Genomic DNA, 72,089 nt, shown 5'->3' on the forward strand with positions numbered 1-72,089 from the left:
AGGCGCACAGAATGTTGAGTATTAGAAAAGGGATGGAAACTAAGCATGAGGATGTTATAATGCCGTTATATCGCTCCATGGTGCGACTGCACCTGGAGTATTGTGTTCAGTTCTGGTCACCTCATCTCAAAAAAGATATAAAGGAATTAGAGAAGGTGCAGAGAAGGGCGACAAAAATGATAAAAGGGATGGGACGACTACCCTATGAGGAGAGGTTAAGACGGCTAGGACTCTTTAGCCTGGAGAGAAGGTGGCTGAGAGGTGATATGATAGAGGTTTACAAAATAATGAGCAGGATAGAGTGGACAGATGTGAAGCGTTTGTTTACACTTTCTAACAATAGAACCAGGGGAGACAAGATGAAATTAGAATGTGGTAGGTTTAAAACAGATCAGAGAGAGTTTTTCTTTACTCAACGCGTAGTTAGACTCTGGAACTCGTTGCCGGAGAAGGTAGTGACGGCAGATGGCCTTGCTGAGTTTAAAGGGGGTCTGGACAGATTTCTGAAGGAAAAGTCCATTGATCGTTATTAAATTTTGAGTTTTTTGCTAGGTTCTTGGGGCCTGGATTAGCCGCTGTCGAAGACAGAGTGTTGGGCTTGATGGATCTTTGGTCTTTTCCCAGCATGGCAGTGCTTATGTGCATATTCACCTTCAATCTTAAGCACATATAAGCCACCTGAAAGTGTGTGGCAAATAGTCTCCTTTAAGCAGTAGGCTATCAGCACATACCAGGATTCAATACAGGCTCAGCTGCAGCCTGGGCTCTTCATCCAGTGCACAATAAACAGTAGTTCAATTCCAAATAGAAGCAGTTCTTTCAATTCATCATCACAGTTAAATCACAAAGCAGCAGTTTCTACCTTCTACTCTCTTTACCTTCAGGAGAGTTCAATACTTTAGGGACTCCTCATACCCAAAGGATTTCACCCTGCATCAGCTTCACTGGTAAATTCAATACTTTAGGACCTCCCTTACCCTAGGATTTTCAGCCTGCAAATACTTTTGGGACTTCCTAACACCCAAGGGATTTCAGCCTGCTTCAGTACTTTAGGGACCTCTCTTAACCAAGGGTTTTCAGCTTGCAACTGTTTCTCTCTTTCTGCTTCTCTCCTCCCCTCTGGGACTCCTTCCCACCTGCCTAATCAATCCCTGGCTTCTGCTCTCACAACCAATCATTCTCCTTCCATTAGCTTCCCCCACACCCATACCAGCTGAGTTGAGCATTAGGCTAATGATGAGCTCTTGCACAGAGGGTTTCCTAACTCTCTTTCCCCCTAGTGGCAGCCAATTTACACATCCTGCCAGCTTACACCCATGTCTTCTCCTATTGCAGCTAGGAGTCCAGTCCGGGTTCCTCATCTCACCCCCTGGCTCCTTGCCTGCAATGCCTTCTGGGACTTGTATTTCAAACTGACACTGCATTAACCCAACTATCCTGGATGTGACTTTATCACAGCATCCACCACTCTCTCCGTGAAAAAAAATACTTCCTGACATTTTTCTTGAGTCTGCCCCCCTTCAATCTCATTTCATGTCCTCTAGTTCTGCTGCCTTTCCATCTACGGAAAAGGTTTGTTAGCAGATTAATACCTTTCAAATATTTGAACGTCTGTATCATATCACCCCTGTTTCTCCTTTCCTCCAGGACAGCAAGTCTCTCCTCATATGTCTCGTAACGCAAATCCCATACCATTTTTGTAGCTTTTTTTTGTACCGCTTCAATTGTTTTTACATCCTTAGCAAGATACGGCCTCCAAAACTGAACACAGTACTCCAGGTGGGGCCTCACCAACGACTTATACAGAGGCATCAACACCGCCTTTCTTCTGATGGTCACACCTCTCTCTATACAGCCTAGCAACCTTCTAGCTATGGCCAGCGCCTTGTCATACTGTTTCGTCACCTTCAGATCCTCAGATACTATCACCCCAAGATCCTGCTCCCTGTCTGTACATATCAGACTCTCACCGCCTAACACATACGTCTTACTTGGAATTCTACTCCCTAAGTGCATCACTTTGCATTTCTTCGCATTGAAATTTAATTGCCAAACCTTAGACCATTCTTCTAGCTTCTGCAGGATTTAGTGTTACTTCACAAAGTATTTATTTATTTATTTAAGATCATTTATACCCCGCTTTTGCCATGTAAAGCAGCCCCAGAGCGGCTTACAATGAATTAATAAATACAATTACAATGACAGTTGAGAGGGCGGAAGGGAAGGGTATGCAAATATAATATTTAAACAAATAAGCAGCAGGCAGGGAAAAGAAAGCAAAAAGAAGAGAAAGCAAAGAGTAAAGAGAGTCCAGAATCAGATCTTGACTCGCCGAGAAACAGTAAGGCTGGAATGCACACCATTTCCACCGCCACTTTATTGTGTGCCAGAAGTTGTAGGAGACTGGGTGTCACCTGAATCCAAAGCTCCAATGCAGTAAGGATCGCTGTGAAACTGAACTCGTTCAGGTTTTGGACAGTGGGCGCTACTGCTGTTTGTTCACAGTAAACCATCCATAGCTGGGCGAAGAGAAAGGCGTGGAAGAGATACGGTTACCATATGGCTCCAGAAAACGGAGGACGGATTGAGCCAGCCGGGTTTTACTTCCATTGCTTTCCATTGAAAGCAATGGAAGTAAAACCCAGCTGGCTCAATCCGTCCTCCTTTTTCTGGAGCCATATGGTAACCTTAGGAAGAGAGAACACATGTGCAACACCTAGGCCTTGGATTGGTCTGGAAAGCCATTGAGGATTTCAATCAGGTGAACTGCTATCTGGCAGTGATGGGATTTTATTGCTATTACTGAGTTGCTACCAGAATATTATTTTTTTATTTTTATAAGCCATTTTATAACATATTTCAAGATTATACACTTGATTAAGAAAAGTATTAAATGTTTGCAAAGCAATACAAAGAGAAAATTATTTAATAATTAAGAAATAATAGCATGAAATATAATACTCAAGTCCAATAGGGAGGGGGTCCAAGAAACAAATCTTTAGAGGTATACAAAGGAAACTATTATAAACATTACAATTTGTACCTAGAAAAAAAGGACAGAAAATCCTCTTATTATACTCTTGTTGTACTTTTAGAGGCTTTGAAAGATGTTAATTGCGCGGGATCTGAAAATACATATTTTACCATATTGTATCGAACTATACATTTACAAGGGAATCTCAAGTAAAATACAGCTCCTAATTGGAGAACAGCCGACTTTAGCAAAAGAGATTGTTTTCTTCTCTTTTGAGTCTTTCGAAACGTCTGGGAACAAATTCACTTTTAATCCAAGAAATAATGTGTGTCTGTTTTTAAAAAACAGTTTAAATAGCCATGCCTTGTCTGGTGATAATACTAAAGTACCTATCAAAGTCTCTGGTTTAGCTTGTTCAGTTTCAGAAGTTTCTAAAAGTGCCGATACATCTAGAGGTATATTTTGTTCTTGTTGAGATGTTTCTTTTTGTGGAACATAATATACTTGGTTAAAAGGTGGTAGACTTTCTTGAGGAATTTGTAAGATTTCTTGTAAATATCTTTTTAACATGTCTATTGATTTCACCATTTTAACCATTGGAAAGTTTCTGAATCTAAGATTATTATATCTCATGTAATTATCATAAAGTTCCATCTTTCTTCTCAAATTTACAACATCTTTCACCATTATTTGTTGCAGTATTTCAACTTCTGAAATCTTTTTTATCAACAGTCTCTCCTTTTTCTTTTACTGTTTTAATATTTAACTCATTCCTAACCACTTTCTGCTCAATTAAAGTTACTTTCTCAGACAAGGCCTTAGTTTGATTAGTAAAAGTTTGAACTGCCTGGGCAATTAAATCCCATAGGGAATCGAGTGTTACCTCGGATGGTTTCTCCAGGACTTTGAAAGAAGACGTAGAAGAGTATTCCTGACTTCCCGTTTCTTCATCTCCTCCATAGCCCGCAAATGTAGCCCCAGCAATGACCATCTCGGGGATCTCCAATTGCCCCTCTATCTCTCCCTAAGGTTGAATTGGTGCTTCCTTCGCGAGGCTTGCCCCTCCGCTCTGTGGCGGAGGCCCCATTGACCCTCTGGAGGGAGAGCTGGTAAACCGTGGCTGCGGGGGTTGAGTCCTTTGATCGGGGCTCAGCAAAACACTCTGCCCAGAGGTCGCCGATTGATCCTCTAACATGCCGGCGTCTGTCATGGGTTCGCTCTCGATCACCACATTCTGTCCCGAGGACCTTACAAATCGATCCATCGGACCAGAAGGTAAGGGGGAAGGTGGCAAGGAAGCTCGGGCTGCAGCTCTTCCCCGTCTTTTCGGCATATTTTTTCTTATTAAGAAATAAGGTCCTCAGCGTTCTAGGTAGTGACAGCCATCTTGGATCCTCGTCGTGCTACCAGAATTTAAATACATTGTTTTATGTCATTGCTGTAATTATAATGCAGGATCCTGTCATGTACAGTGAAATTTTTGCCATTATAGTAGACTTACGTCTGGTCAACTATAATTTGGCATAATGTAACTAAATTTACAAATATCGGTTTATGTGGTTTATATTGATGCAGTGCAGCTGTTGGGCAGCATTCTAAGGCATTATTTTGTAGTATCCCACTACTCATACTATACGTGAAGGGGTATAATTGAACTGGGCACCCATGTTTTCCTGAGGACATCCTCGCAGGACGTCCCGGCGAAGGGGCGGGGAAACCCGTATTATTGAAACAAGATGGGCGGCCATCTTTCGTTTCTATAATACAGTCGGGGACGCCCAAATCTCAACATTTAGGTCGTCCTTAGAGATGGTCGTCCTCGGTTTTCGGTGATAATGGAAACCGAGGACGCCCATCTTAGAAACTACCAAATGCAAGTCCTTTGGTCGTGGGAGGAGCCAGCATTCATAGTGCACTGGTCCCCCTCACATGCGGACACCAACCGGGCACCCTACCCACAACTGTACAACACTACCATAGCCCTAAGGGGTGAAGGGGGGCACCTACATGTGGGTACAGTGGGTTTGTGGTGGGTTTTGAAGGGCTCACATTTACCACCACAAGTGTAAGAGGTGGGGGGGATGGGCCTGGGTCTACCTGCCTGAAGTGCACTGCACCCACTAAAACTGCTGTCAGGGAGCTGAGTATGATATTTGAGGCTGGCAAAAAATATTTTTAAAGTTTTTTTTTTTTTTTGTTTTTTTTTAGGGTGGGAGGGGGGTTAGTGACCACTGGGGGAGTAAGGGGAAGGTCATCCCCGATTCCCTCTGGTGGTCATCTGGTCAGTTTGGGCACCTTTTTGAGGCTTGGTCGCAAGAAAAAAATGGACCAAGTAAAGTCAGCCAAGTGCTCGTCACGGACGCCCTTCTTTTTTCCATTATTGGCTAAGGATGCCCATGTGTTAAGCACGCCCCAGTCCCGCCTTCACTATGCTTCCGACACCCCCCGTGAACTTTCTTCGTGGAAAGCAGTTGGGGATGCCCAAAATCGGCTTTCGATTATGCTGATTTGGGCGACCCTGAGAGAAGGACGCCCATCTCCCGATTTGTGTTGAAAGATGGGTGCCTTTCTCTTTTGAAAATAAGCCTGATAGTGTCTACTACTACTACTACTTGACATTTCTAAAACGCTACTAGGGTTACGCAGCTGTACAGTCCCTGCTCAAAGGAGCTTACAATCTAAAGGACAAATGTACAGTCAGTCAAATAGGGGCAGTCTAGATTTCCTGAAAGGTATAAAGGTTAGGTGCCGAAAGCAACATTGAAGAGGTGGGCTTTGAGCAAGGATTTGAATATGGGTAGGGAGGGGGCTTGGCGTAAGGGCTCAGGAAGTCTATTCCGAGCATAGGGTGAGGCGAGGCAGAATGAGCGGAGCCTGGAGTTGGCGGTGGTGGAGAAGGGTACTGAGAGGAGGGATTTGTCTTGTGAGCGGAGGTTACGGGCGGGAACGTAAGGGGAAATGAGGGTAGAGAGGTAATGAGGGGCTGCAGACTGAGTGCATTTGTAGGTAAGAAGGAGAAGCTTGAACTGTATGCGGTATCTAATTGGAAGCCAGTGAAGTGATCTGAGAAGAGGGGTGATGTGAGTATATCGGTTCAGGCGGAATATAAGACGTGCAGCAGAGTTCTGAACAGATTGAAGGGGGGATAGATGGCTAAGTGGGAGGCCAGTAAGGAGTAGGTTGCAGTAGTCAAGGCGAGAGGTAATGAGAGCGTGGGCGAGAGTACGGGTGGTGTGCTCAGAGAGGAAAGGGCGAATTTTGCTGATGTTAAAGAGAAAGCCAAGACCTGTCGCTTCTATCTGCTGGATATGCGCAGAAAAGGAGAGGGAGGAGTCGAAGATGACTCCGAGGTTGCGGGCAGATGAAACGGGGAGGATGGGGGTGCCATCAACTGAGATAGAGAGTGGAGGAAGAGGAGAAGTGGGTTTTGGTGGAAAGACGATAAGCTCGGTCTTGGACATGTTCAGTTTCAGGTGGCGGTTGGAGATCCATGCAGCAATGTCTAATAAGCAGGCCGATATCTTGGCCGATAGTGTCCACCCATGTTAGCTCTGTGCCCACCCAAAATGTTAGGTCTGGCTACGCCACTGCTTTCATCAGATATAAATTGTTGGAGCAATTGTAAAACTCTCAGCAGTAAATGGCTTAAAAGGACCCTCCTAATTATCAGGAATTTAGTTTTTCCCCATTGAGCTTCAATTTAGCATTTTGGGCCATCACTTAGTGTCCAGACCTCTTTTGATGATCCCCAAAATATCACCAATATCGCCATCAAAGGAAATAAAAATAGTGATATCAGCATATGAGCACACCACCTGAACTCTAATCCACTCTCTCATTACCTCTCGCCTTGACTACTGCAACCTACTCCTCACTGGCCTCCCACTTAGCCATCTATCCCCCCTTCAGTCCGTTCAGAACTCTGCTGCACGTCTTATCTTCCGCCTGGACCGATATACTCATATCACCCCTCTCCTCAAGTCACTTCACTGGCTTCCGATTAGGTACCGCATACAGTTCAAGCTTCTCCTACTAACCTACAAATGCACTCGATCTGCAGCCCCTCCCTACCTCTCTACCCTCATCTCCCTCTATGTTCCTACCCGTAACCTCCGCTCTCAGGACAAATCCCTCCTTTCAGTACTCTTCTCCACCACCGCCAACTCCAGGCTCCGCCCTTTCTGCCTCGCCTCACCCCATGCTTGGAATAAACTCCCTGAGCCCATTCGTCAGACCCCCTCCCTGCCCATCTTCAAATCCTTGCTCAAAGCCCACCTCTTCAATGTTGCCTTCGGCACCTAACCACCATACCTCTATTCAGGAAATCTAGACTGCCCCAACTTGACATTTCGTCCTTTAGATTGTAAGCTCCTTTGAGCAGGAACTGTCCTTCTTTGTTAAACTGTACAGCGCTGCGTAACCCTAGTAGCGCTCTAGAAATGTTAAGTAGTAGTAAATAAGACAGCGGATTAAGCTCTGCTAATTTCCTCCCTTAAAATAACTTCACTATATTAAACAATATTGGTGAGATTGATGAACCCTGGAAAATACCACATTCAGAAACCCAATCGGAAGAAAAATGAGCAGATAACTTTACCTGATATGATCTACTTCCCAGAAAACCTCAAAACCACTTAAAAACAGTCCCACCAGTACCTAATGAGTTCAGCAATTGTAACAACACCCGGATTGAGAGTAGACATGACTAGTTGTTATATTTTACTGTGTTCTTTTCCTTGCTTTTATTTTTGAATTTGTAAAATGCTTTGACCTGCACGTCAGTTAAGGCAGCATATCATGAGTATATAAGTACATAAGTATTGCCATACTGGGAAAGACCAAAGGTCCATCAAGCCCAGCATCCTGTTTCCAACAGTGGCCAATCCAGGTCACAAATACCTGGCAAGATCCCCCCAAAATACAAAACATTCTATACTGCTTATGCCAGAAATAGTGGATTTTCCCCAAGTCCATTTAATAATGGTCTATGTACTTTTCCTTTAGGAAGCCGTCCAAACCTTTTTTTAAACTCTGCTAAGCCTTTACCACATTCTCTAGCAACGAATTCCAGAGTTTAATTACACGTTGAGTGAAGACAAATTTTCTCTGATTCGTTTTAAATTTACTACATTGTAGTTTCATCGCTTGCCCCCTAGTCTTAGTATTTTTGGAGAGCATAAACAGATGCTTCACATCTACCCATTCAACTCCACTCATTTTATAGACCTCTATTGTATCTCCCCTCAGCCGCCTTTTCTCCAAGCTGAAGAGCCCTAGCCGCTTTAGCCTTTCTTCAAAGGGAAGTCGTCCCATCCCCTTTATCATTTTCTTTGCCCTTCTCTGCACCTTTTCTAATTCCACTATATCATTTTGAGATGCGGCGACCAGAATTGAACACAGTATTCGAGGTGCGGTCGCACCATGGAGCGATACATCCTCATTTTTGTTTTCCATTCCTTTCCTAATAATACCTAACATTCTATTTACTTTCTTAGCCGCAGCAGCACACTGAGCAGAAGGTTTCAAAGTATCATCAATGACGACACCTAGATCTCTTTCTTGGTCTGTGACTCCTAACGTGGAACCTTGCATGACGTAGCTATAATTTGGGTTTCTCTTTCCCACATGCATCACTTTGCGCTTGCTCACATTAAACGTCATCTGCCATTTAGATGCCCAGTCTCCCAGTCTCGTAAGGTCCTCTTGTAATTTTTCACAATCCTCCCGCGATTTAACGACTTTGAATAACTTTGTGTCATCAGCAAATTTAATTACCTCACGAGTTACTCTAGGTCATTTATAAATATGTTAAGTAGAGAGGTGTGGTAGCCGTGTTAGTCCACTCTTAAAGGTTATCAATAGAAATCAAACAAAATAAAACATGGAAAAGAAAATAAGATGATACCTTTTTTATTGGACATAACTTAATACATTTCTTGATTAGCTTTCGAAGGTTGCCCTTCTTTGTCAGATTGGAAATAAGCAAATGTGTTAGCAGATAGTATTTATAAGAGAAACATCAAAGCATTACTTTGACAGTCTGACAGAGTGGGAGGGTGGGGGTATGCATTTGGACATCAAAGCATTTCATTGATATTCTAACAGGATGGGTGTTGGTAGGTGAGAGGAGGGTAATAAACACAGAAATAAACAGAGAAATACAGCTTTATGGTTTGTTAGAAAACCCAGATCCTTAAGTCCTGTTTGTTGGGTGTCAAAATGTTCAATCATTCTTATTTCAAAGGTCTTACATTCCTGTATTGTTTTAAAATTACCTTTCAGTATTCTTACTGTGAAATCACTGGTGCAGTGTTCTGGTCTTGTGAAGTGTTGGCCCACAGGGATAGGGGCTTGACTGGCACCGGCTATTTTCATGTGATGTCTGTGCAGATTGATTCTTGTTTTAAGCATCTGGTCTGTTTCTCCAATATAGCATCCTTCGTTACATTTTTTACACTGAATGATATATACCACATTGGAAGATAAGCATGTAAAATAGTCCTTTATGTTGAATATTTTTCCTTTGTGAATGACTGTGGGGTCTTGTGAAATGTTTTGGCATAGTTTGCAGCTGGCTGTGTTACATGGAAACATGCCCTTTTCTTTTTCCGTCTGTGTTGGAAGTTTACTTCTGATCAGCTTGTGTTTTAAATTTGGTGGCTGTCGGAAGGCCAGCACTGGTGGGGATGGGAATATCTCTCTCAGTAATTCATCTTCCTCTCACCTACCAACACCCATCCTGTTAGAATATCAATGAAATGCTTTGATGTCCCCATGCATACCCCCACCCTCCCACTCTGTCAGACTGTCAAAGTAATGCTTTGATGTTTCTCTTATATATTCTATTTGCTAACACATTTGCTTATTTCCGATCTGACGAAGAAGGGCAACCTTCGAAAGCTAATCAAGAAATGTATTAAGTTATGTCCAATAAATGTTAAAAAGCAGCAGTCCCAGCACAGACCCCTGGGGAATCCCACTAATTACCCTTCTCCTTTGAGAATACTGACCGTTTAACCCTACTCTCTGTTTTCTATCTTTTTTTTTTACTCATGTTTATTGACATTAATACGCAAAACAGGGCAATGCTTATCATAACAGAGATATAGTACAATACCAAATATACCCTTGTTCAGTTCAGATAACATTAATCAACATTTTTTAGCGTTTTCTCCCTCCCCCCCCCCCACTTCAGGAATTTAACACTCTACTACGTGCTACTACTACTACTACTACTAATCATTTGTATAGCACTACTAGATGTACGCAGCGCTGTACACATTATATACAGGTACTTTCTCTGTCCCTAGGGGCTCACAATCTAAGTTTTTTGTACCAAGGTATCCCAAAAAGGTGCCCAAACTGAGCAGAATTTGTCTCTTGGATCCTGCGAGATCAGAGATACCACTACGTTCAAATGAACACATGTAGATCATCAACAAGTGCCATTGTGATACTGTTGGAAAGTCCGAAGTCGTCAAGAGTGGTAAAATTATTTTTTTCGTCGTCAGCAGAGCTTTATGTAGGAACAAACGAGAGCCGGACCATGCCAGCCCCCGCGTGTTGTAATCACCAAACAACTGTCCTGGGAAAATGCGCCACCGAATTCCCCACATCGAGGAAACATGCAACGCTAAAAGTCTCCAAAACTTCTGAATACCTGGACAGGTCCAAAACATGTGGCCCAGATTTGCATTAGCGTTCCCACACTTAGGGCAGGTGTCTGAATCTCGCAGAGTGGCCTGGAACGCTCTTCTCGGCGACACATGTAGACGGAATATAAACGTATACTGTAGTTCCCACCAACAAGCGTTTTCTGTCAGTTTGTAAGTACCTATCAAGGTGTTCTTGATGCTCTCCGGATTTACCGAGAAGGCAAATTCTCTAGTCCATTGTTGCGCCATCCGGGTGAAGTCTGTTGATTGTAAATGGTCTCTTAAATGAGCGTGGAAATACTTCAACGGAATCTTACCCTGCGCATCAAGCGTGAACATTGTATTAAAACAGTCCCACACTGTTACTGATAAATCTTTTTTAGGTAATGAGTTAACATAATGGCTTAACTGTATAAATGCAAAGGGGTCCCTTTTTTCCAAGTGAAACTCTCCACTAAGTTCTGACAATGTTTTCATCCCTCCCTGTTCTGATACCACATGACTCAGATAGGAAATACCCTTGGTCTTCCAGTCCCGAAAGGTTCTAGAGGTATCTCCCACCAGAAACTCCGGATTACCTCTTATAGAAAGCAATGGGGACACTGATTTGTTTAAAGTAAAGAATTTGCAGAGCCACCTCCATGTCTGTCGCAAGGGGTAGAGTATAGAGGAAGCCATACCCAATTTAGGGCGTTGCCCCTTCCCCTGGTGAAGCCAGCTGGTAAAATGCAAGGGTTCGAACCAACTAGTTTCAGCAGCCGTGAGGGAAAAATGGTCAGTGGCACAGAAAACATACGCATGCCACTAGCCACAGAAAACATACGTAAGTCCATCAATCCCAATCCTCCCTGGGCTTTTGGCAGAGTTGCTTTGCTAATGGTCATGCGTGCCCTTTTTCCCTGCCACAAAAACAAATTTAATTTCTTCCTCAACCATTTGTCATCTTTAGAGTTCAAGAACATGGGCAAGGTTTGAAAAGCATATATCCATACAGGAAACAAGACCATATTATAGAGTGCTACCCTACCCATCAGAGAAATAGGCAAGTCTCGCCAGTTCAGCAAAGACTGTGCCACCCTCTTCTTTGTGTGCCATGTTCCGCTCATAAAGGGAGCCGAGATCAATTGGGATCCTCACTCCCAGATAAGTCACCTCCTCGTGCACCCACTGGAGTGGAAAAGGGCCCCCCCAATCTACACATATCCCCACCCTGGAAGGCAGAGCAACAGATTTTTTTAGATTCAGGGACAAACCCGAATTTAGCCCAAACTCATCTATAGCTGCCAAGACTCTAGCAAGAGAATTCTGAGGGTCAGTGAAGGTCAAAAATATATCGTCCGCAAAGGATAAAACCTTTACCGGATGAGTTGGTAACTGAACCCCCGTAATATCTGGGTCACTTTCAATGGTACGTAACAAGGGCTCCAAATTTAACAAAAATAAAAAAGGGGAAAGGGGACACCCTTGTCTGGTTCCTGCTCTAATATGTAGTGGAGGTGATTTTGACTCATTTACTAAACTTCTAGCCACAGGATCCCTATAAAGTACCTTTACTGCATCTAAAAACCATCCCCCCAATCCTATGTAGCCTAAAACTTAGAATAGGTACCTCCATCATACTTTGTCAAATGCCCTTTGACAAACAAGTAGGAGGTCCAGGTCCCTTGCTTGGCAGTGTGCAATTGTCAAAAGTACCTTCCGTACATTAAGGACTGAGTTCCTATCTTTCATAAATCCTACTTGGTGTGTACCAATCAAAGTACTCATAAAAGGTGAAAGCCGATCCGCCAGAACTCGAGCAAGTATTTTGAGATGCACGTTGATAAGGGAAATAGGGCGGTATCCGGCTTTGGGATTAAGGTCACCAATGCTTCATTGCCTCCCGGAGGAAGCCCCCCCTGCTCTATCACCTCCTCAAAATACTCCATAAGAGGGCCGCTAAACTGTGGTGGAAGAGTCTTATAGAATTCCGCCGAAAACCCATCCGGGCCAGGCGCCGAACCCAGCGGCAAAGACTTTAACACCCTCTGAATTTCCTGGGCCTGTAATGGCTTCAAAAGTGACTCTCTAGCAGATGGCGAAAGCCGGAGTAGCCCCGCTTCCATCAAGTAGTCCTCCACTGCTATGTCTGTAAAATCTCCCTCTCCAGAGTATAATTTAGAAAAATATGAGTGAAACTCCTTAACAATCTCTTCTGTGGTACTGGTTCTAGCCCCACTGGAAGAGATCACCGATGCGATCAATTTTCTGCGACCCCGTACTCTCACCATCCGGGCCAGGAGCCTACCCGGCCTATTCCCATACCTACGAAAATTAAACCCTCTCGCTATTAAACTTTTCTGAGTTTTTTCATGGATTAGGGAGTCTAGGGCCACCTTCGTGGAGGACCAAAGATCACGGGTTTCTGGCAAGGGTCGCTGCAAGTAACCTGCTTTAGCCAGGCGTAATTGGTGTTCTAAACGAATTATGCCCGCTGAAAGTCGTTTGGTTCTGGCACTCACACGCTATAATAGCCCTCCTCAGTACTCCTTTCGATGCTTCCCAAAAGACTGTTGGAGAGTAACAAGAATCTAAGTTAAATTCTACATATTGCTCCCATTGGGCTGCTATGTATTCCCTAAATTTTCCATCTTGATACAAATAGGATGGGTATCTCCAGGAATATCCCAAGGCACCAGTAGAGGTAAGCATCATATCAGCCCAAATCAGGGAGTGGTCAGTGATTTCCATGGGGCCTATCTCAGCCTGAGTGATTCTGACGAATAGCGAGTGATGCACTAATATATAATCCAGTCTCGACCAGGATTGGTGCACTCTTGACTGGTGGGTATAGTCAACTGTGGAAGGGTGGAGCAGCCTCTAGGGGTCTACCAAATCTAGGGATTGACACAAAGACTGGAGTCCCCTTTCTCCCCGTGTCTCACTCTTTTGTTTTCCTGAAGACCTATCCACTTCTGGGTCCATGGCCTGATTAAAATCCCCGGCCCACACCCAGGGGGCGTCAGAGTATCGGAGACCCAGTGAGATTAAGGATTTTAAAAATACAGGAGAGTGTGTATTCGGGCCATATACAGTACATACATATAACTTTTGCCCAGATATAGTTAGTTGCAGTAGAACCACCCTACCCTCTTGGTCTTTATATATCAACCTTGGATCACAAAGCATACCCTTCCTAATCAGTATCGCTACTCCACCTCTTTTAGCTCCCGAAGAGGAGTAGAAACATTCACCCACCCACTGCTGCTTAAGTTTTTCATGTTCCTGATCGGTCAATTTCGTCTCCTGGAGACAGGCAATAGATACTATATGCCGTTTCAGTTGCACTAATATCTTGGTTCTTTTAGTCGGGGATGAAATTCCCGATATGTTCCAAGATATCAGATGCACCCAAGACTTGTTAGATTATACTAGTGTACCAATACATGTCCACGTTACACAGTATATCCTCCCCAAGAAGCCCAGCCCTTCTCCCCAGGGTAAAAAGTTTTTTGTATAATGAGTGCAGACTCCAGAAGAAATTCACCTCTACAGCTGACTAAATTCCTGATGCTATTTCCCTCCCCCCATCTACTCCCCCTCCCCTCCCCCCCTACTACCCTTCTTACCCCCCTACCCTTCCTAAGCACTGAATTCCCGTTATTTGCAATGGGATAGGGGTCACTTCCATGCTGAAGACCCCCCCCCCCCCGTCACACCCAAACAACAAATGTTGAACTCCAACCCATACAGTTGTCATACTTTTCAAAGCCCAAATACCTGTTACAGATTTAGTTTATTTGTCCAACACACTCAATAAATCTATGTCCTTCAGGTATCTGCAGTTGTACCCTCCACGGTGGTCTGCCCACTTTCCATTTTCTGCACATAAGTATCGGCTGCAGCAGCATTAGTAAAGACTTGCCAACCATTTCCGTTTTTAATTTTCAAAACCGCGGGGTAAAGGAGCATAAATTTAACTTGCTGAGCATGCAGTCTCTGACATATTGGGCTAAATTGCTACCGTTTATCTTGTAAAGCAGATGAATAATCCTGAAAAATTCGGATTAGCTTCCCTTCATATTTTGTAGCTTCTCTCTTCTGTCGGTACCCACGTAAAATTTCATCCTTGTGGATATAATTGTGTACTTTGATGAGGATTACACGTGGGGACTGGCGGCCATCTTGTAATCGGCCAACCCGATGAGCCCGCTCTAAGCACAGCGGGCCCATGCTGTCCGAAAGGGCGAATTCCCTCTTTAGCCACTGTTCCAGCTCCATAGCCAGGAATCTATCACCCACCGACTCTGGAAACCCCACGATGTGGAGATTTGCACAACGAGATCTGTTTTCCAGATCATCAACTTTGGTCAGTAGATTTTCAATCGTCGCGTCTTGCTTTTTTATCCTAGCCACCATGGGAGCGTACATGTCTTCCAATTCGGAGACTCGACGTTCTAGCTCGCCAGTCCGTGCTGTAGTGTCTGACAGGGATGATGTTAAAGTTGCGATTTGCGCCGACAGCTGCTCCAGCCTCGGCTCCAACGTTAAACTTACTGCTTCGGTAATTTGTTTTAATTGCTCCGGGGTGAAAACGGCGCTCTCACATTTTGCCGGGCCATCTTCTCCACTCATCACTTTCAGCTTTTCTTTCTCCCGTTTTCCTCCGCGGGCAGGCAAGCTCTTACCCTGCGGTTCCACAAACTTATCCATGGAGTATTATCGGACTGTTAGAAGCGATTTTAGGGCTAGAGTTCAACTCTTTGCAATTAAAATTGCATAAATTTGACAGAAGAGCCTAAGAGAGCACAGAACCACATCCTTCACTCTCTAGTGCATCACGTGACCCCCATCTCTGTTTTCTATCTTATAACCAGTTTTTAACCCACAATAGAACACTACCTCCTATCCCATGACTGTCCGATTTCCTCTGGAGTCTTTCATGAGGTGCTTTTGTCAAATGCCTTCTGAAAATCCAGATACACAATATCAACCGGCTCACCTTTATCCACATGGTTTGTTCACCCCTTCAAAGAAATGTAGTAGATTGGTGAGGCAAGATTTCCCTTCACTAAATCCATGTTAACTTTGTCTCATTAATCTATGCTTTTGAATATGCTCTGTAATTTTGTTCTTAATAATAGTCTCTACCATTTTGCCCGGCACCGACGTCAGACTCACCAGTCTATAATTTCCCGGATCTCCTCTGGAACCTTTTTAAAAAATCGGCGTTACATTGACCACTCTCCAATCTTCTGGTACCACGCTCGATTTTAAGGACAAATTGCATATCACTAACAATAGCTCCAAAAGCTCATTTTTCAGTTCCAGGAGATTTGCTACTCTTCAGTTTGTAGAACTGCCCCATTACATCTTCCAGGTTAACAGAGAATTCATTATGTTTCTCCGACTCGTCAGCTTCGAATACCATTTCTGGCACCGGTATCCCACCCAAATCTTCCTCGAGAAGACCAAAGCAAAGAATTCATTTAATTTTATTTTATTGCATTTGTATCCCACATTTTCCCACCTATTTGCAGGCTCAATGTGGCATACATAGTTTTGTTATGACATTGACATTAATCTCTCCGCTACGGCTTTGTCTTCCCTGATCGCCCCTTTTACTCGGTCATCTAGCGGTCCAACCGATTCTTTTGCCGGCTTCCTGCTTGTAATATACCTAAAACATTTTTACTAAGTGTTTTTTCCTCCAACGCAATCTTTTTTTCGAAGTCCCTCTTAGCCTTCCTTATCAGCTCTTTGCTTGTTATTTTCAGTCTGTTCCTTCTTCCATTTTCTGAAGGATTTTCTTTTAGCTCTAATAGCTTCCTTCACCTCACTATTTAACCACACTGGCTGTCGTTTGGTCTTCCATCCTCCTTTTTTAATATGTGGAATATATTTGGCCTTGGCTTCCAGGATGGTGTTTTTGAACAGCATCCACGCCTGATGTAAATTTTTGACCTTCACAGCCACTCCTCTGTTTTTTTTCACCGTTCTTCTCATTTTATCATAGTCTCCTTTTTTAAAGTTAAACGCTAACGTATACTTCAAAGCTAATATCAAATCCGATCATATTATGATCACGGTTATCAAGTGGCCCCTGCACCATTACCATTACACCAGATCATGTGCTCCACTAAGGACTAGGTCTAGAATTTTTCCTTCTCTCGTTGGCTCCTGTACCAGCTGCTCCATAAAGCTGTCCTTGATTTCATCAAGGAATTTTTCCTTCCTAGCATGCCCCAATGTTACATTTACCCAGTCAATATCGGGGTAATTGAAATTATTGTGTTGCCCAGTTTGTTTGCATCCCTAATTTCCTTTAACATTTCTGCATCCGTCTGTTCATCCTGGCCAGGCAGATGGTAGTACACTCCTCTCACTATCCTTTTCTCCTTTTCACATGGAATTTCAATCCACAGTGATTCCAAGAGGTGTTTTATTTCCTGCAGAATTTTCAATCTTTTTGATTCAAGGCTCTCGTTAATATACAGTTATACCCCTCCACCAATTTGATCCACCCTATCACTACGATATAATTTGTACCCCGGTATTAGTGTCCCACTGGTTATCCTCCTTCCACCAGGTCTCAGAGATGCCTATTATATCTAATTTTTCGTTTAGTGCAATATATTCTAACACTCCCATCTTATTTCTTAGGCTCCTGGCATTCACATATAGACATTTAAAACTGTTTGTTGTTCCTATTTACATCATGCTTAGTACTTGACAGTATTAATTTGCAATCTTTTGTCTGATTTTTATTTAAGGGCACCTGATCTACTACGGTCTCTTTTGCGACCTCATTATTAGGATACCTTATCTTCCTATATTCATATCAAGCGATGAATAAATTAATATATCAAAAGCACTAGACATATTGCGATGGAGAATGATTACCTTCCTTCCCTGACTTCTTTCTTGCTTTCTTAAATTCAAATATCAAGGTGGCTTGTAGCTTTTCAGTACTGTAACCAGATCTGAACCCTGATTGAGACTCATGTAAAATACATTGCATGATAAATTTTTCGGAATTGGGGTAAGTAGGATTTTACCTTTGTCAACTGTAATCCCCGCAATGACATTAATTGCACAAACTGTGTGAATATCATCAGAAATTCAGTAGGAGCTTCCTTCAACAGATAGCAATCAAGAAGCTGAAGAATATTTCCACAAACTTGACTTTATTATTGCAAATGAAGGACAATAATAAAGGACTTTATTATTGCAAAAGAAGACCAACATCTACCATTCTCTTCCAATTCATTATCCATAGAGGGTAATTCTTGTCCTTCCATAGATACTTTAGCCCTAAAATATGCCAATTCTCTTGAGGGGGGAAGCTTTTCATTGATAGTCAATAAATCCTGTCTTTTACTGTTCAGGCTTCTAAGACTTGTAGCTTCTAACTCTTATATCCTGACTTATAACCTCGGTACACCAGTTCACACCTGAGGACTCTCTCTCTCTGAAAGTCCTTCATTTGAATAACACTATGTGTACTCACAGTCAACTGTAGATCAGAGGTTCTGCCCCAATGGCAAAGACTCTCCGTGATTCTGAAAACAACATTAGCTCAGAGCTAGTTGAATGGAGTACAATATCTTTTTTTAGTAAGATATATTCAAGGTAAAAACTAAGTATTCTACAGAGGGTAACGCAGGAAAGGGTTCTGTACTGTCCAACAAATGGAGCCTACTTCAGACTAAAGGGAACAGAAAAGGGGCACACTCTGACCCAGAAAGCAGGGGAAATCCACCAATGGGAACAGACCCTGCCAACTAGCATCAGCATAACCAATCATATAACAGTTCTATGCAGACAGGCTAGTGAATGCATGCTGCCTGATAACTACACCCCCCCACAATGCAACACTCATGTGACTCTGCAGTGAGAATGACAGAAAAAGTGTCACACCGAGGAGGAAGTTTCATCATCAAGCAGCATGGCCGCTTAAGAGCCGAGCTCCTACAGCCTCACAGGGAAAAAAAGCAAAAAATTGAACTCACAGCAGCTGGAGAGGCGAGGCGACGTCCGTGAGTTCAACAGGAATATAAACAGCAGTAACCCCCGAAGTTAAATCTAACGGTGGCAGACCTTTCGCGATTTGCATTCCTGGGAGGAACGGCGGCGCTAAAAAACAAAATGGCGGACATACGGAAGACGAAGGAACCAGGGACCGGTGCAAAATTAAAGTCCGCGGACAACCTGCCAGAGCAACTGACTGAAACGGCACATGAGAAAGGGCTGCTCTCGAACTTAGAAAGCTGGCTCCAAGACATAAGCTCTGATCTGAAAGCTTTGCGAGCAGACATGGTAACACTCAGAGAAGATCTGAGGGGAGAAAGGGAACTGGGCTCGCGCTTGGAGGAAACAGAAACACAGGTGGAGGTCCACAGTGAAGCCCTGGGAGTCCTGGATCAACAGATAATTGAAATACAAGGAGGCCAGCAGCAGTTGCTAGATAAAATAGAAGACTTGGAAAACCGAGGACGTCGCAACAATCTTAGGTTCCGGGGCTTGCCAGAAACACCTGCCTACCAGGACTGCTAACAAGTGGTCCAAAAATGGTCAGTGCATTGCTTTCAGCAAATGGAGAAGTCGTAGAGGCGGAAACCATACAGTTGGAGAGAGCACACAGGGCGCTGGGCTCAGCGCGCAATAACAAGCCTAAAGACATTATTGCATGCTTCTCCAGCTATAAAGTTAAGGAGCAGGTGCTGAAAATGGCCAGACAGATCCAAGACTTTAAATGGGACTCATACACTATAGAAGTGTATCAGGACCTGTCGGCAGCAACTTTGAAGCGGAGGGGCGAACTGAAGCCATTTACAAGACATTTGAGAGATCTTAAAATACAATACAGGTGGAGACACCATTTTGGCCTTTTATGTTTAAATCATTTTTATTGGCAAAGACAAAATTATAACAACTTTGCAATGAAAATACAAAAGCAATAATACCAACCATTAATCCAGTATCATTAAGTAATTTTTGATTTCTTCCCCCCCACCCTCCCCCCATTAAACAGCCATCCTTTTTAAGTGCCATAATTCCCAACATTTTACCACTCAACATAGTTATATTTCAAATATCAGAGTATACATACCAAACATGGTAAATACAACTTACTAACACATATAACAAATGATATCTAAGCACACGTATATAAAGCCATTCAATGAACTTTGGCAGTTTATTCCCCCCTCCCCTTCCACCCTACCCAATTAACTTCTACCCCTTCCCTCCCCATCCCGCTCCAATGTATGGGTCAGAAATTTAATATGTGACTTTTCCCTTTATGTGGTAGGGTATTCCACATGGGTTCCCATCGGGCCTTGAATCGTAATCCAGGGACACTATCCCATTGTCGCACCCCGCATCTGTCTACCCTCATTTGTTGTATCATTTGTGTTCTCCAGGTTTGTAAGGAAGGGCACGACGGGGAGAGCCAAGCCCTCAGAATAGATATGATGCCAAAATAAATGGCCATTCCCATAAATCCCTTGAAACCTGCCGGAGGATCCGAGGTATACTTGAACTGGTGAAAAAGGAGCAGCGGGTCATATACCAACGAGCAGTCCCACATACCATCCACATTCTGCAGCAGGCTCTGCCAAAAATGGCGCACCATAGGGCAATGCCAGAACATATGCCCCAAGGAGGCGTCTCTGGCTCCACATTTCGGGCAGACCCCAGTCCCCCCAATGTTTGCTAGCATGGCCCGCTTTGGCGATATATGCATTCGCATTATAAAGCGGTATAGTTTTTCCCGCTGGTAGACAGAGAGTCTCAACATGTATATACCCTTTATATATAAGCGACAGAGGTCAGTGGTAATCTCACACCCTAAATCAGTCTTCCAACTCATGGCCAATCTCACATAATTTATTTCGGCCATGGTATCCTTTAGTTGTCGGTGATGGTACCTCAGAGGGACCGACATTTGTGAGCCTAAAGAATAATTCTCCGCTAGGATGTCAGTTACATCCTCAGTTAGATCAGTCCAAAGCAGTGAGGAAATATAATGCTGTAATTGGTAATAGGCAAAGTAATGTCCCGGGGAGATCCCATATTGCTTCTGTAAGTCACTAAATGATTTAATGTGACCCTCTTCATTAATTACCTGATTAATGTATATAATACCCTTATTTGCCCATGCTCCAAATACTCTACGCCCCCTTCCTGGTGGAAAAGCCGGGTTTTGACAAATGGAGAGGAATGGAGTGGTCTTAGCTGAGAGATGATGCCTCTTACACAACCATCTCCAAGTGGCTCTTAAGGATTTCAGAAGTGGGTGACGCTGAAATGCCCCCGCGGTAACTGCCCCCCTGAGTGCAACAAGTGACTAAAATGCACTCCTTCAATTAAAGATGTTTCTACTTCTGTAAGAGAGAAGTCCGAGGTTCCCCTGTACCAATCGTTTATGTGCCTCATTGAACATGCAATCGTGAGATTTCTTAGACTCAAAAGGCCCATACCACCACCCTCTCTCGGAGTTATTAAAACTCCCATGGCAAGTCTAGGTCGCTTCCCTCTCCAAAGAAACGTTTGTATCAACCTATCTACCACCCGTTCATCCTTCTTTGTCAGATATAATGGTAGCAGCTGGAATACATATAACCATTTTGGTATTAGGATCATGTTAACCAACGCAATCCGCCCCCATAGCGATATAGGCAGATCCTGCCACATCACAAGTTTCCGTCTAGTCATCTCTATCAGAGGTTCCACATTAGTTTTATACAATTGTTCAAGATCTCTAGTAATCTGTACCCCCAGGTATTTCAGGGTACCCACTACCCACTTAAGAGGAAACTGCCCTCCCCACCGTTGTTCCAATTTTTCATCTAAGGCCAAAGCACACGATTTCTGTAAATTTAAGGAGAACCCTGCCAGCTTTCCAAACTCTGCTATTATTTCTAACGCCTTCTCTAAGGATACTTGCGGGTCCTCCAGCAGCAGCATTATGTCATCAGCATAAGCTATCGCTGCCTGCCTCTCACTCCCCAGCATAATTCCCTTGACCTCTGGTGTGTTATTCAGCAGGCGAATCAATGGCTCCAGCGATAGATCAAAAAGAAATGGAGACAGAGGACACCCTTGCCTGGTTCCCCTCTGTATCTCCATGTCAGTAGTCCGGCCACCATTTATAAGCAACTGAGCGGTCATACCCGAATAGAGCGTTTGAATCGCGGCCCGTGACCACGCAGGGAAGCCTACCCATTCCAAGACCCTGAAAAGATAACTCCAAATCACCTGATCAAAAGCTTTAGCAGCGTCAAGACTGACCAGCATAGCCGGCTCTCTCCTAATCCCATTCTGCGCCATAGAGAGTAATATCCTCCGCACATGCCACACCGAGTGACGTTTAGGGACAAACCCCACCTGTGCTGTGCCAATCAAATCTGCCATGTACGGAGACAATCTATTTGCCAGAATTTTAGCTAAAATTTTGATGTCCACATTGATGAGTGAAATGGGCCTATAGGATTCAGGTTCATCTACTGGCTTTCCGGGCTTAGGCAACAGTGATATCACAGCAGTATTCTCATGTGCTGGTAATTTACCCTCTTGAATAACCGAGTTGTAATATTCAAATAAATCCCCCACCAAAGAAGTTACCATGAGCTTGTAGAATTCCCCGGAATACCCGTCCACTCCCGGGGCTGAGTTAGATTTTAAGCCTTTAATCACGTGTTGCAACTCTTTAATTTGAAGTGGTAACCCCAGCACCTCTATATCTGTTTCTTCCAACCTGGGCATTCCAGCACGTGCTAGGAGATTGTCAATATCCGCTCTCCGTGGGGTATCCCTAGCTTTATACAATGTTTGAAAATGTTCAAATAGTATTTGCTTCACTTTCTCAGATTTGTTTATCAGCCGCCCTTGCTTATCTCTTAACACAGTTATAGCTCGGTGACCATCCCTGGAGGATACCAGCCTAGCCAATAACCTCCCCGTCCTGTTACCAAAACGGTGAAACCGATATTTCTGAAACACCATCCATCGTTGGGTCTGCTCCTGTAACAACGTGTTTACTGTTACCTGGAGTGATGTATATGTGTCTCTAGTGGCCTTAGATGGGGATTGCAAAAACCTCTGCTTTGCCTTGCGCAAACTATGTTGTAGATTTAAAAGGCTAGCAGATACCTTTTTCCGTCTTGCAGCCATATATGAGATAATATCTCCCCTCAGCACTGCTTTAGCGGTGCACCAGAATAATTGGGGGTCAGAACGGTGCAGAGCATTGTGGTCAACATAGGTCTCCCACTTGGTCCGCACAAACTCTTGAAACTCCGGGTCTTTAGCTAGGTAGTTGGGAAACCTCCATCTTTGTGTAATTTGAAACCCACTCGCGGCCTCCAGCGTCACCCACACCGGTGCATGATCAGAAACCACTGTTTGACCTATCTGAGCCTCTGTCACCCAGGGGAATGTTGATACTGAGATTAGTATATAATCTAGGTGAGCCCATGACTCATGTGCTCGCGATCTGTGTGTGTAATCTTTTTCTCCTACATGCAAAAGTCTCCAAGCATCAACTAGTTCCATAGTAGTTGCCAGTGTGTCTAGCACCCCTCTGTCCTGCCCACCCTGGGATCCGCCACTTCTGACACCAGTCCAATCCTCGCTCGGATCCATCAGGGTATTCATATCTCCCACTAATATAACATTTTCTTGTTGATATGGAAGCAATAATTTCAATAGATCTGGGAAAAATTGTTTTTCAAAAGGTGTCTGGGCATATACATTTAACAGATATACTTCTCGCCCCTGAAGCCACACCTTAAGGAAAAGAAACCTTCCGTTTACATCTTTCAAAATAACTTCTGATGACTGTGCTAGTCTCTTATGCATCAGGACTGCCACACCTCCCCGTCGTGCCCCTGAGGATGCAAAATAAACTTGTCCTACCCATGCCCCTTTTAATTTAAGGTGTTCTTCGTCGGTCAGTCTCGTTTCTTGCAGGCATACCACATCAGCCTGCAGGCGCGCCAAATGTGTTAATATCTTATGCCGCTTAATTGGAGAGCTAATCCCTCCCACGTTCCAGGAGACTATTTTGCAGTTAGCCATGCTCCCATTGCCCCTGCACATTCAAGTTTCCTGTGTATAACCAACTCCGAGATCCCAGCCCCTCTCCCGAAGTTTCAATACATTTAACATCATGCCACACATTTAAGTACCTCATAAGCCTCCATCCCATACTAGTACAATTACAACATTCCTTCCCCCCTGTCACCCTCTTCCCTCTCCCAACCCCCTCCCCCCTTCCTTGCCCTACCCCTTGACCCTTCAATACCTTTGACGGGACCAACCCCATCAAGGTGAGATCACAATGTGCTGAGTTCCCCAGCCCCCCTCCAGCCCCCTATCCCTCTTCCATCAGTATCATGCAAATTCTTATCCCCCTCCATACATACATACATATATATGATTCTTCTCCTCGCCCACATTACCGATCATGCCATGTCATTTTCATTACTTTTGCCCCATGATAGCTCAGTCTATAGTGCTAGATCAGGTAGTGCCTCCTTCCTTCTTCAGTTCCTGATTTATGAACTGCATAGCCAGCTGATCTGAGGTGAAGGGGACCCACTTCCCTGCATGCAAGATTTTTAGAGTAGCAGGATAGAGAAGCATAAACCTTACATTCTGTTCCACTAACGTTGTGCAAATCGGATGAAACTTCTTTCTACGTTCTTGCACATTAGTGGAATAGTCTTGGAAAATGCGCACTTGTGCCTCAGCATATCGCAGGGATTCCCTTTTCTGACGATATCCTCTCAATATCTCCTCCTTATGTTGATAGTTGTGCACTCTGATAATCACAACTCTCGGCCGTTGCCCACTCTGGGAGGCCCGTCCCAGCCGGTGTGCACGCTCGATACAAAGAGGGCCCCTGCTGTCTGACAAGGCAAATTCTTTGGAGAGCCAATCTTCTAACAACGTGCCAAGATTTTCTTCAGGGGCACTTTCCGGGATGCCAACCAGGCGAAGATTGTTACGCCGTGCCCGATTCTCCAAGTCATCTAGTTTCTCTGCCTGGCGCTCCAACCTATCTTTCAGACCAGATAATTCCGGTGTCCATCGCTGGCAATTATCTTCTAGGTCGGAAACCCGCTTCTCCACCTCTGTAGTTCTGCTGGCAATGTCTGACAACGTTCCATCCATTTTCCCCAACCGGTTCTCAAGTGAGGTGAAACGGGGTTCCAGTGCGCTACTAACCGATGCCACAAGCTGTTCCAGTTGTCTGGCAGTGAACTCTGCCTCGTTGCGGGGAGACGCGGCCGCCATCTTAGTTTCTTCGATGGGTCCAGGCAGCTTTTCTTTATCACTTTTTGCGCCCTTCCTTGTGCTGGCGATCGGCATGGGTGCAAAATATTGTTCCATATACCTTTGCCGAATCTCCTGTGGGTCCGATAACGTTTATTTGAGGATTTAGCGAGACCTGAGGGCTAGAAACGAGCGGGTCCCTCGGAGCAGCACAGAATCACTGTTGCCGCTTCCACTGCATCACGTGATCTCCATTTTGGCCTTTTATAAAGACGGGACTTTGCCCCAAATAAAATCTATGGAGGAAGCACGAGCAATTTGCCCGGAAGCAGCAGAGCACGAAGACACGAGGGAGGCAAGTCTTGGGACAAAGGCCTCAGGGCGTTCCCGACCACTGAAATGGCAAAGAGCAGGGAAGGGCCCACGGAGGCTACAGCGTCAGCAATCGACCACCCAAATCACTTGAAAACATTCAGACTTGAATGCTGGAAAAGTTGAACTCATGGTCTCTCTTTTTTCTCTTTTTATATTATTTGAATTGATACGCAGGCTATGTTATCCTCCAGCGCTTGACAAAGGTAACGTTGGATAAGATACTCTGTGGGGTGAGTGGTTAGCGAGGTGGCTGCTTATTCCTCCTCTTTCAGACACTCTAATATTGATGGGGTGCTGTACAATGTTCAAGGGAATGCAGGGGGGGAAGGGGATTTACTCAAGGGAGGGAGGGAATAGTGGGGACCAAAACTGGTGTGACAAAGGAAAAGGAAATGCTATGGAGGAATGATCACAGGGTAAAAAAAATGGGCTGTAATAGCGTGCATACCAGTATTAAATAAATATGGGTGACATTAGATGTATGTCATTGAATGTAAGAGGGCTCAACATCCCTATGAAGAGGCAGTTGCTCTTTCGGGAGATGCTGAGACTACAAATAGATGTTGGCTTGATACAGGAAGCCCATCTTAAACAGCGCTATGAATATCTGTGCCGTCACAGACAATACCCTATTATTCACTTTGCCTCCAGTAGGGATAACACGAAAAGCAAAGGAGTTCTAATAATGTTTAGCTGTGCTAAACCCTGGGAGGTAAAGAAAGTGGTAAAAGATAAAGGTGGGAGGTACTTACTAGTAATCTTTGCGCTAGCAGGTAAAGTGTACACTATGGTGAATATCTATGCACCTAATGCAAATCAAGGAGAATTTTTCAAAGAGCTAGACCAATTGCTTACTAGGAATATTGAGGGATCTCTGCTATTAGGAGGGGACTACAATCTCACTTTAAATCCGCATTTAGACAATACCTCGATCAACACAAACTATGCTAGACAGGATAGGTGGAAATTCCAAGAATTCATAACACGTTGGCAGTTGGTGGATTACTGGCGTAAGGATAACCCTGCACTGCGCTCGTATACGTATTAGTCAACAGTGCATCAGTGCTCCTGTAGGATAGATCTTTGGTTGGGAGATGCCTCTATCTTGAGCCTAATCGAGACCTCGCAAATACTTCCACGCACTTGGTCAGATCATTCCCCAGTGATACCACAAATTAGAGGAGTGGGTTCTGAAAAGCCGCGACGCACTTGGCGTCTTGATGATGCATTGCTGTCAGACCCCACCAATATATCCCAGGTGGAACAGTATATTAAAGACTATATTGTCTTCAATAACAATGGGGAAGTGTCCCCGACCATACTTTGGGAAGGCTTTAAAGCAGTAATAAGGGGACAACTGATAGCACTACGATCGCGGGTATGGAAAGCTAGATGTGCAAAGGAAACAGAGATCCGCCAACAGCTGGCAAAGACCGAGGCACTCTTACAGCGAGGGGGCCAAAATCCAGCGAACCTTACAATGCGGGCTCATGAACTACGTATCCAACTACATGATCTTGAGCTAGCAGATATTACGGAAAAATTACAACAGGTGCGTCAATCGCGCTTCGAAATTGGCAATAAACCTAGCAAATTATTGGCCCATAAGCTAAGACAACATGCCAGCAGAAATATGATTGGGGGGCTACAGAACTCGAGGGGACTGGTGCACTCCGAACATGAGTTCTTGGAATCTGCTTTCAGGGGATATTACAAAAAGCTTTACAAACCAGAAGCAGAACAGAGTTTGGAGGAAGCAGCAGCTTTTTGTTAGCAGAAATGGAACTCCCTGTAATACCAGAAGGCTCTGATCAGATACTAGGAAGCCCCATAACAGTCGAGGAAGTAGAACAGACTATTAAAGGGTTATCTCCCAATAAAGCTCCAGGTCCAGATGGGTTTACCAACAAGTTTTACAAATCTTTTGTGCAGCTACTGTCCCCTCTCTTGGTAAAGGTCTTTAATTCTCTAGATGAAGCCACTGGCCTTCCGCTGACTTGGAACATGGCATCAATAACAGTTTTACCCAAACCAGGCAAAGACCCCCAGCTATGCAGCTCCTATAGACCCAATTCACTGTTAGGAGTAGACTACAAAATATTTACTAAGATTTTTAGCTACTAGACTGCAGAAATATTTCCCCCTACTCACCCATGAAGATCAAGCAGGATTCGTGCAAAATCGTCAGACCTTTGATAACATAAGGAGAACTTTGCAGGTGATTCAAGGGGCACAACTTACAAAAACTCCATTGTGTATTTTATCATTAGACGCCGAAAAAGCTTTCGATCGTGTTAGTTGGCCATTTCTTTTCACAGTAATACAGAAAGCGGGTATTGGGGGAAGATATGCGGAATGGCTGCATACAATATATAACTCTCCGAAAGCAGCGGTGCGGATCAATGGGGTCTTGTCCCGCTCCTTCTCCTTACACAGAGGCACCAGGCAGGGATGTGCACTGTCACCATTGCTCTTTGCCCTGGTAATGGAGCCCTTAGCAATTAAATTAAGAGCAAACCCAGGAATTAGAGGCATGAGGGGGGGAGGGATAGAGACCAAAATACTCCTTTTTGCTGATGACATTCTGCTTATCTTAAACGATCCTTTATCAGCTTTTCCAATAATAGGGGACGAAATACAAGCTTATGGGGCTGTGTCAGGATTTAAAATACATTTTGACAAATCAGAGGCGTTAGATATAAATATACCCAGTGATCAAATGGATCAGTTAAAACATCAATTCCCATATAGATGGACCAGTAAATACATTAGATATTTAGGGGTCAATATACCACGCCGGATGGAGGATGTCTTTGAAAGCAACTTCCCAAATAAAGTGCGGGATTTGTTTCAGGAGTTAGAACGGTGGGAGGGATTAACATTATCATGGATGGGAAGGATTAATGCTTTAAAAATGATAGTTCTTCCGAAACTTTTGTACCTATTCATGGCCTTACCAATTGATATTCCAGATGAATTTTTTTGTGGCCTACAGAGAAAAAAGTATTTTCATTCATCTGGAGGAAAAGGCCACCCCGGGTGCGACGAGACACATTGTGTCAGTGTAGAGACAAGGGGGGAATGGGGGTCCCCTCGTTCCATGACTATTATTTAGCAGCTCATTTGCGCATAATAGCAATCTGGTTGCAAAATAAAGGGAAAGTATGGACCCATATAGGACAAAGTTGGCTGGAACCGTTGCCACTTAGAGCGATACCTTGGCTACCGAAATATAAATTAAAAGAAATAATCGGAAAGAGTCCCCACTTGCTTCAATGGCCACTAAACACCTGGTACAAGATCAGGGAGAAATTTTTTCCAGGGCGAGTATACTTTAAGCATGCATTTCTTAGATTTACCCCCCAATTTGGTCCAGGGGCACTGGATACAGCTTTTCAGGATTGGGAAGCCATGGGCCTATATGAGTTGGGACAGATGTGTGAGGAGGGAGACATTCCCTCATTCCAAGTGCTATGTCAGGAGCATGGACTTTCACCCATACAAGCCTTCCAATATTACCAAGTGAGAGATTTCATTAATTGTAAAGCAAAAGATTAGCTTAGTTGAAACAATACTAGAAAAAGGGTTAATGGGGGATGGAGACAGAGGTAGTATTTCAAGGCTATATAAAGCTTTACTGTCACACTCCTCACCAGTGGAACACTACACAAGAAAATGGGAGATAGCACTAGGGGCTTTATAAGAACCCGTACAATGGGCATAGGCCTTTAAATCCCTATTAAGAGTATCAGTGTCCAGTGTAATGGTGGAAAATGGGCACAAGATTTTATACAGCTGGTACTACACCCCTAGCTGCCTGGTTAGTACGTTTAAATCGGGCTCTGATCTATGTTGGCGGCAGTGTGGTATGGTAGGGGACATGTATCACATTTGGTGGTCTTGCGACCAAGCGCAAAGATATTGGGAAAACATTGTTGACTACATACAGAAGGTGACAGATATAGAATACCCGATGAAAATGGACAACTGCTTATTGCACTTTAAACCAAAAGGAGTTAAAAAGAACATCCACAGGTTTGCCACTCAGGTGTTTGTGGCGGGCAAGCTAGTCCTGGTGGCCTCGTGGAAAAAACCACGGCTGCCGGAACTACCAACAGTTCTGGAAAAACTGAAGACAATCCAGTTAATGTCCAAACTTACTGCATTGCGGAATGGACAAATAGCTCAGCACCATAAGATATGGGATTTATATACCATGGTCATCCGCAAATGTGAATATAGAACCATCAGTCACACAGACTTAGAGGAATCAGAGGGGATAGGGGTTAAAGATTTGTTATAAAAGATTTTTAGGATATAAAAGTTGGTTTGTAATGGTGGATTTAGCTATATTATTCAATGGATGAACATTTGCATTTGTTTATGGCTATGTATATTATTGAAAACTATATAAATAAAAAATTTAAAGAAAAGAAAAGTGTCACACCCTTCCCAGAGCCACATTACAATCATGGAAAGGCTGTCAGAGGACAGACACTCCCCGCCTGGTACCATTATTACTGTTACCACACTTTATCAAAATTAATAACATGTAAAGTCCATTCTTTGCATTCAGGTTATCTGCCAGCTGTAGGGTCATCTTCAGCATACAGGACCTGAAATGAGAGACCAACAACAACACTAAACATGAGAGAGAGAGAAAATCTTTGAGTCTCTGGTCTTCCTGCGTAGATGACTCGCTGTTCTCATGCCTCTTCATGCGGCACGAGGAGCACGATGTCAGTGATGGGTCTGTAGAAAGTCTTTGCTGTTCCTTGTTTCACAGTTCTGACTTCCACTTTTCTGACTCTATCATCACTGGGGATGGTTTTGGTGACTAATGCCAGGGGCCAATCATTGCATTGAGTCTGGTTGTCCTTGAGTAAGACAATGTCGCCTTCATGGATATTGGTCTTACTGGTCTGCCATTTACTGCGAATCTGTAAGGTTGGGAGGTACTATCGCCTCCAGCTACTCCAGAAGGTGTTGACAAGACTTTGGACTTGTCTCCATTGCCGTCTACACAGATCTTTCTCATCAAACTCTCCGGGCGGATTTGGTGGTACACCTATCTTTTGTATTAGGAGTGTGGCTGGAGTCAGGATCAAAGGCAACTCTGGATCGGAGGACCTGGAATTAGAGGTCTTGCATTGATAATAGCAGACACCTCTGCCAGGAAAGTAGTCAAAACCTCATTGGTGAGGCGGTTAGTCTCTTTTTCTGATAGCATAGAATCAAGGATGCGGTGAGCAAGCCCAATCATGCGCTCCCAAACTCCTCCCATATGTGAAGCATGGGGAGGGTTGAATATCCATGTGCAGTGGTGGTCTTTCAGGTACTTTCCGATGACAAATCGATAATCTTATCTGAGTTTATTTTCAACTCTTTGCAAGCACTAATGAAGTTGGATCTACAATCAGAACGGATATGCTTGACTGGCCCACGCATTGAGAAGAATCTTCTAAGCGCATTTATGATGCTCGAAGTGTCCATTGACTCTATCACTTCGATATGGACAGTGCGTATGCTCATGCACGTGAACATAACAGCCCATCGTTTGCTGTTTGCACTTCCTCCTCTGGTCCGTCTCGAGATAACTGACCATGGCCCGAAGATGTTCATCCCCACATAGGTGAATGGTGGGTCAACGCTCAGCCTTTCAGGTGGCAAGTCTGCCATTCTATGATCTTGATGTTTGCCCTGCAGCTTACGAAACTTTACGCATTTTTGGATGTCTGCAGTGACACAATGCTTTGCTCCGACAATCCACACACCTGCGGCCCTGATTGCTCCTTCGGTAAAGTGTCAACCTTGATGCTTAACTTGCTCATGGTAGTGGCACACGAGCAGGGTGGATACTGGATGCCGACCTGGGATAATCAGAGGATTCTTTTCGCTCTTGTCTATTTTGGCATGGGTGAGACGGCCGCCTACTCTTAGCAAACTATTCTCATCCTTGTAGGGGTTTAGCTTCCAAAGGGGGCTATTTTTTGGGATGTTCTTCCCTTTACTGTTGCACTGAAACTCTATAGCATATGCTTCCTGCTGCACACAATGCAGGACTACCTTCTCTGCTTCTTCAAACTCTTCTGCTGCCAAGGGCTTGGGGCAAAGGTGCCAGTGGTGACACCTGCTTACTCTACTATCAGGTCTTTGCTGGAAAGAACGTGTGATGTGGATAAGATGGGCTATGGCTTTTTTCAGTGTCACCCATCGTGAAAATCGCTTAAAGCAGTGAGCCCCCAGGTTATCATTAGTTGAAATACTTGTGGCAAGGGTAGTTACAACTGAGAGAACTTCATCATCGTCTTCAGGGTTCACTAGTTCAAAGGAGTTCACTGTTCTTCTATGTTTGAATTGTACAGCGCTGCATAACCCTGGTAGCGCTTTAGAAATGTTAAATAGTAGTAGTAGTAGTTAGAGGGTTGCTTATTGCTTATTGGTTCCCTCTGTGTCCCGCCTTCTTCTGACATCATTTCCCTGAGGGCGGGACACTAAGAGGGAACGAACGAGCGAAGCGAAGGGAAGGCTAGCGGGCAGCGCTTTCACTGATGCTGCGCAGCTGCTGCGACATCAGAGGGGTAAGCGGCGGCGGTGCCCTTCACAGGTCGACGCCCCTGTCAATGCCTGGGCAGGTGAAAATATTGTGGGTGCTCGAGCACCCACAGCACCCACGGAGTCGGCGCCTATGGCCGCAGGGATCTTTGGTTTTAAGGTATGACACTGCAGCTATGGCTTTCTCTGAGGCATCAGAGAAGACGCAAACCTCTTTGTGGTAAGCATTCATGAGGGACATGGAGGCATATGACCGTAGGATGTGAAGTTCTTCAAGTGTCTTTAGGGAGTTTCTCCATGTGTTCCACTCTTGCATTTTTTTCTTATGGTAGTAGAGCATCCCATTCATTTGAGCTCGAAGAAAGTTCACGAAGCAGTGTTTTCCCTTGGATGGTGACTGGTGCCACAAATCCTAGTGTTTCATAGAGGCTATTCACTGTAGACAAGATCCCTCGTCGGGTGTACGGTTTCTCTTGTATACAGACCCGGAAGGTGAAGGTGTCTGTCTTCAGGTCCCAAATCAGGCCAAGGCTGCATTGTAGTGGGGGTGTATCCACTCCTAAGTCTAGATCTTACAAGTTTGTGGCGTGATCTACTGTAGGAAACACTTTCATTACATTGGTTCTGTTGGCTGCGATTTTGTGGAGCCTCAAATTAGCTTCCGCTAACATTATCTGTGTCCTTTTCAGCAGGTCAATGGCTTCTGTTTCAGTAGGCAAGGACTTCAACCCATCATCCACATAGAAGACTCTCTCTACAAACTGTCTGGCATCAGCCCCGTGTTCTTTCTCTCCTTCACTTGCAGTTTGTCTAAGGCCGTAGGTGGCCACTGCTGGTGATGGGCTGTTCCCAAAAACATTGACTCGCATTCTGTATTCAACCACCTTCCCGCTGATGTCATCGTCGTGGAACCATAAGAACCTCAAGTAATTTCTGTGGTCTTCTGAAGCAGTAGAACATTTGCTGAATGCCAGCCGTCATGGTAATGGGTTCTTTTCTGAAGTGGATTAAGATCCCTAGTAGGTTGTTGGTTAGGTCGGGCCCAGTGAGCAGCACATTCTTCATTGAGATCCCTTGGAACTAGGCGCTAGAGTCAAACACGATTCGGATTTGCTGTGGCATCTGAGGGTGGTATACCCCAAAGATAGGTAGGTACCAGCTGTCAGGTCCTCGAGACAGAACTGGAATACGTGAGCCCTTGGACCACTGCCAAGGAGCGGCAGTGGCAGGCAAGACCACCTTGGAACTGGATACACGGAAGGACAGGGCAGGACCTCTGGACTGGAGTCGGGACTGAGGCAGGCAACTGGAACCGGCAGAACAGGGACAGCTTCACCTGCACTTGACCACCGTTCCCCTGGAGTTGAGCTCCAGCGTGCGGGTGGCCAGCAGGACTTACAGGACGAGGCCGGAACTGGAGATCCAGAGGACCCACCCTGGGTCAGGGAACACGAGGAAGCTAGACTCACTACTAGACTCAGACTGAAAGCTGCTGCACTGCCACTAGCAAGGAACACAAGACAGACCAGGGAGACAAGACGAACAAAAGCGTAACAGGAGCAAGGACTAGGGCACGCAGCAAGCTAGGCAGAACGGGGTTCAGGGAATACCCACAGGGTAAACCCACTAGCTAGGTAGAGGCAGGATCCAGGATAAAAACCCAGGAAATACACAGTAGCTAGACAAAGACAGGATTCAGGATGTACGCTCAGGATATACAAGCAGGGTTCAGGATATACCCTCAGGGTAAACGCCCTAGCTAGGCAGAGGCAAGGTTCAGGATATACCCTCAGGATGTACAAGCAAGGTTTAGGATAGGCACTCAGGGTAAATGCCCTAGCTAGGCAGAAGCAGGGTTCGACAGGAACCGGCAGAGGACAGGGCTGGCAGCAAGCGAGGAAAGTCAGGAACAAGCAGGAGTCAAACTCGTTCGGCAAACAGAAGGAGTAACCAGGAACTAAGAGAGTCTTAGGGCTGGCAGCAGGCAGAAGAGTATATCGGGATTCAGGCAATAGTGAGAGACAGGCAGCAAGCAGAGAGTATCGGGGTTCAGGCAATAGAGGCAGGCAGCAAGCAGAGAATATTGGGGTTCAGGCAATAGTCAGAGGCAGGTAGCAGACGATAGAATACACCAGGAACTAGCAGAGTCAGGCTGAAGCTACAGACTCCCACTACAAACCAAGGGAGAGTGGCTGAAGGCTTCAGACTCCAAACACAGAGCAAGGGAGTAGAAGGAAAAGCAGTCCACAGACACAGAGTAGCAGGGCAGAGCCCCCCACGGAAGGATTAGCAGTCCACAGACACAAACAGAAGGGCAGAGCCCACACAGAAGGACTAGCAGTCCACAGATACAAAGAGAAGCAAGGCCAGAACCCAGAGAGAGGCTAAGCAGAAGTGCAGCAGAACGCTAACTAACCTGACCAGGCCTAAAGGCATAACACCATGCAAAGGCCCTGAATGCTCGCACAGCACTTCCTTAAGAAGGTCTTCACTGATGTTGTCACCTGTGCAGGACAGGAGCAGGAAACACACTCACACCAAGGGGAGGCTGGGAACACATAGGAAGTGAACACACAGGAAAGACAAGCAGGAGCCATCTTGGAAGCTTGCACAGAGTAGGCGGCAGCCATCTTAGATGCTGGCTCCCCAGAGAGGCATAGCCCACACAGGTGAGGTCTAGTGAAGAACTCAGCACACAGAGCCAGAGACAAAACTAACAGAGAGACAGACAGAAGCCAGCACAGAGGCTGACCCCCAGAAACAAGGTAAGGCAGAGGGTGGTCACGGCCACAGACATGACAGTACCTCCCCCTCAAGGCCCCCCCCCTCCGGTCTCCACAGGGGATTCAGGTGTCCAAGGGTAACTGTGGTGAAACCTCCTGATAGGTTTCAAAACCCAAACATGGATTGCTGGACTGGAAGCAACAAAGAAATTCAGCACTTGAAGACAGGAGCGGAGCTTATAAATAGGAGGCTCTTTCGAATCACCGCTGGGCAGAATCAGGAATTTGGATGCAGCAATAGGACCAGAATTCAAAAGGAACCTTTCCCTGAGGGAACCCACAATATCCTGGACCTCCTGGCAAATCCATGTAGTGACAGGAACAAGGCTAGAGCCACGACCCCAGCTGACATCAGAAGCTGGACTGGGGCCTGAAGTGGCATCCAAGTCTTGACGGGAACTAGAAGTCTGAACAGAAGCAGAACTGGAACCTGGGTTGGCATCCAAAGCTGGGCCAGGATTGGAACCCAAATTGGAATCAGAAGCTTGACTGTAACTGTAACTCAGCGCGACCTCAGCATCTTGACTGGTACTGGAACTCGGAGTGGACACAGCGTCTTGGCTGAAACTGGAACTCGGAGGAGACTCAGCAGCTTGGCTAGATCTGGACCTCAAAGTAGGCTCAGCTGCTGGACTGGAACTCAGAGTAGATTCAGCAGCTTGGCTAGCACTGGAACTCGGAGCTGGCTCAGCATCTTGGCTGGAACCGAAGCTTGGAACAGACTCCGCAACTTGGTTGGAACCGGTGCTCCTCTGGCTGGACTGAAACGACTTTCTAAGACATCTCCTTTCGGCGTTGGCTTCAGGAGTAGTCCACAGGGCCGGCTCCAAGAGAAGTCTGCGGCGGTACTCACAGAGCGTGGTGGCAGGATCAATAGCAGAAACTGGGTTTCTCTGGACCCCAAGCCGCTGAACACGCCTTCTCTCAGCTACGGCTTCAGGGGTACTCTCTAAGGCTGGATCAGCACAAAGTCTATCACGGTACTCTTGGAGCTTCATCTCATCTCCAAGAGCAGAAACTGAAGAAACATTCATGGGCTGGACACTCAGACTGGAATCAAGAACAGACCCGGGGCTAGGACCCAGACTGGCCTCAGTCTGAAGTGGAACTGGAAGTCTGGACCAGAGCTGGACTGGGACTGAGACCCAGACTGGAATCAGAGGCTTGACTGGAGCAAGAACTCTGCACAGGAGCTGAACCGGGACTGGGACCCGGACTGGAATCAGAAGCTTGACTGGCAGCGCCCCTCAAACTGGACTCAGGAGTCTGGCTGGGAGTGCCCCTAGAACTGGACTTTAACTGAGGCTCGGCAGAAAAAACCCCTCGGACAGGGATCAGAGGCTCGGTCTGAAGCACCACTCAAACTGGTCTTAGGAGCTTGACCGGACGGGTCACTTGGACAAGAACCGGAGGCTTGACCCGGAGCGCCACTCAAACAGGACTTGCAGGCTCACTTAGAAGCACCCCCCGGACTGGACTCAGGAGTTTAACTGGACGTGCCACTTGAACTGGGACCAGAGGCTCGGCCAGAAGCACCACTCGACCGGGAGTCAGAGGCTCCATCGAAGACGTCCCTCGGACGGTACTCAGAGGCTTGACTGGAAACGCTGCTTGAACTGGAATCGGAGGCTCAGTATGAAGCACCCCCCGGACTGGACTCAGGTGCCTAGGTGGCGGCACTACTTGGACTGGAATCAGAGGCTTGGTTTGAAGTACCCCACGGACCAGCTTAGGAGCTTGGCTGGACTTGACATCCCAAACAGGAGCTGAACTGCAACAGGAACCCAGATTGCTCTGTACCAACTGCTGGGGAGCCCTGAGCATGGGCCTTCCACAGCGTATTCTTTCAGCCTCCGCTTCTGGAGTATCCCGCAGGACTGGCTCCTCTAGAAGTCTGGAGCGGTATTCATAAAGCTTAGTCGAAGGATCGATATCCGAAACTGGGCTATGGCGGACCCTACGCCCCTGGAGACACTTTCTCTCGGCTGCCGCTTCCAAAGTATCTCTCAGGGTTGGGTCAGACAAAACTTTCTTCCGGTAATCGCGGAGGGTCAAAAAACGATTCACAGAAAAAATTGGATTGATATAGGGATCCGACCACAAATTAAGAACTACGTCCCTATGAAGAAAGACTAAGGAGGCTAGGGCTATTCAGCTTGGAGAAGAGACGGCTGAGGGGAGACATGATAGAGGTATATAAAATAATGAGTGGAGTGGAACAGGTGGATGTGAAGCGTCTGTTCACGCTTTCCAAAAATACTAGGACTAGGGGGCATGCGATTAAACTATAGTAAATTTAAAACAAATCTGAGAGAATTTTTCTTCACCCAACGTGTAATTAAACTCTGGAATTCATTGCCGGAAAATGTGGTGAAGGCGGTTAGCTTAGCAGAGTTTAAAAAGGGGTTGGACGGTTTCCTAAAGGACAAGGCCATAAACCGCTACTAAACGGACTTGGAAAAATCCAAAATCCCAGGAGTAACATGTATAGAATGTTTGTACGTTTGGGAAGCTTGCCAGGTGCCCTTGGCCTGGATTGGCCGCTGTCGTGGACAAGATGCTGGGCTCGATGGACCCTTGGTCTTTTCCCAGTATGGCATTACTTATGTACTTACTTATGTCCGGATTGTCCCTAAGGAACAAGGTCATGGGCAGCAAGCCCCGCTGGACGGATGATCTCGCCGGACTCATGGCCTTTGCATTCTGTCAGGTCCTCGAGGCAGAACCGGAATATGTGAGCCCTTGGACCACTGCCGAGGAGCGGCAGTGGCAGGCAAGACCACCTTGGAACTGGATACACGGAAGGACAGGGCTGGACCTCTGGACTGGAGTCGGGACTGAGGCAGGCAACTGGAACCGGCAGAACAGGGACAGCTTCACCTGCACTTGACCACCGTTCCCCTGGAGTTGAGCCCCAGCGTGCGGGTGGCCGGCAGGACTTACAGGACGAGGCTGGAACTGGAGATCTAGAGGACCCACCCTGGGTCAGGGAACACGAGGAAGCTAGACTCACTACTAGACTCAGACTGAAAGCTGCTGCGCTGCCACTAGCAAGGAACACAAGGCAGACCAGGGAGATAAGACGAACAAAAGCGTAACAGGAGCAAGGACTAGGGCACGCAGCAAGCTAGACGGAACGGGGTTCAGGGAATACCCACAGGGTAAACCCACTAGCTAAGTAGAGGCAGGATACAGGATAAACACCCAGGAAATACACAGTAGCTAGACAAAGACATGATTCAGGATGTACGCTCAGGATATACAAGCAGGGCTCAGGATATACACTCAGGATATACAAGCAGGGTTCAGGATATACCCTCAGGGTAAACGCCCTAGCTAGGCAGAAGCAGGGGTCAGGGTAACCCTCACGGTAAACGCCCTAGCTGGGCAGAAGTAGGGGTCAGGATATACTCTCAGGATATACAAGCAGGGTTCAGGATAGGCACTCAGGGTAAATGCCCTAGCTAGGCAGAGGCAGGGTTCAGGATAAACCCTCAGGTTAACCGCCCTAGCTAGGCAGAAGCAGGGTTTGACAGGAACCGGCAGAGGACAGGGCTGGCAGCAAGCGAGGAAAGTCAGGAACAAGCAGGAGTCAAACTCGACGGCAAACAGAAGGAGTAACCAGGAACTAAGAGAGTCTTAGGGCTGGCAGCAGGCAGAAGAGTATATCGGGATTCAGGCAATAGTGAGAGACAGGCAGCAAGCAGAGAGTATCGGGGTTCAGGCAATAGAGGCAGGCAGCAAGCAGAGAATATTGGGGTTCAGGCAATAGTCAGAGGCAGGTAGCAGACGATAGAATACACCAGGAACTAGCAGAGTCAGGCTGAAGCTACAGACTCCCACTACAAACCAAGGGAGAGTGGCTGAAGGCTTCAGACTCCAAACACAGAGCAAGGGAGTAGAAGGAAAAGCAGTCCACAGACACAGAGTAGCAGGGCAGAGCCCCCCACGGAAGGACTAGCAGTCCACAGACACAAACAGAAGGGCAGAGCACACACAGAAGGACTAGCAGTTCACAGACACAAAGAGAAGCTGGGCCAGAACCCAGAGAAAGGCTAAGCAGAAGTGCAGCAGAACACTAACTGACCTGGCCTAAAGGCATAACACCATGCAAAGGCCCTTCGCTCCTTCGTTACCTTCGCTCTGCGCCCGATCTGCTGAACACCTCTGGAGGAAATCTCGCACCCATTCAGACTTCCTTCACTACAAATTAATGCTATCCTCCTTCCAGTCCTCCCTATTCCTTGCCAAGCAGGACTTTTACACCCAATTGACCAATTCTCTCAGCTCCAACCCCCGTCGTCTCTTCACCACCCTTAACTCCCTCCTCAAAGTGCCCTCCGCTCCCCCCCTCCCGCTCTCTCCTCAATCACTGGCTGATTACTTCCACGACAAGGTGCAAAAGATCAACCTTGAGTTCACTGCCAAGCCATCTCCTCCTCTTCACCCTTCAACCCTCTCCCTCAACCAACCAACCTTTTCCTCTTTCTCCTCCATTTCTGTCATCACCGAGGAGGAAACCGCTCGCCGCCTTTCCTCCTCGAAATGCACCACCTGCTCTTCTGATCCCATCACCACCAACTTACTTAACGTCATCTCTCATACTGTCACCCCTCTATCTGTCATATCCTCAACCTCTTTCTCTCCACTGCAACTGTCCCTGACACCTTCAAGCACGTCGTAGTCACAGCTCTCCTCAAAAAACCATCACTTGACCCTACTTGTCCCTCCAACTACCGCCCCATCTCCCTTCTACCCTTCCTCTCCAAAATACTTCAGCTCACAGCCGCTGCCTTGATTTTCTCTCCTCTCATGCCATCCTCGATCCACTTCAATCCGGTTTTCGCCCTCTACACTCGACAGAAACAGCACTCTCTAAAGTCTGTAATGACCTGCTCCTTGCCAAATCCAGAGGCCACTACTCCATCCTCATCCTCCTCAATCTATCCGCCGCTTTTGACACTGTCAATCATGACTTACTTCTTGCCACACTGTCCTCATTTGGGTTCCAGGGCTCTGTTCTCCTCCTATCTCTCCCACCGCACCTTCAGAGTTCATTCTCATGGATCTTCCTCCACCCCCATCCCCCTATCTGTTGGTGTTCCCCAGGGATCTGTCCTTGGACCCCTTCTCTTCTCAATCTACACCTCCTCCCTGGGTTCCCTAATCTCCTCCCATGGGTTCCAATATCATCTTTATGCTGATGACACCCAGCTGTATCTCTCCACACCAGACATCACCGCGGAGACCCAGGCAAAGGTATCAGCCTGCTTATACGACATTGCTGCCTGGATGTCCAACCACCACCTGAAACTGAACATGTCCAAGACCGAGCTCATCGTCTTTCCACCAAAACCCACTTCTCCTCTTCCTCCACTTTCTATCTCAGTTGATAACACCCTCATCCTCCCCGTCTCATCTGCCCGCAACCTCGGAGTCATCTTTGACGACTCCCTCTCCTTCTCTGTGCATATCCAGCAGATAGCCAAGACCTGTCACTTCTTCCTCTTTAACATCAGCAAAATTCGCCCTTTCCTCTCTGAACACGCCACCCGAACTCTCGTCCACACTCTCATTACACCTCGCCTTGACTACTGCAACTTACTCCTCACCGGCCTCCCACTTAGCCCTCTATCCCCCCTTCAGTCTGTTCAGAACTCTGCTGCACGTCTCATATTCCGCCACAACCGATATACTCATATCACCCCTCTCCTCAGGTCACTTCACTGGCTTCCAATCAGATACCGCATTCAATTCAAGCTTCTCCTTCTTACCTACAAATGCACTCAGTCTGCTGCCCTTCACTACCTTTCTACCCTCATCTCCTCTTACGTTCCTGCCCGAAACCTCCGTTCAAAGGACAAATCCCTCCTCTCAGTACCCTTCACCACCACCGCCAACTCCAGGCTCCGCTCATTCTGCCTCGCCTCACCCGATGCTTGGAACAACCTTCCTGAGCCCATACGCCAAGCCCCCTCCCTGCCCATCTTCAAGTCTTTGCTTAAAACCCACCTCTTCAATGCTGCGTTTGGCACCTAACTCTTACCGTTCAGTAAATCCAGACTGCCCCAATTTGACTGCCCCTATCGGACTGACCGTTCACTTGTCTTTTAGATTCTAAGCTCTTTGAGCAGGGACTGTCCCTCTATGTTAAATTGTACAGCGCTGCGTAACCCTAGTAGCGCTTTAGAAATGTTAAGTAGTAGTAGTAGAATGCTCACACAGCACTTCCTTATGAAGGTCCTTACTGATGATGTCACCTGCGCAGGACAGGAGCAGGAAACACTCATACCAAGGGGAGGTTGGGGACACATAGGAAGTGAACACACAGGAAAGACTAGCAGGAGCCATCTTGGAAGCTTGCACAGAGTAGGCGGCAGCCATCTTAGATGCTGGCTTTCCAGAGAGGCATAGCCCACACAGGTGAGGTCTAGTGAAGAAATCAGCACACAGAGCCAGAGACAAAACTAACAGAGAGACAGAAGCCAGCACAGAGGCTGACCCCCCAGAAACAAGGTAAGGCTGAGGGTGGTCACGGCCACAGATGTGACACCAGCACTCTTTGTTCTCTTTCAATGGTAGGGCCAGCTCTGTGTGACCATTGATGAGCATGTTCTCCATGAAGGTTATGAAATGCTGCCTCATCTCTGGTTTCCGCCTCAAGGTTTTCCTCAACGAGACAGGTTGGGAGAGAGCATAGCTTCTGCTGTTTGGGAGTTGAAACCTGGGCTTATGGAATGGGTGGAGTGTTACCCAGCTGTTTGACTCATCTTTTCTGAGCTCTTTGTTCATAATGTTAAAGAATTCTTTATCTTCTATGGAGAAAGCAGGTTTGTCATCGGTCTTTGGTGGTCTGGAACACTGAGCTTCCTAGATGTTCTCCTAATTCTGCTGCGTAGATGGTTTTATAAAGTGTTGAGACAACGCTCCTCTCTTTGTGGACAGGAGCCTCTTTGGTAGTTAGGTGGTTGTTACATGACTCACAGTGAAGTGCGCCCGTTTTCTAAGACATTGGTGAAGAGCACGTTGACACTTGCCTTTCTCGATTGGTTGAGGCAGACTTTGCCCATGATTGTCCAACCCAGGTCGAGACGCGCATAAGGAGCACCACGTGGATCCTTGCACAATTCATGGATCTCTAGGAGTTCCGGTGCATCTCGGCCCAGCAAGAGTAAGATCTCAGCAACTGGATCCAAAGGTGCAAATTGATTGGATATGGGCCTCAGATGGGGGTGATTCTAAGCAACCTCTGGTATAGGAATCTCATCCTTATCATCTAGAATCTGGTCACATTCAATTATTGCAGGTAATCGTGACTTGGTGCTTCCATCCATTGCTTCTATCACAAAGCCGCTTGCTACTCTCCCAGACATTTGTGCAACTTCTGCACAAGTTTTGATGCTATATGAGGAGTAGTCTTGGTGGATCTCAAACAGGTCGTAAAACTCTGACCTTGCAAGGGACCGGTTGCTCTGCTTGTCTGTGATACATACATTTTGATTGTCTTCTCAGGCCGCTCTTCAGGATACACTTTGGCCAGGCTTACCTTAGTGCAGGATCTACCTTCATGGCGTTTCCGCACACTTTTGTGCATTTCATGTGAATTCATGTCGGTATGATATCTCCGAGATGAATGAATAGCTGATTAAAGTATTTTGAGAAAGGAGTCCTGGATGACGTTACATATTGAAGCTAAGTGCTTATGTTTAAGTAAAAGAAAAAATATGATAAAAATATTGATTTAATTGGTATTAAATTTGTGGATCAAATGAGGAATGCCTGCCTACCATAAAAGTGCCTGGCTCACAATATTAGCCTGTGTGGTGGTGACAGGGGAATCTGAAGGATCCTATACATGGTGATAGATGTTTTTGAATACCTTTAAATACAAATGAAATTAAGAAAAATTGTTGAGAGCTGAGTAACAATATTTTGATATATGATGATACCCCCTCTAGTGAAATAGCGATACCATATTTGTGGACCACCTTTCACATTAGCATAAGCTGGCTTAATGTGAAGATCGTAAGTAATAAGAACCCAGAGTCACAAAGATCAACTTTATGACGAAAGAGGAGTAATAAAATAACTGGAGAAAAAAAAAAGTAAGTATGATGAATACACAGCACCCCTAATACACATACACATACACATTTACTCATTTGACTAAATCTATTAAAAGATTAAACCGACTGTTCGGTTTTATACTTCATGCTGTTCCCTCACTGCTGTGCACAAAGAGGTGCACATTTCTTTCCTTGGGTGCAGAATATATGTGACCTGCTAAGCAAAAAGGTAGCAAAAGAATGGTTACAAATGAGAGAGAGGCTATAGAAGTTTGGAGGGAGAACTTTTATTTCTGGAAGTTTTCTGAGCTATAGGCTCAGTAGAAAGGGATGATGCAACTTTTCTCACACTTGTTTTTCATGTAATGCTGCCTCAAAACTGCAGGTACCTAAAGTGGAGGATGTGATTTCTGGGGTTAATTACTTTTTTATTGATAAACATTTCTCATTTTTTTAAAGATGTCTACACCTGAGGCTGAAATCGTGTAGTTGATATTTTATGGTATAAATAAGTTCTGGTACCTTCTTGCTCAGCGGATTACATATGTTTACAGAACATCAGGGTCAGTGGTCAATATTTCTTATATTGGAGTCCTAGGCTACCTAATTTAATGGTACCATTTTTTTTGCCCAGTTTAGCATGCGATTGTGAAGTTTTCATTTATTAAATAGCCTTGGAATATTTTTGGGGGGGCAACTGCCAGACAGTGTTCTGAGTGAGGGGACTCTTCCCTGCTCTCTACCCAGAGCTCTTTGGACATCCCTGGCAGACATTGTCATCCCATGCTCTGGGCAGCATATTGCCTTGAGCCACCTCTGTGGCCCAAAACTGAAGGTTCCCCTAGGGCATCAGATACCCTTGGGCTGGCTTGGGTGAATTCTAGTAAGTACTTCGTAAATATTGCTTAGCATTATAAGCAATAATAGAAATAGACAGCAGAGGGCAGCATACTCCAGGTTTACATAACAATGCTTCTCTGGCATTGCACTGTACATGCAGAACATCAAACTGCCTCAGCCTCAAAGTAATTACTGCATTCTTACAGAAAGCAATACACCACTGTAGAAACGTTTTTCAAATTACAAAAATATAACTTATGCTGATAATGTTCATGCCAAAATGTCTTAATTGAAATACGTATGTGCTTCTGTTAGCTATTTTCGAGGAACAAAGCAACTTGCTAAAGCTAGGAAATTAGGGACTAAGTACATTGAAAACTGCTAAGATTAACAGGAAGGAAGGAAAAAGCATTGACTGCATTTAGTGAGGCAAATACTACACAAACAATATCCAGATATACTAATATGGGACAGGTGGTGACTGCTTAAGAAGGCGGTTTGCAATTAAGGGACTGAAAAGTCGCATTGGGATTTAAGCATGAAAACTTACGAATCAGTCTGTGTAAACTGATGGCTAATTTTCTGAAGTTCTCTTCACAATGATTCAGCTGATGGTAGGTTTATATCAAACATGAAGAAATATTCAAGTTATTGCTCTGGATCAGGAATCTGGGCTATTAACCTGATGTTGATAGCTTGCAAAAAATTCCCAACCCGCACCCCTATGCACCTCCCCCCCCCTCCCCCCCCCAAAAAAAAAAAAAAAAAAACAATTCCTTGGTGGTCCGGTAGACCCCACACCCCTGTACATCCTTCTTCCCTCGGCACCCCCCTGGTGGTCTAGTGACTGTCTGTACCTTAAAGAAGTTGGAGGCCTTTTGCATTATGCATAACCAGCTGAAAGACATTTTAGCCAGCTATATACTTATATGTATTTTTTCTTAAATTTATGTATTGCAAATGTAAGAGATTTGGGGCCCTATTTACTAAGGTGTGCTAGCGTTTTTAGCACGCGCTAAAATTTGTGTGCACTGAACGCTAGAGACACCCATAAACTGTGGGCATCACTTGCATTAGTGTGCGCTAAAAATGCTAACGGGCGCCTACAGCACAGCTTAGTAAACAGGACCCTTGGACTTGTATTTTTTTTTATTTTTTAGTGTTGTCTGGCTTGAATTTAAACTCACTGTCTTTGTGAGAGTATGTACAAGGTTTACACAGGTCAAACCCTCTGTTTTTAGTGGGTTGTTTTAGTGGAGTAGCCCAGTGGGTTTTTTAGTGGTTTAGTGGGATTTTTTTAGTGGGTTTTTTAGTGGTTTAGTGGGATTTTTTTTGTGGTTTTTTTTTAGTGGAGTAGCTCAGTGGTTAGTGCAGCGGACTCTGATGCTGGGGAACTGGGTTCAATTACCACTGCAGCTCCTTGTGACTCTTGGCAAGTCACTTAACCCTCCATTGTCCCAGATACAAATAAGTACCTGTATATAATACGTAAACCGCTTTGAATGTAGTTGGAAAAACTACAGAAAGACGGTATTTAAGTCCCATTCCTTTTCCTTATATCTTCATTTACAACAGCACTTATAGCTATGCTCTAAATTCTTGGGTTTATTTTCTTTTTATATCACCTTTTCTAATGATGCGCTTCTTTGCTATTTATTTTTTTTTTGTGTGTGTGTGTTTTGTATGGCATTACATCATGTTTTTCTTTTTTGTGTGTATTTTTATACATGTAGATAGTCTGACTCCTGAAGCAGACATACTTTTGCTGAAACAAGTACCCTGTCAAATCCATTGTATTTGAGTTTTCAATAAACACTAATCAAAACTTAGTAATATATAAAGCTTGTCCACTGTTTTCAAAATTGTCCGTTGCTGTTTACTGTTGTTCCAAAATATTTAAAAATAAACTACTTGCAAGTGTTACCACTTCTTCTAAAGTAATTATAAAAGACTTTGGGCCTCTTCTACTAAACCATGCTAGCGATTCCCGGTGTGGCAAATTCATTATGAATGGGCTGCCTCACATTTGTCACACAGGAATCACTAACATGGTTTAATAAGAGGCCCTTTCTTTTACAAGAGAGAAACTTAATTTAAATACATTCAACTTTAATAGCATAAAAAGATATTGCTTACAAACTGAAATTTGAAGCAATGCTATGAACAGGTTAAACAATATATAGACTTCTACCTGGTACTATGTTCATATAAGTATGAGATAAATTCAGAACCCAACAAATCATTATATAAAACTTTCTTATTTCTAAAACATTAGGATTTAATTCAAGTTAGCATGAAACCAATAACACTAACTATAACTTCCTAAAACATCACCTGAAATGGTCAAACACAAAATGAATATTCAGTGTTTGCAAGCTTGCTAGAAAACCCCCTTTTGTAATTAATATAAGTACTCAAATGATAGACAATATCAAACAAGACATGACTATTATTCTTTGAAACACATATGCTCCATCAATACATGTTTCCACAGATACACAGAAACGCGAATTATCACCCCCCAAAAATCCTTCAAAAGCCTTTTAGTTTAAAAGTTAAATCCAAAAACAGACAAAAAAAAGATAACTTGCAGACTGCAATCTGTTTGAACAGTGGTAAATGAAAAAATAAAAAAAAACAATAGTGGTTAACGGAAAAAATACTGAAAAAAAATAAGGGGGGCTTCCGGTTTGGTGGGGAGCTAAGTGGCTGTGTGTGGCTGGGTCTCCTGCCCACCTTTTGGCAGAATAGTCGGGCTAGTGGGGTTTTTTTTGCAGCATGAAATCCAGTTTGTAGAAACTTGCAAGGGCGGTGGCCATTTTGTGGGGTGATTTGAGGTGGCATTTGGGAGTTGCTGGAGCAATGCCCTCTAAAACCCCTAAGTTGCACGGAAGAAGTTGCAGGAGGATCATATGGCGCACACAGAACAACAGTTGACGCAGCTTCGTGCGGGCAGTGTGTAGCTCATTGAATGCTTTCAAGACCATTAGAATTGTGATTGGAGAAACAACGTGATGTTGGTGGGTCTGCCGGAGGAGGTGAGGGAGACAGGCCTGTGCAATCTATTTGCCACTTGGCTCCCAGAACATTTGGCAGTGAAAAAAGTGCAAGCATCCATTGTATGTGAATGGGCCCAATGCTTAGGTCAGATCAAAGAAAGATATCTGAGACCACATCCTTTGCTAAATATCGTATTTGGTCCGGCAAGGAGAGCATTATGAGATCCTACAGGAGGCAGAATATCAGGGACAGAAATTGCTGCTGTTCAATGATTACTCTGCCCAAGTAGCACAAACCAGGAAGAAAATGGTGAGACTGGGGGTCAGGTATGATGGCAAGGTTGTCGTCTTCACATCTGTGGAGGAGGCCACTGAGTTTGTGAGTCGCTTGTCACCTGGGGGATGGTGTGGTGGAGTGGCAATCTTGTTTCAAAAATCCTTGGTATATTCTGCTTCAGTGTTGGCAAAAGATGTTGAGGGCCATTATCTTTTGCTCCAAATGAACTTGCAGGGTCGTAAAATTGTTTTGTTAGTCTTAAACAGCCCAAAATCATGTGACACACAATTCTATGTGCACCTGGTGTGCCTCATATGTAGGCTGCACTCTATTGTTGGCTGGTGAATTCAATCTGGTTGCCAACCCACTAACGGACAGATCCATTCCACTGTGGATTCCTCTAGGGGAGAGGGAATGGAGGATAACCTGTCAAAATTTGGACTTGATAGATCTGTGGAGGTTGTTGCACCCTGACTCATTTGTCTCGCTCCCATGGCTCCTTTTCTCAAATGAACTGTTTTTTGCAGTCCTCTTCTGACTTTGTAGAGGTGATTGAAGCCATAGCGGTCTCAGATCATGCATCCATCACATTATATCTAGCTTTACAGCCCTATTATCAGAAGGTGTGGACATGGCGTTTCCCCTCCTACTTGGCTAAGGATACTGAGTTTCAAGGGTACCTACAGGTCAAGTGGGAGGAATTTTGTACACACAATGGGCAGCACAGTGTTCCAGTTCTATTGTGGGAGTCCGTCAAGGTGGTACTTCATAGAGATATACCTTACACCAGTGCCTGTAATAAGAATTTTTATGCCATTATTAACCTAGAGAAGACTCTGCACAAGGCCCAAAGAGACTATGCCCAAGCCCCCAAGGCCCATACGGAACATTACTTGGCCACCTGGGCAGCCCTTAATTCTTTACTTCATTCCAGAATGCAGAAGATGATGGTGGGGTATAAATATCATTATAAATTTGGAAACAAGTCGGGCAAGCTTCTGGAAAACCTGCACAAGACTTGGAGGAATAAATCACCAGTGTTTACCCCTCCCCCAAAAAGTCAATGCAAGTCTGACATCCCAATTCTGAGGAGCTTGCCTGCACTTGTGTGAAACACTTTGAGGACATATATGAGGCAGGGGTTGAATTTTTCCCGTAACAATCAGAGGATTATCTGAGACAATTGGGCACGTTGGGATTATTTGAGAGAGGCTATTAGACACCTTAATAGGCTCTTGCAGGCTAAGGAACTTTAGGTAGCAATTGGCCAATTGAAGGACGGGACTGCCCTCGGCATAGATGTGTTCTCCAACGAGTTGGGGGTGAGAGAGATACCTCTCATGTTAGAATACTATGAAGCAGTGGTGGATGAGGAAGTTGCCCCGATATGCCAGTGAAGCACTGATAACATTACTATTGAAACTGGGCAAATCTGGTGAGGACCCAGGCTCTTACAGGCCTATCTCATTAATTAATGTGGATGTGAAGTGATCGAGTAAATTCGTCTTTTTTGTTAAGTACTATGGAATATGTAAGGATAACGAGGTGGTATTTCTAAACAGTTAAAACGTATGCCAGCCCAACTGCCTCCTTATTAGTTAATGGTATGTAGACTCAGGCTTGCCCTATAGAGAAGGGGGTACGAGACAGGGATGTCCCCTCCCCTGCTGTTTGTCCTCTCTTTGGAACCATTCCTTTGCACCTTAAGAGGGGCAGTGGAAGTAGGGGGCTTGACTGTGGGTTCTTATACATTGAAAACTCTGGCATTTGTGGATGACTTGCTGCTCATTCTCACTGATCCCTAGCAATCCCTCCCGATGGCGATAGAGCTGATGGATTCTTGTCTGTCTTTCAGTTTAATCTTGATAAATCCTATTCTTTGCCAGCCCTTCCATCAGTTAGGTCGACTTGGGGGGGGGGGGGGGAATCTTTCCCTTTAAACTGGGCGGAGGGTAGCATCAAATACCTGGGAGTCCACACAGGGCCGGTCTTAGCAAGTGCGGGGCCCTATGCAGATCAATTTGATGAGGCCCGACCCTAGCCCTGCCTCCATCCTAACTCCGCCCCCACCCTAGCTCCAGGGCCGGCCACCCCTCCCTCCATGCTCCCGGGCTGCTCTCCGAGCTCCAAGGCCCCCAGCTCCAGGGCTTCCCCCCCTAGGGCTCCCAGCTCCAAGGACCCCCTCCCTCCCTCCCGGTCATTTTTTTAACACCCCCCTCCAAAATCCAGTACTAGGTATGCCAAGAATACAAAACACTCAGGACCTATGGAGCAATTCTACCATACCATAAGCAGTCATTTCTACGAATCACACAAAGAAAAGGAAAACATCTTAAAACACTACAGTGAGCACTAGAACATCAATTCACCTATTGTAAAATGAAACCAGACAGAATAGTACAGATCGTCGATCCTGCACAGTCAATGCCAACTGAAAGCCATGTCTTTTTCACAAACACAGATGCACCCTAATCCACTGTAGAATAATTAGTAATATTTAAACTTTCTATTTAGACAAAAATTAAACTGAATCCCCAAGATGCCAGACTCTGCATACAATGCAACACCACAGAAACAGAAAATGTCCCCTAGTACTGTGCAAAATATAAAGACAGCAGATGTAAATTTGAAAAAAACTAACAAATACCAATCGTCACTTTACAAATTAACAAATAGAAATAAAACAAATATAGAACATAAAATAATACCATTTTATTGGACTAATACATTTAGCTTTCAGAGGCCAAAACATCCTTCCTCAGGTCAATATAGTATAATACTGTTACAGTATCCTATCCTGACCTAAGGAAGGGGGTTTTGTTCTCTGAAAGTTAGCCAAAATGTATTAAAATTAGTCCAATAAAAAGATTACCTTGTTTACATGTTCTATTATAAATATTTATTAACACATCTGCAATACTACTTTATCCTAGAGCAAAAAAATAAAAATATATATTTTATTTACAGTTCGTTGTCTCTGGTTTCTGCTTTCCTCATCTTCTTTTCACTGTCTTCCTTCCATCCAGCATCTGTCCTCGGTCTCTCTCTGCCATCCAGTATCTGCACTCTCTGCTGTCTCCTCCATCCAATGTCTGCCCTCTCTCCCTGCCCCTTCCATGATCCATCCACCATCTGCCCCTGTCTGCCCTCTCTCTCTCTCCCCCATCCATTCACTCTGTCCTTTCTATCCCTTCCATCCACTGTCTGCCCTTTCTCTCTGCCCCTTCAATCCACAATTTGCCCTCCCTCTCCCATCCGTCCAGGGTTTGCCCTCCCTCTCCCATCCGTCCAGGGTTTGCCCTCCCTCTCGCTCCCCCATCCAGGATCTGCCCCTCTCTCCGCCCCTTTTTTCAGCCCCCAGTTCCAGCCCCACTATCCCACCAGTCCCCCATTTCAGCCCCAGCCCTTTTCTCCCACCAGTCCTGAGCTTCAGCCCCCCAGCCACTTCTCCCTGTCCACTTTTCAGTCCCCAGTTTCAGCTCCTGCCCCTTTTCAGCCTCCAGTTCCAGCCCCCTTCATCCACATGCCTTGTATTAGGGCCCCCCTTTTCAGAACCATTCTTCCACCTGACCCACTTATGCCCCATTTTCCCACCAGCCCCTGGCATGGCCCCCATTTTCCCATATGGCCCCTTCTCAGACCCAGTGCCAGTCCCCTTCTCCCATCCGAGAACCCCCACTCCAGTCCCCTCCCCACCCATCCCCTTCAACCATCCAAGAACCCCCTCCCCACCCCCTTCTCCCATCCGTGAACCCCCTCCCCACCTCAGTCTCCTTTCCATTTGAGAACCCCCACCCTTCCCCCATCTGAGTCCCTCCCCCCCCGACCCACCTACCAGCTCCGTTCTCCTGCCGCCCACCACCCTCACTGCCTTTAAAAAAACAATTTCGAAGCACCGGAGTGACAGGCAGCACCTCGCATCTGCCCTGCTACTAAAAATCTCTTTGACGTTGTTGGGCCTTCCCACATTGAGTCCCACCCGCCCTCGCAGTAATTGGAAGTTACCTCAGAGGAGGGCGGGACTCAATGTGGGAAGGCCCAATGACGTCGAAGAGATTTTTAGTAGCAGGGCAGATGCGAGGCGCTGCCTGTCACTCCGGCGCTTCTAAATTGTTTTTTTAAAGGCAGGACAGGGTGGGAGCAGCGGGAGCGGAGCACCCCCCACCCGCTGACATCTGGGGCGGACCGCCCCCACCATACGCTGTCGCGCACCGTTCAAAGGGAGGGAGGACTGGAGCTCGGGCGGTCGGGGAGGGGCCCCCTGGAGCACGAGGCCCTATGCGGTTGCCTCAGTCGCCTCGCCTTAAGACCTGCCCTGAGTCCACATACCAGCTGACCTCTCTCACGTATATGGTCTCAATGTACATAAGTACACAAGTATTGCCATACTGGGAAAGACCAAAGGTCCATCAAGCCCAGCATCCTGTTTCCAACAGTGGCCAATCCAGGTCACAAATACCTGGCAAGATCCCAAAAAAGTACAAAACATTTTATAGTGTTTACCCCAGAAATAGTGGAATTTCCCCAAGTCCATTTAATAATGGTCTATGGACTTTTCCTTTAGGAAGCCGTCCAAACCTTTTTTAAACTCCACAAAACTAACCGCCTTTACCACATTCTCTGGCAATGAATTCCAGAGTTTAATTACACGTTGAGTGAAGAAACATTTTCTCCAATTTGTTTTAAATTTACTACATTGTAGCTTCATCACATGCCCCCTAGTCCTAGTATTTTTGGAAAGCGTAAACAGACGCTTCACATCTACCCGTTCCAACTCCACTCATTATTTTATAGACTTCTATCATATATCCCCTCAGCCGCCTTTTCTCCAAACTGAAGAGCCCTAGCCGCTTTAGCCTTTCCTCATAGGGAAGTCGTCCCATCCCTTTTATCATTTCCGTCGCCCTTCTCTGCACCTTTTCTAATTCCACTATATCTTGCGGCGACCAGAATTGAACACTATATTCGAGGTGCGGTCGCACCATGGAGCGATATAGAGGCATTATAACATCCTCATTTTTGTTTTCCATTCCTTTCCTAACAATACCTAACATTCTATTTGCTTTCTTAGCCGCAGCAGCACACTGAGCAGAAGGTTTCAAAGTATCATCAACGATGACACCTAGATCCCTTTCTTGGTCCGTGACTCCTAATGTGAAACCTTGCATGACATAGCTATAATTCGGGTTCCTCTTTCCCACATGCATCACTTTGCACTTGCTCACATTAAACGTCATCTGCCATTTAGACACCCAGTCTCGTAAGGTCCTCTTGTAATTTTTCACAATCCTCCCGCGATTTAACGACAAATTTAATTACCTCAATAGTTACTCCCATCTCTAGGTCATTTATAAATATGTTAAAAAGCAGCGGTCCGAGCACAGACCCTTGGGGACCCCAACTACCCTTCTCCATTGAGAATGCTGACCATTTAACCCTACTCTCTGTTTTCTATCTTTTAACCAGTTTTTAATCCACAATAGAACACTCCCATGACTCTCCAATTTCCTCTGGAGTCTTTCATGAGGTACTTTGTCAAACGCCTTCTGAAAATCCAGATACACAATATCAACCGGCTCACCTTTATCCACATGTTTGTTCACCCCTTCAAAGAAATGTAGTAGATTGGTGAGGCATGTTGACTTTCTCATTAATCCATGCTTTTGAGTATGCTCTGTAATTTTTTTCTTAATAATAGTCTCTACCATTTTGCCTGGCACCGATGTGAGACTCATCGGTCTATAATTTCCCGGATCTCCTCTGGATCCTTGTTAAAAAAAAATTGGCGTTACATTGGCCTCCCTCCAATCTTCCAGTACTATGCTCGATTTTAAGGATAAATTACATATTTCTAACAGTAGCTCCGCAAGCTCATTTTTCAGTTCTATCAGTACTCTGGGATGAATACCATCCGGTCCAGGAGATTTGCTACTCTTCAGTTTGTACAACTGCCCCATTACATCCTCCAGGTTTACAGAGAATTCATTACGTTTCTCCAACTCGTCAGCTTCGAATACCATTTCCGACACCAGTATCCCACCCAAATCTTCCTCGGTGAAGACCGAAGCAAAGAAATAATTTAATCTCTCTGCTACGACTTTGTCTTCCCTGATCGCCCCTTTTAAACCTTGGTCATCTAGCGGTCCAACCAATTCTTTTACCGGCTTCCTGCTTTTAATATACCTTAAAAAAAAGTCTTACTATGTGTTTTTGCCTCCAACGTAATCTTTTTTTCGAAGTCCCTCTTAGCCTTCCTTATCAGCGCTTTGCATTTGACTTGACATTCCTTATGCTGTTTCTTATTATTTTCAGTCGGTTCCTTCATCCATTTTCTGAAGGATTTTCTTTTAGCTCTAATAGCTTCCTTCACCTCACTTTTTAACCACGCCGGCTGTCGTTTGGTCTTCCGTCCTCCTTTTTTTAATACACGGAATATATTTGGCCTGGGCGTCCAGGATGGTGTTTTTGAACAGCATCCACGCTTGATGTAAATTTTTGATCCTCGCAGTCGCACCTCTTAGTTTTGTTTTTCACTGTTCTTTTCATTTTATCATAGTCTCCTTTTTTAAAGTTAAACGCTAACGTATTTGATTTCCTATGTATACTTACGTCAAAGCTAATATCAAATCCGATCATATTATGATCACTGTTATCAAGCGGCCCCAGCACCATTACCTCTCACACCAGATCATGCGCTCCACTAAAGACTGGTCTAGAATTTTTCCTTCTCTCGTCGGCTCCTGTACCAGCTGCTCCATAAAGCTGTCCTTGATTTCATCAAGGAATTTTACCTCCCTAGCATGCCCCGATGTTACATTTATCCAGTCAATATCGGGGTAATTGAAATCACCCATTATTATTGTGTTGCCCAGTTTGTTTGTGTCCCTAATTTCCTTTAACATTTCTACATCAGTCTGTTTATCCTGGCCATGCGGACGGTAGTACACTCCTATCACTATCCTTTTCCCCTTTACACATGGAATTTCAATCCACAGTGATTCCAAGAAGTGTTTTGTTTCCTGCAGAATTTTCAATCTATTTGATTCAAGGCTCTCGTTAATATACAATGCTACCCCTGCACCAATTCGATCCACCCTATCACTACGATATAATTTGTATCCTTGTATGACAGTGTACCACTGGTTATCCTCCTTCCACCAGGTCTCAGAGATGCCTATTATATCTAGTTTTTCATTTAGTGAAATATATTCTAACTCTCCCATCTTATTTCTTAGGCTCCTGCCATTCGCATATAGACATTTCATACTATGTTTGTTGTTCCTATTTACATCAGGCTCAGTACTTGCCAGTATTCATTTGTAATCTTTTGTCTGATTTTTATTTTTATTTAAGGACACCTGATCTACTACGGTCTCTTTTGCAACCTCACTATCAGGATACCCTATCTTCCCTGTTTTGGTGATATCTTTGGAAGATACCTTATCCTGAACCATTCGCTTTTGAGCGACTGTTGGCCTTCCCCCTGTTTCTAGTTTAAAAGCTGCTCTATCTCCTTTTTAATTGCCGATGCCAGCAGCCTAGTCCCATGCTGGTTAAGGTGGAGCCCATCCTTTCGGAATAGGCTCCCCCTTTCCCAGAATGTTGCCCAGTTCCTAACAAATCTAAAACCCTCCTCTCTGCACCATCATCTCATCCACACATTGAGACTCTGGAGCTCTGCCTGTCTCTTGGGCCCTGCGCATGGAACAGGTAGCATTTCAGAAAATGCTACCCTAGAGGATCTGGATTTGCGCTTTCTACCTAAAAGCCTAAATTTGGCTTCCAGAACCTCTCTCCCACATTTTCCTTTGTCATTGGTACCCACATGTACCAAGACAGGTGGCTCCTCCCCAGCACTATCTAAAATCCTATCTTGGTGATACGTGACGTCCGCTACCTTTGCACCAGGCAGGCAAGTCACCAGGCGATCCTCATGTCCACCAGCCACCCAGCTATCTATATGCCTAATGATCGAATCACCAGCTACAACAGCTGTCCTAACCTTTCCCTCCTGGTCAGCACTTGGAGACATATCCTTGGTGCGAGAGGATAGTACATCCCCTGGTGGGCAGGTCCTGGCTACAGGAGTACTTCCTACTTCACCAGGGTGATGCTTTCCTTCTAGGAGACCTTCCTCCTCTAAGGTAGCACAGGGGCTACCAGACTAGAGGTGGGACTTCTCTACAACATCCCTGTAGGCAGTGGTGTGCTGGTAAATGTTTAACAGGCTCTCTCCCTGGTCCCCCCCCCCTGCACCCCCCCCCCCCAAATTGCAGAGATGGCTATAGCCGGGGAGAGATACCTTGGGGGGGGGGGGGGCAATGCATTACTCCAGGAAAAAATATTAAATGATCCCAGGTTCCAATCTAATTCATGTTTAATGTGCGATAAAATGCCATAAATAAGTAAATAAATATAAACTTTTAATGTTGAGCACCTGATTCTCAAAGTGAACATATTCCAAACACTATAATGAAAATAAAATGATTTTTTTCTACCTCTGTTGTCTGGTGACTTTGTTTTTCTGATCATGCTGGCCCAGTATCCGATTCTGCTGCTATCAGTCCTCTTAACTCCGTTTCCAGGGCTTCCTTTCCATTTATTTCTTTCCTTTCTTCTTCATTTCTGGTCTCCGCAGACTTGACTGTCCAGTGGATCCAGCTTCTACCTATTTTCTTCATCCATGTGCAGTTTTTCTCCTCTTCCTTTTCCCTCATCTCATCTCCTTCCTTACTCTTCTCTCCCCTCCATCCATGTCCAGCATTTTTTCTCTCTCCCTTTCCTCCCCTCTATCCACCCACCCATGTCCAGCGGCCCTCCCCTCCCTCCATCCACCCACCCACCCATGTCCAGCGACCCTCCTCTCCCCTCCATCCACCCCTCCCCTCCATCCACCCACCCATACCCAGCAGCCCCCTCCTCCTCCTCCAGCCACCCATGCCCAGCGACTCCCTTCTCTCCCCTGCTCCCCCTCCTCCTCCTCCAGCCACCCATGCCCAGCGACTCCCTTCCCTGCTCCCTCCTCCTCCAGCCACCCATGCCCAGCGACTCCCTTCTCTCCCTTGCCCCCCTCCTGCTCCTCCTCCTCCTCCAGCCACCCATGCCCAGTGACTCCCTTCTCTCCCTTGCCTCCCTCCTCCTCATCCAGCCACACATGCCCAGCGACTCCCTTCTCTCCCTTGCCCCCCTTCCTCCTCCTCCTCATCCAGCCACACATGCCCAGCGACTCCCTTCTCTCCCTTGCCCCCCTTCCTCCTCCTCCTCCAGCCACCGATGCCCAGCGACTCCCTTCTCTCCCCTGCCACCCCCTCCAGCCACTGAGGTTGTTCAGCGAATTCTTCAGGGCAGGCAGTCTTGCCTGCCCGCTGCCGGCGCTGACTCTCCCCCGCTGCCGGATCGCTCTTCAAAATGGCCGCTGAGACTTACAAGGGCGGCCTCCTAGACTTCAGCAGAAGTCTCGTGAGGCCGCCGCTGGAAGTCTCGGCCGCCATTTTTAAAGAGCGATCCGGCAGCGGGGGAGGGTCAGTGCCGGCAGCGGGCAAGCAAGACTGCCTGCCCCAAAGAATTCGCTGGACAAGGGAGGTGAGGGACCGGACCCTTTAGGAGGGAGGGAGAAAGGAAGGAAGGAAGGAGAGCCTGCTCGCCCTCAGGAACAACCGGCTCGCAAGTCCGTAAAAAATTTAGCAACTGGCTCTTGCGAGCCGGTGCAAGCCGGCTCCAGCACACCACTGCCTGTAGGTCTCCTCTATGTACCTCTCTTCCTCCCTCAGCTCCACCAAGTCTGCTACTTTAGCCTCAAGAGAACGGACACGTTCTCTGAGAGCTAGGAGCTCTTTTCATTGGGCGCACATATATGACATCTCACCAACTGGGAGATAATCATACATGTGACACTCAATGCAAAAGACTTGATAGCAGGGGCGTATCTGAACTGCGGCGGTAGGGGGGGCCAGGGCCAGAGAGGGGGGGCACATTATAGCCCCCCCCCCCCGCCGCCGCCGCCGCCATTGCCGATCCCCCTCCCCCCAGCCGCTGCCATTGCTAACCCTCCCCCTCCGTTGCTCGCCTACCTTCGCTGGCGGGGGACCCCAACCCCCGCCAGCCGAGGTCCGCGTCCTCCTGCCGCTGCCGGCTGCCTTTGGTCCTTTCATTCTTCCATTGAAGCTGGCGCCGACGAAAAAGTTTCTTTTGAATCTGACGTCGCTGCACGTTGCACGTGCAGGACGTCAGACTCAGAAACAATTTCTGAGTCTGACGTCCTGCACGTACAACGTGCAGCGACGTCAGACTCAAAAGAAACTTTCGTCGGCGCCAGCTTCAATGGAAGAATTAAAGGACCAAAGGCAGCCGGCAGCGGCAGGAGGACGCGGACCTCGGCTGGCGGGGGTTGGGTTCCCCCGCCAGCGAAGGTAGGCGAGCAACGGAGGGGGAGGGTTGGCAGCGGTAGGGGGGTCCAGGGCGAAATCTGCGGGGGCCCAGGCCCCTGAGGCCCCACGCAGATACGCCCCTGCTTGATAGCACCCCTCTCGCTGCTCGACTGCTGACTCCATCTTAGTGTTTTTGAGTTTTTCAATAATTTAAAACTTGTTACAGTATTAAGAATATTAGCCTAATATAAAAGTGTCTTTTAGTTTATATAGTATATTGTCTGATTTATTTAGTGTTTCCTTCTTAGATGGTAATGAAATGTATTTAAAACTCTGTAAGAGCACTCCTTGCTTGTTATCCTAATTACAATAACTGACTATAAATGAAGAGTTGTCCTAGGGGTGGGCGGGAAGACTAAACTAGATCCTGCTGTGCTTGCTAGATTCTATTTGTTAATGCTGTGGTTCAAAGTTTTTAAAACTTAAGTGGAAAAGCCTATGGAGATTAGTTGATAAAATTGCTTTTTATATTTTTATTTTGCCTAACACTAACTTACAGTTCCTCCTTTAAACCCCAATCTTTAAGTTCCCAAAGCACAAAGCAAAATAGCGTTCACTTACCAGAGAAATGTCCTCTTCTCTCGGAACTTCTCAGAAAGGACCTTTGCTGGTGGATACCAAGTCCAAGCTGAGTGGTTAGCAGGATTACCCCCACTCCTGGATGGGGGAGGATCAGTCTGTTTAATATGTTTCTTGCCCCTTGCTGGTTGTATATGTTTCAAATGCCTTTGTATTTAAGAGTTAATGATGAAAAACTGCACTTCCTTTGCCACAAATTCTGTTGTAGCATAGATATACTACAACAGAATTTGGGGGGCCTGGCCTCCTTGGCCTATGTTATCTGACCATTAGCAATGGCGTGTAACATATTAATGACTGATTCCGGAATTTGGAATACTTGTATCTCACTGGAATCGGAGCTTTTGATGGAAAGGTTCATTTCAGTTACATGCATGTGGCCACAGCGGCCTTACCGAATATACCAAAATTCTACGTTCATTCTCCGAGGACAAGCAGGCTGCTTGTTCTCACTGATGGGTGACGTCCACGGCAGCCCCTCCAATCGGAACACTTTACTAGCAAAGGCCTTTGGTAGTCCTCGCGTGCCGATGCGCACCGCGCATGCGCGGCCATCTTCCCGCCCGAACCGGCTCGTGTTCGTCAGTCTTCTTTTGTCCGCGCTCGGGACGGTCGTGTTTGCGCCGTTTCGTGCCCCTCAAATTGACCCTCGCGCGTCTTTGAGTTTTGCTTAAAAAAAAAAAAAAAAAAGAACTTGGAAGAAGGCCTTTACAGGCATTTCCCCTTTTTCCCGTGTTTCCAGTTTTTGCCCGCTAAGTTTCCTTTTGTTTTCGGGGTAGGCCCTTTTGAGGCCTCGGTTCGGGTTTTTTCTCTCCCTATTTTTGGTGCCTTTACTGCCATTACGAGTTTTGATTTCGCCGGCGTGATTTTTCCGCCCATGTCATCGAAGTCTTCCAGCGGCTTCAAGAAGTGCGCCTGGGTAATCTCGCTCACTGATAGGCACGCGTCGTGTCTTCAGTGTCTGGGGGCTGGGCACCGCCCGCAGGCCTGTAGTCTCTGCGCCCTTTTACAGAAAAGGACTCAGGTAGCGAGATTAGCACAGTGGAACGTGTTGTTCTCGGGCTCCTCGTCGGCAACAGCACCGGGGGCATCGAGTGCATCGACGTCGACAGCTTCAAGACCTTCGGCATTGACTACATCGACTGCATCGAGGCATCGACCCTCTGCATCGTCGGTACCGAGACATCGAAAGGCTGCGTCGGCGTCGGTGGTACCGGGACCTCCACTAGTGCTGATGTCGTCAGACAGTGGTGCTGCGACTGGAGTGCAGGTGAGGGCTGTCCATTCCCCTGCTGGTGGCGGTGAGCCTTCGGGTGGGTCTCCCCCTACCCTGAGGGCTCCTGCGGTACAGCCCCCCCCAGACCGACCTACTTTGGCCTCGGCCCCGAGGAAGTGACGGTTGGATTCTACGTCCTCGTCGGTACCGGGAAGTTCCGGTGACATGCTTCATTTGAAAAAGTCAAAGAAGCATCGACACCGGTCTCCTTCCCGCATCGGTACCGAGAGCTCTGGGTCGCCGAGGGAGTCGGCACCCAGTAGGCATCGGCACCGAGAGGACCGCTCACCCTCTGTTCAGGAGGTGTCGATGCGCTCCACCTTGGACAGCCCGGAACAGCCTCCACGCCCGGAACAGACTCTGACTTCGACGCCTGCATCGGCTTCCATGTCTTTCTCCACAGCTGCTCTGCACGAGAGTCTCCGGGCCGTTCTCCCAGAGATCCTGGGAGAGCTGTTGCGCCCTTCCCCTCCAGTACCGGGGGTGCTTGCGCCACCGGTACCGTCGAGTGAGGCGCCGGCTGGCCCCTTGCCCGGGGTGAGGTCTCCGACATCTGTGCCGCTTGCGGTACCGACTGCGGTCGCCTCCCAGGAAGGCTCCCCGACGACGTCGGCGGAGGGAGCTTCGCCGGTGCGGGCGAGGGAGTCTACCTCTCGACGCTCCCACCGTGACCGTGTTTCCACGGAGTCGAGTCGGGCACGGCTTCAGACGCAGGTTCATGAACTTGTCTGATACCGATGGTGAGGCCTCGTGGGAAGAGGAAGAGGACATCAGATATTTCTCTGACGAGGAGTCTGATGGCCTTCCTTCCGATCCCACTCCCTCCCCTGAAAAGCAGCTTTCTCCTCCTGAGAGTCTGTCTTTTGCGGCCTTTGTCTGGGAGATGTCTACGGCTATCCCCTTCCCGGTGGTTGTGGAGGACGAGCCCAGGGCTGAAATGTTTGAGCTCCTGGACTATCCTTCTCCGCCTAAGGAAGCGTCCACAGTACCCATGCATCATGTCCTAATAAAGACATTGCTGGCGAACTGGACCAAGCCTCTAAGTAATCCCCACATTCCCAAGAAGATCGAGTCCCAGTACTGGATCCATGGGGACCCAGAGCTGTTGCGCACTCAGTTGCCTCATGACTCTGGTGTGGTGGATCTGGCCCTAAAGAAGGCTAAGAGTTTTAGGGAGCATGCTTCGGCGTCCCCGGGCAAGGACTCTAGAACCTTAGACTCCTTTGGGAGGAAGGCCTACCATTCTATGCTCGTGGCCAAAATCCAGTCTTACCAGCTCTACACGAGCATACATATGCGGAACAATGTGCGGCAGTTGGCGGGCTTGGTGGACAAGCTCCCTCCTGAGCAAGCCAAGCCATTTCAGGAGGTGGTCAGGCAGCTGAAGGCGTGCAGAAAATTCCTGGCCAGAGGGGTATATGATACCTTTGATGTCGCGTCCAGGGCCGCTGCTCAAGGTGTGGTGATGCGCAGACTCTCATGTCTGTGTGCCTCCGACCTGGAGAATAGGATCCAGCAGCGGATTGCGGACTCCCCTTGCCGAGCGGACAATATTTTTGGAGAAAAAGTCGAACAGGTGGTAGAGCAGCTCCACCAGTGGGATACCGCTTTCGACAAGTTCTCCCGCCGGCAGCCTTCAGCATCTACCTCCTCAGGTAGACGTTTTTATGGGGGAAGGAAGACTGTTCCCTACTCTTCTGGTAAGCGTAGGTACAATCCTCCTTCTCGACAGCCTGCGGCCCAGGCTAAGCCCCAGCGCGCTCGCTCTCATCAGCAGCGTGCGCCTCAGCAAGGCCCCTTGGCTCCCCAGCAAAAGCAAGGGGCGAGCTTTTGACTGGCTCCAGCAGAGCATAGCCGACATCAACGTGTCAGTGCCGGGCGATCTGCCGGTCGGGGGGAGGTTGAAAGTTTTTCACCAAAGGTGGCCTCTCATAACCTCCGACTGTTGGGTTCTTCAAATAGTCCGGCAAGGATACACCCTCAATTTGGCCTCCAAACCTCCAAATTGCCCACCGGGAGCTCAATCCTATAGCTTCCAGCACAAGCAGGTACTTGCAGAGGAACTCTCCGCCCTTCTCAACGCCAATGCGGTCGAGCCCTTGCCATCCGGGCAAGAAGGGCTGGGATTCTATTCCAGGTACTTCCTTGTGGAAAAGAAAACAGGGGGGATGCGTCCCATCCTAGACCTAAGGGCCCTGAACAAATATCTGGTCAAGGAAAAGTTCAGGATGCTTTCCCTGGGCACCCTTCTTCCCATGATTCAGGAAAACGACTGGCTATGCTCTGTGGACTTAAAAGATGCCTACACGCACATCCCGATACTGCCAGCTCACAGACAGTATCTGCGATTTCAGCTGGGCATACGTCACTTCCAGTACTGTGTGCTACCCTTTGGGCTCGCCTCTGTGCCCAGAGTGTTCACGAAGTGCTTGGCTGTAGTAGCAGCGGCGCTTCGCAGGCTGGGAGTGCACGTGTTCCCCTATCTCGACGATTGGCTGGTGAAGAACACATCCGAGGCAGGAGCTCTACAGTCCATGCAGATGACTATTCGCCTCCTGGAGCTACTGGGGTTTGTGATAAATTATCCAAAGTCCCATCTTCTCCCAGTGCAGAAACTTGAATTCATAGGAGCTCTGCTGGATTCTCGGACGGCTCGTGCCTATCTCCCAGAGACGAGAGCAAACAACTTGTTGTCCCTCGTCTCGCGGGTGCGAGCGTCCCAGCAGATCACAGCTCGGCAGATGTTGAGATTGTTGGGCCACATGGCCTCCACAGTTCATGTGACTCCCATGGCCCGCCTTCACATGCAATCTGCTCAGTGGACCCTAGCTTCCCAGTGGTTTCAGGCTGCTGGGGATCTAGAAGACGTGATCCACCTGTCCACGAGTTTTCTCAAATTCCTGTATTGGTGGACGATTTGGTCCAATTTGACTCTGGGACGCCCTTTCCAAATTCCTCAGCCACAAAAAGTGCTGACTACGGATGCGTCTCTCCTGGGGTGGGGGGCTCATGTCGATGGGCTTCACACCCAGGGAAGCTGGTCCCTCCAGGAACGCGATCTGCAGATCAATCTCCTGGAGTTACGAGCGGTCTGGAACGCTCTGAAGGCTTTCAGAGATCGGCTGTCCCACCAAATTATCCAAATTCAGACAGACAACCAGGTTGCCATGTATTACATCAACAAGCAGGGGGGGGGGCACCGGATCTCGCCCCCTGTGTCAGGAAGCCATCAGCATGTGGCTCTGGGCTCGCCGTCACGGCATAGTGCTCCAAGCCACATTTGGCAGGCGTAAACAGTCTGGCCAACAGGTTGAGCAGGATTATGCAACCTCTCGAGTGGTTGCTCAACTCCAGAGTAGTGCGCCAGATCTTCCAGGTGTGGGGCACCCCCTTGGTAGATCTCTTTGCATCTCGAGCCAACCACAAGGTCCCTCAGTTCTGTTCCAGACTTCAGGCCCCCGGCAGACTGGCATCGGATGCCTTCCTCCTGGACTGGGGGGAAGGTCTGCTGTATGCTTATCCTCCCATACCTCTTGTGGGGAAGATGTTGTTGAAACTCAAGCAGGACCGAGGCACCATGATTCTGATTGCTCCTTTTTGGCCGCGTCAGATCTGGTTCCCTCTTCTTCTGGAGTTGTCTTCCGAAGAACCGTGGAGATTGGAGTGTTTTCCGACCCTCATCACACAGGACGAAGGGGCGCTTCTGCATCCCAACCTCCGGTCTCTGGCTCTCACGGCCTGGATGTTGAGAGCGTAGACTTTGCCTCTTTGGGTCTGTCAGAGGGTGTCTCCCACATCTTGCTTGCTTCCAGGAAAGATTCCACTTAGAGGAGTTACTTCTTTCTATGGAGGAGGTTTGCCGTTTGGTGTGACAGCAAGGCCCTAGATCCTTGCTCTTGTCCTACACAGACCCTGCTTGAATACCTTCTGCACTTGTCTGAGTCTGGTCTCAAGACCAACTCTGTAAGAGTTCACCTTAGCGCAATCAGTGCATACCATTACCGTGTGGAAGGCGGGAGGAAGAGGCGGGAGGAAGAGGGGTTGGTGGTTGAGAGGCTAGGATGGGGGAGGGCAGACATATACGGGGTCTGTGCCGGAGGCGGGCCTGGTGGTTGGGAGGCGGGAAATACTGCTGCACAGACTTATACGGTCTGTGCCCTGAAAAAGACAGGTACAAATCAAGGTAAGGTATACACATGAGTTTATCGTGGGCAGACTAGATGGACCATGCAGGTCTTTTTCTGCCGTCATCTACTATGTTACTATGTTACTGTGATCTCAGGACAGCCTTTAGTTGTTCGCTTCATGAGAGGTTTGCTTTTGTCAAAGCCCCCCCCCCCCCCCCCGTCAAACCTCCTACAGTGTCATGGGATCTCAATGTCGTTCTCACCCAGCTGATGAAACCTCCTTTTGAGCCACTGAACTCCTGCCATCTGAAGTACTTGACCTGGAAGGTCATTTTCTTGGTGGCAGTTACTTCAGCTCGTAGAGTCAGTGAGGTTCAGGCCCTGGTAGCCCAGGCCCCTTACACCAAATTTCATCATAACAGAGTAGTCCTCCGCACTCACCCTAAGTTCTTGCCAAAGGTTGTTTCGGAGTTCCATCTGAACCAGTCAATTGTCTTGCCAACATTCTTTCCCCGTCCTCATTCCTGCCCTGCTGAACGTCAGCTGCACACATTGGACTGCAAAAGAGCATTGGCCTTCTATCTGGAGCGGACACAGCCCAATTGTTTGTTTCTTTTGATCCCAACTGGAGGGGAGTGGCTGTGGGGAAACGCACCATATCCAATTGGCTAGCAGATTGCATTTCCTTCACTTAGGCCCAGGCTGGGCTGGCTTTTGAGGGTCATGTCATGGCTCATAATGTCAGAGCCATGGCTGCGTCAGTGGCCCACTTGAAGTCAGCCACTATTGAAGAGATCTGCAAAGCTGCGACGTGGTCATCTGTCCACACATTCACATCTCATTACTGCCTGCAGCAGGATACCCGACGCGACAGTCTGTTCGGGCAGTCAGTGCTTCATAATCTGTTCGGGGTTTAGAATCCAACTCCACCCCCCTAGGCCCATGTTTTATTCTGTTCCAGGCTACACTCTCTGTTAGTTGGATAAGTTGTTAGGTCAATCTCAGTTATGTCCTCGCCGTTGCGAGGCCCAATTGACCATGTTTGTTGTTTTGAGTGAGCCTGGGGGCTAGGGATACCCCATCAGTGAGAACAAGCAGCCTGCTTGTCCTCGGAGAAAGCGAATGCTACATACCTGTAGAAGGTATTCTCCGAGGACAGCAGGCTGATTGTTCTCACAAACCCGCCCGCCTCCCCTTTGGAGTTGTGTCTTCCCTTGTTTTGTCTTGCTACATATGGGACTGACGAACACGAGCCGGTTCGGGCGGGAAGACGGCTGCGCGTTGCGCATCGGCGCGCGAGGACTAGCAAAGGCCTTTGCTTAGTAAAGTGTTCCGATTGGAGGGCCTGCCATGGACGTCACCCATCAGTGAGAACAATCAGCCTGCTGTCCTCGGAGAATATCTTATACAGGTATGTAGCATTCGCTTTATAGGCCACTAAGAGCCACCTGGTGCTGGCTTTGTAGATTTCATGGATTGGACCCCACAATTTCTCTCATTACATAAAGCATTTCTGCCAAGTATAGATTCAGTTCTTGGCTGGCTGGGAATCAAAGGGATTCAAATTTTGCGGATGGCTCTCTAAAGTTGTTTGAGCCTGTGAGAATTGAATTTCAATTACCACATCAGGCGACCTTTTCTTATCTGCAGTTACAGCGCTACATTGGCACACTAGATAAAGCTTGTTTAATGGGTGAGACCTATAAGATTTTGGATACAGCACCGACACTGGAATTGCAGCGTAAAGTACCCTTGACTTTTCGCCATTGCCACCTCAAGGATACCGCGGTGCCACTGAACTTTGCATACTTGAAACAAGCCTGGGCTACAGATCTGGGCTCTCCCTTGCCGGAGGGCTGTTTACTATCTGGGATTCCCAAGGTCTTTCTGACCATCTGCCTTATTGGGAATTACAGTACAAAATAAACATGAGATTATATTATTTACTCAAAAGCTTTCCTCATGAAAATGTATGACTTGGCAGCATGCCTGAAATGTGGGCACTCAGAAGCATCCTTGGGTCATATGCTGTGTAACTGCCCAGTGATTCAGATCTTGGTGCGGTGAATGTTTACATTTGTATCCTGTATTTGGTCTCTGCAAGTAATGGCAAAACCAAGTTTCCTCTTGGTTTGGTGGTGTGATCAGATTTATATGTTGATCGATGCTGGTGCTGGCTCTCTGTGACAGAACAGTGTGTTTTAAGCCTGTAAAACTGCCTTATTTTCTGGAGTGTATTTCTCTACTTTGACCAGAAGGTGGTGCATGTTTGTTTTGAAGCAGAACCAAGTTGGTTTTCTTTGTTTAAGCCTTTTGGAAAGACAGTCTGCGGTATACTTCTAAAATTGTTGTTCTGGGCTTTCATTGGCTTGGAGTTTGAAGCTACCCAGAAGTTACTGGTTTTGTGTTTAGTTTCAGCCAGGGGGAAAAGAGAGAGAGATCTCTTTGTTGAAGCCCTGTGATCAGTTATATTTGATAATCTGTGAGCAGCGCAGCATATTTCCTGATCTCTCCAGGTACTTTTTAGAAAGTAAACAAATGTTTAGATTTATAATTGATCTATATTTCAGTTACCTGTTATTGTTTGCTGGTTATACTTTTTCTGTTCATTGTTCAATATTTTTAATACAATAAACATTTTTCAGTTTATTGCCTCTGCCTGTCTGGACTGATAAAGAATCCTGGTGATTTGTGTGTTAGCTCTGTGAGTGCTTTCTAGGAAGTGTGGGACCACTGGGAGTGTCGCCTCCAGTAACCTAGAAATCACTGGGGATAATTTTTAGAGCGGGAGACTCACCTAGTGGCGGTTGTGACCAGTCAGTTGGAGGAGGTTGCTAGTATAGAGCATGAGTAGCAGGTGCAGGCGGACCTGAGCTGTACTGGGGATAGACACTCTTAAGTGACTGTGTGGTAACCCCAGACAGGTGGCTAGGCGTTTTGTGACGTCCTCCTTCAGAGCAGGTGTGGTGCGTGACTATTTTATTTATTTATTTATTATTACATTTGTACCCCGTGCTTTTCCACTCAAAGCAGGTTCAATGCAGCTTACAGAATAATATGTATTACAGAGTATTGATAGAAAAAAAATAGGTTAATTATCTCTCTATATAAAACGCACCTCCAACGTTCTGAAGCCTCCAGAAGTCCCAACATTCTTAAATGCATGGTGGTGAAACCAGGAATTCGCCCATGAGTGTTGGCCCCGCCCCCACGTAAAACGTCATGATGTCGAGGGCAGACCAATGACACTCAACCAATCGCATCGCAAACCCGTTACTAAGCGACGGAACGTGACATAAGAGACATCGTGGAACAATGAAAACCAGCAGCACACAGTTGCTACGTGATGTCAACAGCAACGCTAAAAGGACCATATAGATCTCTGCTCTCCACACAAATAACAGACACGGAGGGCATATGAGGGAAGAAAAAAAAACACACAGTCTCACTCTTAACTGGCTATAATGAGCAACTGACCTGCCACTATCACAGAGACTGCTAGCACCCCTCTCTCTCTCTCTCTCTCTCTCACACACATACATACGGGACACAGAGGGGATGGAAGACCAGGAACGAATCATTGGGTATGGAGGGGGCGGCATGGGAGATAAGTAAATAACTGCTCAAATGTTTGTGCTGTGCTATGTACAATTATAATGCTGTCTCTTCATTTTGACCCTACCCTTTCACACTCTCTTTCACACAGACGCACACACACACACTTACACTGTCTCTATCTCATACACACACACGCACCCACACACATATACACACTCTCTCACACAGACACACAAACACGCCTCAAATGGTTCAGCTGTCCTATGTAAAATTTCACTGCTGTCTCTTCATTTTCACCCTACCTGTGCACACTCTTTCACACAGACACACACACACACACTTTGTGTGTCACACACATACATATACACACTCTCACTCTCTCTATAGCCTTGCTAGCGCCCGTTTCATTTGTTTACGAAACGGGCCTTTTTTACTAGTGGCAAAATAAAAGAGGTAGGTAAATGTGGGGAAAGGTGAAGGGAGTAGGAGAGGAATGAGCAAGGGGTAGATGAGTATTGGAGGAAGGGTAGAGGTGGGAGGGGAATGAGACAAGGGAAAAGTATAGGGAAATTAGGTGGGAGATGTAGTGTCATTGTCGTTGTCTTTTGGATATGTGTTGGGTAGGAGGGATCCTAGGATTAGATTGGTTCATTTTGGTAGGCTTGCTTGAACAGGTGGGTTTTCAGTGATTTCCGGAAGGGTAGATAGTCACTGAACGGATGGGTCTGGGGAGGGCATTCCAGAGTTGGCTGCCTAAGAAGAAGTTGGATCCATAATTGGTTTTGTACTTGAGTCCTTTGCAATTGGGATAATCAAGTTTCAAACATGTTTCTGGTGGGAAGGTCAATCAGATTGAGCATATAACTCGGAGATTCACCGTGGGTAATCTTGTGGATTAATATGTGGACCTTGAAGTTGATTCATTCTCTGATAGGGAGCCAGTGAAGGTTTTTACAAAGAGGTGTAGTGCATTCAAATTGTGATTTGCCAAAAATGAGCCTTGCTGCTGTATTTTGGGCAGTCTGAAGTTTCTTCAGGATATGGGTCTTGTAGCCTAAGAAAATACTATTACAGTAGTTGGCATGGGTGAGTACCGTGGATTGCACCAAGTTCCAGAATGTTTTCAGGGGAAGATATGGTTTTACGCTTTTCAGTATCCACATCATGTTGAACATTTTCTTTGTAGTGAATTTTGCGTGACTTTCTCGAGAGAGATGGTTGTCTAATGTCACTCTAAGGATTTTCAAGTTGTCAGATGTGGGGATTGTGATGCCGGAGGTGTTAAGATTAGTTGGGAGGAGTGCGGAGTGTTGAGATGAAAGGATTAGGCATTGCGTTATCTCTTTCTTCATTTTCATCATAAAGGCGTTGGCCCAAGAGGTTAAGATGTTCATGGCCAAGGATATTTTATCAGAGATTAGATTTGAAGGGAATGAATATGGTGACGTCATCGGTGTAAATGAAGGGGTTGAGACCATGCCTGAATAGAGCTTTGGCTAGGGGGATCATCATAAGATTGAATAGGATCGGGGATAAAGGGGATCCTTGAGGTACACCACAGTTTGGAGACCAGGGAGATGAGATAGTTGAGGTTGATTTAACTTGGTAAGATCTTGAGGTGATGAACCCTTTTATCCAATTGATATTTCTGCCGATCCCAAGTTTATCCAATAGTTTGGTTAGAATATTATGATTTACCATATCAAAATTCACTGGATAAATCGAATTGTAGTAGGAGGATGTTGTTTCCAAATGAGATTTCCTGTTTGAATTTGGATATTATAGTGAGTAGGACGGTTTCTGTACTGTGGGCTGGACAGAAACCTGGTTGTGATTCATGGAGAATTTTTGTATATAGTTGTTGATTTGAGAGGTTACCCGGTTTTCCATCAATTTAATTAGCAAAGGGATGGAGGTGACAGGGCGGTACTTGGTGATATCACTCGGTAGTTTCTTGGGGTTTTTGGGTATTGGTGTAAGTAGAATGTTGCCATGTTCATTAGGTAATGAACTTTGCTGTAGTAGGAAGTTTAGGTAGGAGGTGAGATCTGTAATAAAGCGTTCTGGGACATCTTTCATTAGGTAGCTATGATTCATGAGAGGTGTCGTATTCTGGACCTGGCCTCTCCGGCAGGACTACAGTTTCAAGCAACCTGGGGGCCCTTTTGGTCTACTGTAATGCCCACTGTGCGAAGCAGAATCCTGAACTTCTGAACTTTGATCTTTTATTATTCGGGTACTACTTGGAGGTGCACTTAGGTCTGGCTTATCTCCAGGGGTGGGGAGGGGGGAAATTTATCATTCAAAATTGAGTGTATTGTCATGTTGTTCATGGTTGTTGGGAACTGTTCCTGGTTGTTCACTGCTTTGGTGTGTTTGGCATGGTGTTTTATGTTGCTACTGACTCAATAAAAAGGGTTTAATTATGAAAAAAAGTAAGAAGCCCTTTTTCTAAGGTGTGGCAAGCCTACCGCATGGTAAAAGAGCACTACTGTGGGATGCGTTGAGACTTTCCAGAGCCAGCAGCATGCGCTACTCCCATGGTAAAAATTTTAATTTTTTGACGCAGGATGCATGTCTGGGAGTGAAGAGTAGGCATGCCTGCGCTAATTGACAGTAGATACTTCATCGCTGTCAGTATTCCTAGACAATGTCAAATGTACAGTGGCTTGCCTATTTTTCTCTTTTAATTCAAACATTCCTTCCAAGAGAATAGGGACCTTGTCTGCTTCATATCTTAAGTATGTATTCTCTTTTTTAAGGTCAATAAAGGCCTTAGTCATTGTCTATGTTTTCCTGGGTTCTCAGAAAGCAATTCAAACTCTTTCTGCTCTGACAACTGTCGGACACTAGCGTTCAGTGTCTCTTTACATTGCTTCAGATAACTAAGTTTCTCACTCATACAGCGTAAGACGGTCAAAAGAAAGAGCACGCTGATTTCAAACTTGCCAGTGAGTGATAAATATTCATATTGCCTCTCTACATCTCAACGACTCACATCTATCTGTCAATGATTCTATGTTAGAATTGCTGCCTAATGATTCAAAAATATTCTGCAAAACACTCTGTTTTTGGTATACAGAATTCCAGTCCTACTTCTGGGACTTACTGTGTTTTGATTTGAACCACAAAGTCCTGCATCCAGTCCAAGGACATAAGACATAAGTCCAATGGTCCATCCAGCCTAGTATCCTGCTTCCAGCAGAGGCCAATCCAGTTCACAAGTACCTGGCAACAATACAATTAGTAGCACCATTCCATGCTACCAATCCCAGGGCAAGCACTAAAATGGTTATTTACAGAACACATGCTCTCAAAACTAACCTTTTTCATTGCCTGCGTTGCTCCACCAATTGTTAGAAAACCTGTTTATGGCGTGTTAGGCTTTACCCGAATACCCTCTTAATTCTAAGCTTTCCATAAGTGAGAGGTGTTCAGTGAATACAACATTGCTTGGGAATTAAAATATGACTTTTATTTGACTCAAATTTAATAGGTACACAGATTATTCAAATTTAATAGGTACACAGATTATTCAATCACACACCTTTTCTATTACATCAGGTGTTCCTCAAAGCTCTGTCCTTCTCTCACACTTTTCTTTGTCTTCCTTGCACCACTTCTCACCCTTATCCAGTCTATCCACTGCCTCCCTTTCTGTTAGGCTGATGGTATCCAAATTTTATACCACTTTCACCCTTCCCAATCTGATCTGGCTGAAAATCTTTGCCTCTCTAAGGTATCTGCTTGGCTTCATGAAAATCATGTTAACTCACCATTCACTTTCCCAACCCCAGCACTCACTCCTTCGTTTCCCATTCTCAGTCAACACCCTCTACCATTTCAGAAAACTGTAAAAATTCTTGGGGTAGTAGTTTTTGACTATCAACTCACCTTGAGAAACCAGATCAATGAAGTGGTCAAGGCTTCATTTTTCACACTCTATTACATACATGCTGTCCACTCTTTTTTTTATTGCTTCAGTTCAGTCTCTTCTATTGTCTTTAGTAACTTGACTACTGTAACTTAAGACTTAAAAAGACTCAGTACAATCTGCTGCACTTTGCCGTTTTCACCATGCTAACCCTTTTGATCACTCCTTTGGTGTCTCAAGAACATTGGTTTCTGGTCAGCACATATCCAATTCAAAATTCTAGTACTGATAATCAAATCGGTTTTAGTTCAGAGCTAACCACTTAAGAGCGGCTGTAAAATTAGTGGTTAGCCCTGAACAGGTGATTTAACTGGCCAGGAACCATTTCTGGCTGCTAAATACATAAGTAATGCCACACTGGGAAAACACCAAAGGTCCATCGAGCCCAGCATCCTGTCCACGACAGCGGCCAATCCAGGCCAAGGGCACCTGGCGAGCTTCCCAAACGTACAAACATTCTATACATGTTGTTCCCGGAATTGTGGATTTTTCCCAAGTCCATTTAGTAGTGGTTTATGGACTTGTTCTTTAGGAAACCGTCTAACCCCTTTTTAAACTCTGCTAAGCTAACCTCCTTCACCACGTTCTCCGGCAACGAATTCCAGAGTTTAATTACGCATTGGGTGAAGAAATATTTTCTTCGATTTGTTTTAAATTTACTACACTGTAGTTTCATCGCATGCCCCCTAGTCCTAGTATTTTTGGAAAGTGTGAACAGATGCTTCACATCCACCTGTTCCATTCCACACAATATTTTATATACCTCTATCATGTCTCCCCTCAGCCGTCTCTTCTCCAAGCTGAAAAGCCCTAGCCTCCTTAGTCTTTCTTCATAGGGAAGTCGTCCCATCCCTGCTATCATTTTAGTCGCCCTTCGCTGCACCTTTTCCAATTCTACTATATCTTTCTTGAGATGCGGCGACCAGAAATGAACACAGTTCTCAAGGTGCGATTGCACCATGGAGCGATACAATGGCATTATAACATCCTCACACCTGTTTTCCATACCTTTCCTAATAATAACCAACATTCTATTCACTTTCCTAGCCGCAGCAGCACACTGATCAGAAGGTTTCAGTGTATTATTGACGACGACGACACCTAGATCGCTTTCATGGAACCTTGCATGACGTAGCTATAATTCGGCTTCTTTTTTCCCATATGCATCACCTTGCACTTACTCACATTAAACGTCATCTGCCATTTAGCCGCCCAGTCTCCCAGTCTCGTAAGGTCCTTCTGTAATTTTTCACAATCCTGTTGCGAGTTAACGACTTTGAATAACTTTGTGTCATCAGCAAATTTAATTACCTCGCTAGTTACTCCCATCTCTAAATCATTTATAAATATGTTAAAAAGCAGTGGTCCTAGCACAGACCCCTGAGGAACCCCACTAACTACC

Source organism: Microcaecilia unicolor, chromosome 8, assembly GCF_901765095.1.
Source record: "Microcaecilia unicolor chromosome 8, aMicUni1.1, whole genome shotgun sequence".
Classification (NCBI taxonomy): domain Eukaryota; kingdom Metazoa; phylum Chordata; class Amphibia; order Gymnophiona; family Siphonopidae; genus Microcaecilia; species Microcaecilia unicolor.